Genomic DNA, 72,089 nt, shown 5'->3' on the forward strand with positions numbered 1-72,089 from the left:
TGAATATACAATATAGAATACAGAATACTGAATATAGAATTTTGAATAAAGAATGTAGAACACAGAACATAGAATATAGAATAGAGAATATAGAAGCCAGAATTTAGAACATGGAATGCAGAACACAGAATTGAGACTATAGAATACAGCGTACTGAATATAGAATTTAGAATATAGAATGTAGAACACAGTATATAGAATATAGAATACGGAATGCAGAATAAAGAATGTAGAATATCCAATGAAGAACTCTGAAATCGAATAGAGAATAGAGAATATAGAACCCAGAATTTAGAACATGGAAAGCAGAACACAGAATATAGAATATAGAATACAGAATACTGAATATAGAATTTAGAACATAGAATGTGTAACACAGAATATAGATTATAGAATACGGATTTTAGAATATAGAATTCACAATATTGAATGAAGAACACAGAATATAGAATATGGAAAAGAGAATACAGAACCAAGAATTTAGAACATTGAATGCAGAGCACAGAGTTTAGATTATAAAATACATAATACTGAATATATAATTTAGAATATAGAATGTAGAACACAGAATTAAGTATGTAGAATTCGAATGCAGAATATAGAATTCAGAATATAGAATGAAGAACACAGAATATAAAATATTGAAAACAGAATATAGAACTGAGGATTTAGAAAATGTAATGCACAACACATAATATATAATATAGAATACAGAATACTGAATATAGGATTAAGGGTAAAGGATGTAGAACACAGAATTTAAATTATAGAATACAGAATACTGAATATAGAATTTAGAATATAGAATGTAGAACACACAATATAGAGTATAGAATATAGAATATAGAATCCAGAATTTAGAACATGGAATGCAGAACACAGAATTTAGAATATAGAATACAGAATACTGAATATAGAATTTTGAATATAGAATGTAGAACACAGAATATAAAATATGGAAAACAGTATATAGAACCCAGAATTTAGAACATAAAATGCAGAACACAGTATTTATAATATGGAATACATATTCCTTAATATAGAATATAGAATATAGAATGTACAACAAAGAATATAGAATTTAGAATACGAAATGCAGAATATAGATTGTAGAATACAGAATAAATAACACAAAATATAGAAAATAGAATAGAGAATATAGAAGCCAGAATTTAGAACATGGGATTCAGAACACATAAATTAGAATATTGAATAAAGAATACTGAATATACTATTTAGAATTTAGAATGTAGAACACACAATATAGAATACAGAATACAGAATACAGAACACAGGATGAGGAACATGGAATGCAGAACACAGAATTTAGAATATAGAATACAGAATACTGAATATAGAATTTAGAATATAGAATGTAGAACACAGAATATAGAATACGGAATGCAGAAATTAGAATGTACATTATCGAATGAAGAACACAGAATTTAGATTATAGAAAAGAGAATATAGAATCCAGAATATAGATCATGGAAATCAGAACACAGAATTGAAATATAGAATACAGAATACTGAATATAGATTTTAGAATATAGCATGTAGAACACAGAATATAGAATATAGTATACGAAATGCAAAATATAGTATGTGGAATATAGAATGAAGAACACACCATATAGAATATAGAATAAAGTATATAGAACCCAGAATTTAGAAGATGGAATGCAGAACACAGAATTTAGAATATAGAATACAGAGTACTGAATATAGAATTTAGATTATAGAATGTATAACACAGTATATAGAATATAGATTACGGAATGCAGAATAAAGTGTGTAGAATATGGAATGAAGAACTCTTAAATAGAATATAGAATAGAGATTATAGAACCCAGAATTTACAACATGGAAAGCAGAATACAGAATTTAGAATATAGAATACAGAATACTGAATATGGAATTTAGAACATAGAATGCAGAACACAGAATTTAGAATATAGAACACAGAATACTGAATATAGAATTTAGAACTAGGAGTGCAGAACACAGAATTTAGAAATTCGAATACAGAATACTGAATATAGAATTTAGAATATAGAATGTTGAACACAGAATATAGAATATACAGTAGACATTATCGAACCCAGAATTTAAAACATGGAATGCCGAACACAGAATTTAGAATATAGAATAGAGAATACTGAATGTAGAATTTAGAACATATAATGCAGAACACAGAATTTAGAATATAGAATAAAGAATACTGAATACAGAATTTAGCATATAGAATGTAGAACACAGAATATAGAATATAGTATCCAGAATGCTGAATATAGAATTAAGAAATTGGAATGCAGAACACAGATTTTAGAATATAGAATACAGAATACACAATATAGAATTTAGAATATAAAATATAGAACACATAATATAGAATATACAATATGGAATGTAGAATAAATTATGAAGGATATAGAATGAAAATGACACAATATAGAATAGAGTAGAGAATATAGAACTCAGAATTTAGAACATAGACTGCAGAACACAGATTTTAGATTATACATACCGAGTAATGAATATAGAATTTAGAATATAGAATGTAAAACACAGAATATATAATATAGGATACGGAATGCAGAATATAGAATGTGGAATATAGAATGCAGAACACAAAATATAGAATATATAAAAGAGTATATAGAAGCCAGAATTTTGAACATGGAATGCAGAACACAGAATTTAGAATATAGAATACAGAATACTGAATTTAGAATTTTGAATATAGAATGTAGAACACAGAATTCAGAATATAGAATACAGAATACTGAATATAGAATTTAGAATACAGAAAATATAAACAGAATTTAGAATATAGAAAATGAAAGCAGAATATAGAATGTAGAATATAGAGTGAAGAACTCAATGTATTGAATATCTAAAAGAGAATATAGAACCTAGAATTTATTAATGGAATGCATAACACAGAATTTAGAATATAAAATACAGAATACTGAGTATAGTATTTAGAAAATAGAATGCAGAACACAGAATATAGTATATAGAATACAGAATACTGAATATAGGATTTAGAACATGGAATGCAGTACACAGAATTTAGAATATAGAATAAAGTATACTGAATATAGAATTTAGGATATAGAATGTAGAAAACAGAATATAGAACACAGAATAGAGAATATAGAATCCATAATTAAGAACATGGAATGCAGAACACAGAATATAGAATGTAGTATACAGAATACTGAATATAGAATTTAGAACATAGAATGCAGAACACAGAAAGTAATATATAGAATACAGAATACTGAATATAGGATTTAGAACATGGAATGCAGAACACAGAATTTAGAATATAGAATAAAGAAAACAGAATATAGAATTTAGCATATAGAATGTAGAAACATAATATAGAATATAGAATCCAGAATTTAGAACATGATATTCAGAACACTGAATTTGAAAATAGAATACAGAATACTGAATATAGAATTTAGAACATAGAATGCAGAACACAGAATTTAGAATATAGAATACAGAATACTGAATACAGAATTTAGAATATAGAATGTAGAACACAGAATATAGAATATGCAATCCAGAATTTTGAACATGAAATGCCGAACACAGAATTTAGAAAGTAGAATACAAAATACTGTATATAGAATTTAGAACATAGAATGCAGAACACAGAATTTAGAATACAGAATATACAATACTGAAAATAGAATATAGAAAATGGAATGCAGAACACAGAATTTACAGTATAGAAAAAAGAATACTGAATATAGATTAGAATATAGAATTTAGAATACAGAATATAGAATATAGAATACGCAATGCAAAATATATTATGTAGAGTATAGAATTAAGAACACACAATATAGAATAGACAATATAGAACCCAGAATTTAGATTATGGAATGCAGAACACATAATTTAGAATATAGAATACAGAATGCTGAATATAGAATTTAGAATATAGAATGCAGAACACAAAATATAGAATAGAGAATAGAGAATATAGAAGCCAGAATTTAGAACATGGAATGCAGAACACAGAATTGAGACTATAGAATACAGCGTACTGAATATAGAATTTAGAATATAGAATGTAGAACACAGTATATAGAATATAGAATACGGAATGCAGAATAAAGAATGTAGAATTTAGAATGAAGAACTCTGAAATCGAATATAGAATAGAGAATATAAAACCCAGAATTTAGAACATGGAAAGCAGAACATAGAATTTAGAATATAGAATACAGAATACTGAATATAGAATTTAGAATATAGAATGTATAACACAGAATATAGAATATAGAATACGGATTTTAGAATATAGAATTCACAATATAGAATGAAGAATACAGAATATAGAATATGGAAAAGAGAATACAGAACCAAGAACTAAGAACATTGAATGCAGAGCACAGAGTTTAGATTATAGGATACATAATACTGAATATAGAATTTAGAATATAGAATGTAGAACTCAGAATTAAGTATGTAGAATTCGAATGCAGAATATAGAATTCAGAATATAGAATGAAGAACACAGAATATAAAATATTGAAAACAGAATATAGAAATGAGGATTTAGAACATGGAATGCACAACACATAATTTATAATATAGAATACAGAATACTGAATATAGGATTAAGAGTAAAGGATGTAGAACACAGAATTTAAATTATAGAATACAGAATACTGAATATAGAATTTAGAATATAGAATGTAGAACACAGAATATAGAATATAGAATAGAGAATAGAGAATCCAGAATTTAGAACATGGAATGCAGAACACAGAATTTAGAATATAGAATACAGAATACTGAATATAGAATTTAGAATATAGAATGTAGAACACAGAATATAAAATATGGAAAACAGAATATAGAACCCAGAATTTAGAACATAGAATGCAGAACACAGAATGTATAATATGGAATACATATTCCTTAATATAGAATATAGAATATAGAATGTAGACCACAGAATATAGAATTTAGAAAATGGAATGCAGAACACAGAATTTAGAATATAGAATACAGAATACTGAATATTCAATTTAGAATATAGGATGTAGAACACAGAATTTAGAATATAGTATACAGAATGCTGAATTTAGAATTTAGAATATAGAATGTAGAACCCAGAATAGAGAATAGAGAATAGAGTATATGGAATCCAGAATTTAGAAAATGGAATGCAAACCCAGAATATAGAATATAGAACACAGAATACTGAATATAGAATTTAGAACAAAGAATGCAGAACAAAGAATTTAGAATATAGAATATAGAATGTTTAATAAAGAACTTAGAGTATAGAATGTAGAACACAGAATAGAGAATAGAGAATAGAGAATATATAACCCAGAATTTAGAACATGGAATGCAGAACACAGAATTTAGAATATAGAATACCGAACACTGACTATAGAATTTAGAATATAGAATGTATAACACAGAATATAGAATATAGAATACTGAATGCAGTACATTTAATATTGAATATAGAATGAATAACACAAAATGTAGAATATAGAATAGAGAATATAGAAGCCAGAATTTAGAACATGGAATGCAGAACACAGAATTTAGAATATACAATGCAGAATACTGAATATAGAATTTAGAATAAAGAATTTACAATAATGAATATAGAATTTAGAATATAGAATATAGAACACGGGATATAGAATATACAATAGGGAATGCAGATTATAGAATACAGAATATAGAATTTAGAAAACAGAATATAGAATATGGAAAACAGAATACAGAACACAGAATATAGAACATGGAAAGAAGAACACAGAGTTTAGAATATTGAATAGAAATTACTAAATATAGAATTTAGAATATAGAATGTAGAACACGTAATATAGAATATACAATTCAGAATGCAGAATATAGAATAAAGAATATTGAATGTAGAAAACAGAATATAGAATATGGAAAAGAGTATACAGAAGCCAGAATTTAGAACATGGAATGCAGAACACAGAATTCAGAATATAGAATACAGAATACTGAATATAGAATTTAGAACATAGAATGCGGAACACAGAATACAGAATATAGAATACAATATACTGAATATATAATTTAGAACATGGAATGCAGAACACAGAATTTCGAATATAGAATACAGTATAATGCATATAGAATTTCGAATATTGATTGTAGAACACAGACTATAGAATATTGAATAGAGAATATAGAGAACTGAATTAAGAACATGGAATGCAGAACAAAGAATTTTGAGTATAGAATACAGAATACTGTTTATAGAATTTAGAAATTAGAATGTAAAACACAGAATATAGAATATAGAATACGGAATACAGAATATAGATTTTAGAATATAGAATGAAGAACACAAAATATAGAAAATACAATAGAGAATATAGAAGCCAGAATTTAGAACATGGGATTCAGAACACATAAATAAGAATATTGAATAAAGAATACTGAATATACTATTTAGAATTTAGAATGTAGAACACACAATATAGAATACAGAATACAGAATACAGAACACAGGATGAAGAACATGGAATGCAGAACACAGAATTTACAATATATAATACCGAATACTGAAAATAGAATTTAGATTAAAGTATGTAGAACACAGTACATAGAATATAGAATAGAGTATAAAGAACCCAGAATTTAGAACATGGATGCACAACACAGAATTTAGAATATAGAATACAGAATTTTAACATAGTAAATAGAAACCGAATGTAGAACACAGAATTTAGAATATAGAATACAGAACACTGAACATAGAATTTAGTATATAGAATGTAGAACACATAACATAGAATATAGAATAGAGAATATAGAACCCAGTATTAAGAACATGGAATGCAGAACAAAGAATTTAGAATATAGAATACAGAATACTGAATATACAATTTAGAATATAGAATGTAGAACACAGAAAATAGAATATAGAGTACGGAATGCAGAATATAGCATGTAGAACACAGAATTTAGAATATAGTATACAGAATACTGAACGGAATGCAGAAAATAGAATTTAAAGTATAGAATGAAGATCACAGAATATAGAATATAATATAGAGTATATAGAAGCCAAAATTTACAACATCAAATGCAGAAGACAGAATTTAGAATATAGAATACAGAATACTGCATATAAAATTTAGAATATAGAACGTAGAACCCACAATATAGAATATAGAATAGAGAATATAGAACCCATAATTTAGAACAAGGAATGCAGTACATAGAATTTAGAATATAGAATGTAGAACACAGAATTTAGAATATAGAATACGGAATGCAGAAAATAGGATTTACAATATAGAAAAAGAACACAGTACATAGAATAGAGAATAGTGAATAGAGAACCCAGAATTTCGAAAATTAAATGCAGAACAAAGAATTTAGAATATAGAATACAGAATACTTTATATAGGATATAGAGCATGGAATGCAGAACACAGAATTTAGAATATAGTATTCAGAATACTGAATAAAGAATTTAGAATATAGAATTTACAACACAGTATATAGAGTATAGAAAAAAGAATATAGAATCCAGAATTTAGAAAATGGAATGCAGAACACAGAATATAGAATATATAATACAGAATACTGAATATACAATTTAGAATATAGAATGAATAACACACAATATAGAATATAGAAAACGGAATACAGAATATAGAATATAGAATATAGAATGAATAACACAGAATATAGAATATAGAAAACAAAATTAAGAATTTAGAATACAGAATATAGAATGTAGGAAACAGAATATAGAATGTAAAATCAGAATATATTAAATGGAAAAGAGAATGCAGAATTTAGAATACAGAATATAGAATGTACAAATCAGAATACAGAATATGGAAAACAGAATACAAAAGACAGAATTAAGAACATGGAATGCAGAACATAGAATTTAGAATATAGAATACAGAATACTGAATATAGAATTTAGAACATAGAATGCGTAACACAGAATTTACAATATAGAATACAATATACTGAATATATTATTTAGAACATGGAATGCAAAACACAGAATTTAGAATATAGAATACAGATAATGAATATACTATTTCGAATATAGAGTGTAGAACACAGATTATACAATATATAATTGAGAATATAGAACACTGAATTTAGATCATGGAATGTAGAACACAGAATTTAGAGTATAGAATACAGAATAGTGTATATTGAATTTAGAACATAGAATGTAGCACACAGAATATAGAATATAGAATACGGAATACTGAGTATACAATCTAGAATATACAATGTAGATCACAGAATTTAGAATATAGTATAAGGAATGCTTAATATAGAATACAGAATAAAGAATGTAGAACACAGAATATACAATATGGGAAACAGAATACAGAACCCAGAATTTAGAACATGGATTGCAGAACACAGAATTTAGAGTATAGAATACAGAATACTGAATATAGAATTTAGAATAGAGAATCTAGAAAACAGAAAATAGAATAGAGAATAGAGAATATAGAAGCCAGAGTTTAGAACAAGGAATGCAGAACACAGAATTTAGAATATAGGATACAGAATACTGAATAGAGAATTTAGAATATAGAATGTAAAACACAGAATTTAGAATAAAGATTTACGAATGCAGAAAATAGAATTTAGAATATAGAATGAAGAACACAGAATATAGAATATTGAATAGAGAATATAGAACCCAGATTTTAGAACATGGAAAGCAAAACACAGAATTTAGAATAGAGAATACTGAACACTGAATATAGAATTTAGAATATTGATTGTAGAAAACAGCATATAGAATTTAGAATATGGAATACTAAATAAAGAATTTAGAATATAGAATGTAGAACACAGAATAAAGAATATAGAATACAAAATACTGAATATTGAATTTAGAATATAGAAAGTAAAAATCAGAATATAGAATATAGAATAGAGAATATATAACACAGAATTTAAAACATGAAATGCAGAACACATAATGTAGAATATAGTATACAGAATACTGAATATAGAATTTAGAACATGGAATGCAGAACACAGAATTTCAAATACAGAATAGAGAATGCTGAATACAGAATTTAGAATATAGAATGTAGAACACAGAATATACAATATAGAATACTGAATGCAGTATATTTAATGTCGAATATTGAAAGTATAACACAAAATTTAGAATATAGAATAGAGAATATAGAAGCCAGAGTTTAGAACATGGAATGCAAAACACAGAATTTAGAATATACAGTGCAGAATACAGAATATAGCATTTAGAATATAGAATGTAGAATACTGAATAGAGAATTTAGAATATAGAATGTAGAACACAGAATATAGAATATAGAATAGAGAATAGAGAACCCAGAATTTAGGACATGGAATGTAGAACACAGAATTTAAAATATAGAATACAGAATACTGAATATAGAATTCAGAAAATAGAATGAAGAACACAGAATTTAGAATATAGAATACGGAATTCAGAATATAGAGTTCACAATATTTAATGAAGATACAGAATATAGAATATGGAAAACAGAATACAGAAACAATAAATTAGAACATTGAATGCAGAGCACAGAATTTAGAATATAGAATACAGAATACTGAATATAGAATTTAGAATATAGAATGTAGAACACAGAATATAAAACATAGTATACGGAATGCACTATATAGTATACAGAAAATAGAATTTAGAACACAGAATATAGAATATGAAAACAAAATACAAAACAAAGAATTTAGAACATGGAATGAAGAACACAGAATTTAGAATATTGAATAAAGATCACTGAATATAGAAATAGAATATAGAATGTAGAACACAGAAATTATAATATAGAATACAAAATACTGAATATACAATTTAGAATATAGAATGCAGAACACAGAATATAGAATAGAGAATAGAGAATATAGAAGCCAGAAATTAGAATGTGGAATGCAGAACACAGAATGTAGAATATAGAATACAGAATACTGAATATAGAATTTAGAACATAGAATGCAGAACACAGAATTTAGAATATAGAATACAGAATACTGAATATACTATTTAGAGCATGGAATTCAGAACACACAATTTAGAATATTGTATTCAGACTACTGAATATAGAATTTAGAATATGGAATTTAGAACACAGTATATAGAAAAAAGAATACAGAAACCAGAATTTTGAACATGGAATGCAGAACACAGAATTTAGAATATATAATACAGAATACTGTATATAGAATTTAGAACACAGAATTTGGAACACAGAATTTAGACTATAGAATACAGAATACTGAATATAGAATTTAGAATATAGATTGTGTAACACAGAATATAGAATATACAATACTTAATGCAGTATATTTAGTTTAAAACATAGAATGAATAACACAAAATATAGATTATAGAATAGAGAATATAGAAGCCAGAACTTAGAACATGGAATGCAGAACACAGAATTTAGAATATAGAATGTAAAATACTGAATATAGAATTAAGAATATAAAATGTAGAATACTGAATATACAATATAGAATACAGAATACTGAATATAGAATTTTGAATAAAGAATGTAGAACACAGAACATAGAATATAGAATAGAGAATATAGAAGCCAGAATTTAGAACATGGAATGCAGAACACAGAATTGAGACTATAGAATACAGCGTACTGAATATAGAATTTAGAATATAGAATGTAGAACACAGTATATAGAATATAGAATACGGAATGCAGAATAAAGAATGTAGAATATCCAATGAAGAACTCTGAAATCGAATAGAGAATAGAGAATATAGAACCCAGAATTTAGAACATGGAAAGCAGAACACAGAATATAGAATATAGAATACAGAATACTGAATATAGAATTTAGAACATAGAATGTGTAACACAGAATATAGATTATAGAATACGGATTTTAGAATATAGAATTCACAATATTGAATGAAGAACACAGAATATAGAATATGGAAAAGAGAATACAGAACCAAGAATTTAGAACATTGAATGCAGAGCACAGAGTTTAGATTATAAAATACATAATACTGAATATATAATTTAGAATATAGAATGTAGAACACAGAATTAAGTATGTAGAATTCGAATGCAGAATATAGAATTCAGAATATAGAATGAAGAACACAGAATATAAAATATTGAAAACAGAATATAGAACTGAGGATTTAGAAAATGTAATGCACAACACATAATATATAATATAGAATACAGAATACTGAATATAGGATTAAGGGTAAAGGATGTAGAACACAGAATTTAAATTATAGAATACAGAATACTGAATATAGAATTTAGAATATAGAATGTAGAACACACAATATAGAGTATAGAATATAGAATATAGAATCCAGAATTTAGAACATGGAATGCAGAACACAGAATTTAGAATATAGAATACAGAATACTGAATATAGAATTTTGAATATAGAATGTAGAACACAGAATATAAAATATGGAAAACAGTATATAGAACCCAGAATTTAGAACATAAAATGCAGAACACAGTATTTATAATATGGAATACATATTCCTTAATATAGAATATAGAATATAGAATGTACAACAAAGAATATAGAATTTAGAATACGAAATGCAGAATATAGATTGTAGAATACAGAATAAATAACACAAAATATAGAAAATAGAATAGAGAATATAGAAGCCAGAATTTAGAACATGGGATTCAGAACACATAAATTAGAATATTGAATAAAGAATACTGAATATACTATTTAGAATTTAGAATGTAGAACACACAATATAGAATACAGAATACAGAATACAGAACACAGGATGAGGAACATGGAATGCAGAACACAGAATTTAGAATATAGAATACAGAATACTGAATATAGAATTTAGAATATAGAATGTAGAACACAGAATATAGAATACGGAATGCAGAAATTAGAATGTACATTATCGAATGAAGAACACAGAATTTAGATTATAGAAAAGAGAATATAGAATCCAGAATATAGATCATGGAAATCAGAACACAGAATTGAAATATAGAATACAGAATACTGAATATAGATTTTAGAATATAGCATGTAGAACACAGAATATAGAATATAGTATACGAAATGCAAAATATAGTATGTGGAATATAGAATGAAGAACACACCATATAGAATATAGAATAAAGTATATAGAACCCAGAATTTAGAAGATGGAATGCAGAACACAGAATTTAGAATATAGAATACAGAGTACTGAATATAGAATTTAGATTATAGAATGTATAACACAGTATATAGAATATAGATTACGGAATGCAGAATAAAGTGTGTAGAATATGGAATGAAGAACTCTTAAATAGAATATAGAATAGAGATTATAGAACCCAGAATTTACAACATGGAAAGCAGAATACAGAATTTAGAATATAGAATACAGAATACTGAATATGGAATTTAGAACATAGAATGCAGAACACAGAATTTAGAATATAGAACACAGAATACTGAATATAGAATTTAGAACTAGGAGTGCAGAACACAGAATTTAGAAATTCGAATACAGAATACTGAATATAGAATTTAGAATATAGAATGTTGAACACAGAATATAGAATATACAGTAGACATTATCGAACCCAGAATTTAAAACATGGAATGCCGAACACAGAATTTAGAATATAGAATAGAGAATACTGAATGTAGAATTTAGAACATATAATGCAGAACACAGAATTTAGAATATAGAATAAAGAATACTGAATACAGAATTTAGCATATAGAATGTAGAACACAGAATATAGAATATAGTATCCAGAATGCTGAATATAGAATTAAGAAATTGGAATGCAGAACACAGATTTTAGAATATAGAATACAGAATACACAATATAGAATTTAGAATATAAAATATAGAACACATAATATAGAATATACAATATGGAATGTAGAATAAATTATGAAGGATATAGAATGAAAATGACACAATATAGAATAGAGTAGAGAATATAGAACTCAGAATTTAGAACATAGACTGCAGAACACAGATTTTAGATTATACATACCGAGTAATGAATATAGAATTTAGAATATAGAATGTAAAACACAGAATATATAATATAGGATACGGAATGCAGAATATAGAATGTGGAATATAGAATGCAGAACACAAAATATAGAATATATAAAAGAGTATATAGAAGCCAGAATTTTGAACATGGAATGCAGAACACAGAATTTAGAATATAGAATACAGAATACTGAATTTAGAATTTTGAATATAGAATGTAGAACACAGAATTCAGAATATAGAATACAGAATACTGAATATAGAATTTAGAATACAGAAAATATAAACAGAATTTAGAATATAGAAAATGAAAGCAGAATATAGAATGTAGAATATAGAGTGAAGAACTCAATGTATTGAATATCTAAAAGAGAATATAGAACCTAGAATTTATTAATGGAATGCATAACACAGAATTTAGAATATAAAATACAGAATACTGAGTATAGTATTTAGAAAATAGAATGCAGAACACAGAATATAGTATATAGAATACAGAATACTGAATATAGGATTTAGAACATGGAATGCAGTACACAGAATTTAGAATATAGAATAAAGTATACTGAATATAGAATTTAGGATATAGAATGTAGAAAACAGAATATAGAACACAGAATAGAGAATATAGAATCCATAATTAAGAACATGGAATGCAGAACACAGAATATAGAATGTAGTATACAGAATACTGAATATAGAATTTAGAACATAGAATGCAGAACACAGAAAGTAATATATAGAATACAGAATACTGAATATAGGATTTAGAACATGGAATGCAGAACACAGAATTTAGAATATAGAATAAAGAAAACAGAATATAGAATTTAGCATATAGAATGTAGAAACATAATATAGAATATAGAATCCAGAATTTAGAACATGATATTCAGAACACTGAATTTGAAAATAGAATACAGAATACTGAATATAGAATTTAGAACATAGAATGCAGAACACAGAATTTAGAATATAGAATACAGAATACTGAATACAGAATTTAGAATATAGAATGTAGAACACAGAATATAGAATATGCAATCCAGAATTTTGAACATGAAATGCCGAACACAGAATTTAGAAAGTAGAATACAAAATACTGTATATAGAATTTAGAACATAGAATGCAGAACACAGAATTTAGAATACAGAATATACAATACTGAAAATAGAATATAGAAAATGGAATGCAGAACACAGAATTTACAGTATAGAAAAAAGAATACTGAATATAGATTAGAATATAGAATTTAGAATACAGAATATAGAATATAGAATACGCAATGCAAAATATATTATGTAGAGTATAGAATTAAGAACACACAATATAGAATAGACAATATAGAACCCAGAATTTAGATTATGGAATGCAGAACACATAATTTAGAGTATAGAATACAGAATGCTGAATATAGAATTTAGAATATAGAATGCAGAACACAAAATATAGAATAGAGAATAGAGAATATAGAAGCCAGAATTTAGAACATGGAATGCAGAACACAGAATTGAGACTATAGAATACAGCGTACTGAATATAGAATTTAGAATATAGAATGTAGAACACAGTATATAGAATATAGAATACGGAATGCAGAATAAAGAATGTAGAATTTAGAATGAAGAACTCTGAAATCGAATATAGAATAGAGAATATAAAACCCAGAATTTAGAACATGGAAAGCAGAACATAGAATTTAGAATATAGAATACAGAATACTGAATATAGAATTTAGAATATAGAATGTATAACACAGAATATAGAATATAGAATACGGATTTTAGAATATAGAATTCACAATATAGAATGAAGAATACAGAATATAGAATATGGAAAAGAGAATACAGAACCAAGAACTAAGAACATTGAATGCAGAGCACAGAGTTTAGATTATAGGATACATAATACTGAATATAGAATTTAGAATATAGAATGTAGAACTCAGAATTAAGTATGTAGAATTCGAATGCAGAATATAGAATTCAGAATATAGAATGAAGAACACAGAATATAAAATATTGAAAACAGAATATAGAAATGAGGATTTAGAACATGGAATGCACAACACATAATTTATAATATAGAATACAGAATACTGAATATAGGATTAAGAGTAAAGGATGTAGAACACAGAATTTAAATTATAGAATACAGAATACTGAATATAGAATTTAGAATATAGAATGTAGAACACAGAATATAGAATATAGAATAGAGAATAGAGAATCCAGAATTTAGAACATGGAATGCAGAACACAGAATTTAGAATATAGAATACAGAATACTGAATATAGAATTTAGAATATAGAATGTAGAACACAGAATATAAAATATGGAAAACAGAATATAGAACCCAGAATTTAGAACATAGAATGCAGAACACAGAATGTATAATATGGAATACATATTCCTTAATATAGAATATAGAATATAGAATGTAGACCACAGAATATAGAATTTAGAGAATGGAATGCAGAACACAGAATTTAGAATATAGAATACAGAATACTGAATATTCAATTTAGAATATAGGATGTAGAACACAGAATTTAGAATATAGTATACAGAATGCTGAATTTAGAATTTAGAATATAGAATGTAGAACCCAGAATAGAGAATAGAGAATAGAGTATATGGAATCCAGAATTTAGAAAATGGAAAGCAAACCCAGAATATAGAATATAGAACACAGAATACTGAATATAGAATTTAGAACAAAGAATGCAGAACAAAGAATTTAGAATATAGAATATAGAATGTTTAATAAAGAACTTAGAGTATAGAATGTAGAACACAGAATAGAGAATAGAGAATAGAGAATATATAACCCAGAATTTAGAACATGGAATGCAGAACACAGAATTTAGAATATAGAATACCGAACACTGACTATAGAATTTAGAATATAGAATGTATAACACAGAATATAGAATATAGAATACTGAATGCAGTACATTTAATATTGAATATAGAATGAATAACACAAAATGTAGAATATAGAATAGAGAATATAGAAGCCAGAATTTAGAACATGGAATGCAGAACACAGAATTTAGAATATACAATGCAGAATACTGAATATAGAATTTAGAATAAAGAATTTACAATAATGAATATAGAATTTAGAATATAGAATATAGAACACGGGATATAGAATATACAATAGGGAATGCAGATTATAGAATACAGAATATAGAATTTAGAAAACAGAATATAGAATATGGAAAACAGAATACAGAACACAGAATATAGAACATGGAAAGAAGAACACAGAGTTTAGAATATTGAATAGAAATTACTAAATATAGAATTTAGAATATAGAATGTAGAACACGTAATATAGAATATACAATTCAGAATGCAGAATATAGAATAAAGAATATTGAATGTAGAAAACAGAATATAGAATATGGAAAAGAGTATACAGAAGCCAGAATTTAGAACATGGAATGCAGAACACAGAATTCAGAATATAGAATACAGAATACTGAATATAGAATTTAGAACATAGAATGCGGAACACAGAATACAGAATATAGAATACAATATACTGAATATATAATTTAGAACATGGAATGCAGAACACAGAATTTCGAATATAGAATACAGTATAATGCATATAGAATTTCGAATATTGATTGTAGAACACAGACTATAGAATATTGAATAGAGAATATAGAGAACTGAATTAAGAACATGGAATGCAGAACAAAGAATTTTGAGTATAGAATACAGAATACTGTTTATAGAATTTAGAAATTAGAATGTAAAACACAGAATATAGAATATAGAATACGGAATACAGAATATAGATTTTAGAATATAGAATGAAGAACACAAAATATAGAAAATACAATAGAGAATATAGAAGCCAGAATTTAGAACATGGGATTCAGAACACATAAATAAGAATATTGAATAAAGAATACTGAATATACTATTTAGAATTTAGAATGTAGAACACACAATATAGAATACAGAATACAGAATACAGAACACAGGATGAAGAACATGGAATGCAGAACACAGAATTTACAATATATAATACCGAATACTGAAAATAGAATTTAGATTAAAGTATGTAGAACACAGTACATAGAATATAGAATAGAGTATATAGAACCCAGAATTTAGAACATGGATGCACAACACAGAATTTAGAATATAGAAAATGAAAGCAGAATATAGAATGTAGAATATAGAGTGAAGAACTCAATGTATTGAATATCTAAAAGAGAATATAGAACCTAGAATTTATTAATGGAATGCATAACACAGAATTTAGAATATAAAATACAGAATACTGAGTATAGTATTTAGAAAATAGAATGCAGAACACAGAATATAGTATATAGAATACAGAATACTGAATATAGGATTTAGAACATGGAATGCAGTACACAGAATTTAGAATATAGAATAAAGTATACTGAATATAGAATTTAGGATATAGAATGTAGAAAACAGAATATAGAACACAGAATAGAGAATATAGAATCCATAATTAAGAACATGGAATGCAGAACACAGAATATAGAATGTAGTATACAGAATACTGAATATAGAATTTAGAACATAGAATGCAGAACACAGAAAGTAATATATAGAATACAGAATACTGAATATAGGATTTAGAACATGGAATGCAGAACACAGAATTTAGAATATAGAATAAAGAAAACAGAATATAGAATTTAGCATATAGAATGTAGAAACATAATATAGAATATAGAATCCAGAATTTAGAACATGATATTCAGAACACTGAATTTGAAAATAGAATACAGAATACTGAATATAGAATTTAGAACATAGAATGCAGAACACAGAATTTAGAATATAGAATACAGAATACTGAATACAGAATTTAGAATATAGAATGTAGAACACAGAATATAGAATATGCAATCCAGAATTTTGAACATGAAATGCCGAACACAGAATTTAGAAAGTAGAATACAAAATACTGTATATAGAATTTAGAACATAGAATGCAGAACACAGAATTTAGAATACAGAATATACAATACTGAAAATAGAATATAGAAAATGGAATGCAGAACACAGAATTTACAGTATAGAAAAAAGAATACTGAATATAGATTAGAATATAGAATTTAGAATACAGAATATAGAATATAGAATACGCAATGCAAAATATATTATGTAGAGTATAGAATTAAGAACACACAATATAGAATAGACAATATAGAACCCAGAATTTAGATTATGGAATGCAGAACACATAATTTAGAATATAGAATACAGAATGCTGAATATAGAATTTAGAATATAGAATGCAGAACACAAAATATAGAATAGAGAATAGAGAATATAGAAGCCAGAATTTAGAACATGGAATGCAGAACACAGAATTGAGACTATAGAATACAGCGTACTGAATATAGAATTTAGAATATAGAATGTAGAACACAGTATATAGAATATAGAATACGGAATGCAGAATAAAGAATGTAGAATTTAGAATGAAGAACTCTGAAATCGAATATAGAATAGAGAATATAAAACCCAGAATTTAGAACATGGAAAGCAGAACATAGAATTTAGAATATACAATGCAGAATACTGAATATAGAATTTAGAATAAAGAATTTACAATAATGAATATAGAATATAGAATATAGAATATAGAACACGGGATATAGAATATACAATAGGGAATGCAGATTATAGAATACAGAATATAGAATTTAGAAAACAGAATATAGAATATGGAAAACAGAATACAGAACACAGAATATAGAACATGGAAAGAAGAACACAGAGTTTAGAATATTGAATAGAAATTACTAAATATAGAATTTAGAATATAGAATGTAGAACACGTAATATAGAATATACAATTCAGAATGCAGAATATAGAATAAAGAATATTGAATGTAGAAAACAGAATATAGAATATGGAAAAGAGTATACAGAAGCCAGAATTTAGAATATGGAATGCAGAACACAGAATTCAGAATATAGAATACAGAATACTGAATATAGAATTTAGAACATAGAATGCGGAACACAGAATACAGAATATAGAATACAATATACTGAATATATAATTTAGAACATGGAATGCAGAACACAGAATTTCGAATATAGAATACAGTATAATGCATATAGAATTTCGAATATTGATTGTAGAACACAGACTATAGAATATTGAATAGAGAATATAGAGAACTGAATTAAGAACATGGAATGCAGAACAAAGAATTTTGAGTATAGAATACAGAATACTGTTTATAGAATTTAGAAATTAGAATGTAAAACACAGAATATAGAATATAGAATACGGAATACAGAATATAGATTTTAGAATATAGAATGAAGAACACAAAATATAGAAAATACAATAGAGAATATAGAAGCCAGAATTTAGAACATGGGATTCAGAACACATAAATAAGAATATTGAATAAAGAATACTGAATATACTATTTAGAATTTAGAATGTAGAACACACAATATAGAATACAGAATACAGAATACAGAACACAGGATGAAGAACATGGAATGCAGAACACAGAATTTACAATATATAATACCGAATACTGAAAATAGAATTTAGATTAAAGTATGTAGAACACAGTACATAGAATATAGAATAGAGTATATAGAACCCAGAATTTAGAACATGGATGCACAACACAGAATTTAGAATATAGAATACAGAATTTTAACATAGTAAATAGAAACCGAATGTAGAACACAGAATTTAGAATATAGAATACAGAACACTGAATATAGAATTTAGTATATAGAATGTAGAACACATAACATAGAATATAGAATAGAGAATATAGAACCCAGTATTAAGAACATGGAATGCAGAACAAAGAATTTAGAATATAGAATACAGAATACTGAATATACAATTTAGAATAAAGAATGTAGAACACAGAAAATAGAATATAGAGTACGGAATGCAGAATATAGCATGTAGAACACAGAATTTAGAATATAGTATACAGAATACTGAACGGAATGCAGAAAATAGAATTTAAACTATAGAATGAATATCACAGAATATAGAATATAATATAGAGTATATAGAAGCCAAAATTTACAACATCAAATGCAGAAGACAGAATTTAGAATATAGAATACAGAATACTGCATATAAAATTTAGAATATAGAACGTAGAACACACAATATAGAATATAGAATAGAGAATATAGAACCCATAATTTAGAACAAGGAATGCAGTACATACAATTTAGAATATAGAATGTAGAACACAGAATTTAGAATATAGAATACGGAATGCAGAAAATAGGATTTACAATATAGAAAAAGAACACAGTACATAGAATAGAGAATAGTGAATAGAGAACCCAGAATTTCGAAAATTAAATGCAGAACAAAGAATTTAGAATATAGAATACAGAATACTTTATATAGGATATAGAGCATGGAATGCAGAACACAGAATTTAGAATATAGTATTCAGAATACTGAATAAAGAATTTAGAATATAGAATTTACAACACAGTATATAGAGTATAGAAAAAAGAATATAGAATCCAGAATTTAGAAAATGGAATGCAGAACACAGAATATAGAATATATAATACAGAATACTGAATATACAATTTAGAATATAGAATGAATAACACACAATATAGAATATAGAAAACGGAATACAGAATATAGAATATAGAATATAGAATGAATAACACAGAATATAGAATATAGAAAACAAAATTAAGAATTTAGAATACAGAATATAGAATGTAGGAAACAGAATATAGAATGTAAAATCAGAATATATTAAATGGAAAAGAGAATGCAGAATTTAGAATACAGAATATAGAATGTACAAATCAGAATACAGAATATGGAAAACAGAATACAAAAGACAGAATTAAGAACATGGAATGCAGAACATAGAATTTAGAATATAGAATACAGAATACTGAATATAGAATTTAGAACATAGAATGCGTAACACAGAATTTACAATATAGAATACAATATACTGAATATATTATTTAGAACATGGAATGCAAAACACAGAATTTAGAATATAGAATACAGATAATGAATATACTATTTCGAATATAGATTGTAGAACACAGATTATACAATATATAATTGAGAATATAGAACACTGAATTTAGATCATGGAATGTAGAACACAGAATTTAGAGTATAGAATACAGAATAGTGTATATTGAATTTAGAACATAGAATGTAGCACACAGAATATAGAATATAGAATACGGAATACTGAGTATACAATCTAGAATATACAATGTAGATCACAGAATTTAGAATATAGTATAAGGAATGCTTAATATAGAATACAGAATAAAGAATGTAGAACACAGAATATACAATATGGGAAACAGAATACAGAACCCAGAATTTAGAACATGGATTGCAGAACACAGAATTTAGAGTATAGAATACAGAATACTGAATATAGAATTTAGAATAGAGAATCTAGAAAACAGAAAATACAATAGAGAATAGAGAATATAGAAGCCAGAGTTTAGAACAAGGAATGCAGAACACAGAATTTAGAATATAGGATACAGAATACTGAATAGAGAATTTAGAATATAGAATGTAAAACACAGAATTTAGAATAAAGATTTACGAATGCAGAAAATAGAATTTAGAATATAGAATGAAGAACACAGAATATAGAATATTGAATAGAGAATATAGAACCCAGATTTTAGAACATGGAAAGCAAAACACAGAATTTAGAATAGAGAATACTGAACACTGAATATAGAATTTAGAATATTGATTGTAGAAAACAGCATATAGAATTTAGAATATGGAATACTAAATAAAGAATTTAGAATATAGAATGTAGAACACAGAATAAAGAATATAGAATACAAAATACTGAATATTGAATTTAGAATATAGAAAGTAAAAATCAGAATATAGAATATAGAATAGAGAATATATAACACAGAATTTAAAACATGAAATGCAGAACACATAATGTAGAATATAGTATACAGAATACTGAATATAGAATTTAGAACATGGAATGCAGAACACAGAATTTCAAATACAGAATAGAGAATGCTGAATACAGAATTTAGAATATAGAATGTAGAACACAGAATATACAATATAGAATACTGAATGCAGTATATTTAATGTCGAATATTGAAAGTATAACACAAAATTTAGAATATAGAATAGAGAATATAGAAGCCAGAGTTTAGAACATGGAATGCAAAACACAGAATTTAGAATATACAGTGCAGAATACAGAATATAGCATTTAGAATATAGAATGTAGAATACTGAATAGAGAATTTAGAATATAGAATGTAGAACACAGAATATAGAATATAGAATAGAGAATAGAGAACCCAGAATTTAGGACATGGAATGTAGAACACAGAATTTAAAATATAGAATACAGAATACTGAATATAGAATTCAGAAAATAGAATGAAGAACACAGAATTTAGAATATAGAATACGGAATTCAGAATATAGAGTTCACAATATTTAATGAAGATACAGAATATAGAATATGGAAAACAGAATACAGAAACAATAAATTAGAACATTGAATGCAGAGCACAGAATTTAGAATATAGAATACAGAATACTGAATATAGAATTTAGAATATAGAATGTAGAACACAGAATATAAAACATAGTATACGGAATGCACTATATAGTATACAGAAAATAGAATTTAGAACACAGAATATAGAATATGAAAACAAAATACAAAACAAAGAATTTAGAACATGGAATGAAGAACACAGAATTTAGAATATTGAATAAAGATCACTGAATATAGAAATAGAATATAGAATGTAGAACACAGAAATTATAATATAGAATACAAAATACTGAATATACAATTTAGAATATAGAATGCAGAACACAGAATATAGAATAGAGAATAGAGAATATAGAAGCCAGAAATTAGAATGTGGAATGCAGAACACAGAATGTAGAATATAGAATACAGAATACTGAATATAGAATTTAGAACATAGAATGCAGAACACAGAATTTAGAATATAGAATACAGAATACTGAATATACTATTTAGAGCATGGAATTCAGAACACACAATTTAGAATATTGTATTCAGACTACTGAATATAGAATTTAGAATATGGAATTTAGAACACAGTATATAGAAAAAAGAATACAGAAACCAGAATTTTGAACATGGAATGCAGAACACAGAATTTAGAATATATAATACAGAATACTGTATATAGAATTTAGAACACAGAATTTGGAACACAGAATTTAGACTATAGAATACAGAATACTGAATATAGAATTTAGAATATAGATTGTGTAACACAGAATATAGAATATACAATACTTAATGCAGTATATTTAGTTTAAAACATAGAATGAATAACACAAAATATAGATTATAGAATAGAGAATATAGAAGCCAGAACTTAGAACATGGAATGCAGAACACAGAATTTAGAATATAGAATGTAAAATACTGAATATAGAATTAAGAATATAAAATGTAGAATACTGAATATACAATATAGAATACAGAATACTGAATATAGAATTTTGAATAAAGAATGTAGAACACAGAACATAGAATATAGAATAGAGAATATAGAAGCCAGAATTTAGAACATGGAATGCAGAACACAGAATTGAGACTATAGAATACAGCGTACTGAATATAGAATTTAGAATATAGAATGTAGAACACAGTATATAGAATATAGAATACGGAATGCAGAATAAAGAATGTAGAATATCCAATGAAGAACTCTGAAATCGAATAGAGAATAGAGAATATAGAACCCAGAATTTAGAACATGGAAAGCAGAACACAGAATATAGAATATAGAATACAGAATACTGAATATAGAATTTAGAACATAGAATGTGTAACACAGAATATAGATTATAGAATACGGATTTTAGAATATAGAATTCACAATATTGAATGAAGAACACAGAATATAGAATATGGAAAAGAGAATACAGAACCAAGAATTTAGAACATTGAATGCAGAGCACAGAGTTTAGATTATAAAATACATAATACTGAATATATAATTTAGAATATAGAATGTAGAACACAGAATTAAGTATGTAGAATTCGAATGCAGAATATAGAATTCAGAATATAGAATGAAGAACACAGAATATAAAATATTGAAAACAGAATATAGAACTGAGGATTTAGAAAATGTAATGCACAACACATAATATATAATATAGAATACAGAATACTGAATATAGGATTAAGGGTAAAGGATGTAGAACACAGAATTTAAATTATAGAATACAGAATACTGAATATAGAATTTAGAATATAGAATGTAGAACACACAATATAGAGTATAGAATATAGAATATAGAATCCAGAATTTAGAACATGGAATGCAGAACACAGAATTTAGAATATAGAATACAGAATACTGAATATAGAATTTTGAATATAGAATGTAGAACACAGAATATAAAATATGGAAAACAGTATATAGAACCCAGAATTTAGAACATAAAATGCAGAACACAGTATTTATAATATGGAATACATATTCCTTAATATAGAATATAGAATATAGAATGTACAACAAAGAATATAGAATTTAGAATACGAAATGCAGAATATAGATTGTAGAATACAGAATAAATAACACAAAATATAGAAAATAGAATAGAGAATATAGAAGCCAGAATTTAGAACATGGGATTCAGAACACATAAATTAGAATATTGAATAAAGAATACTGAATATACTATTTAGAATTTAGAATGTAGAACACACAATATAGAATACAGAATACAGAATACAGAACACAGGATGAGGAACATGGAATGCAGAACACAGAATTTAGAATATAGAATACAGAATACTGAATATAGAATTTAGAATATAGAATGTAGAACACAGAATATAGAATACGGAATGCAGAAATTAGAATGTACATTATCGAATGAAGAACACAGAATTTAGATTATAGAAAAGAGAATATAGAATCCAGAATATAGATCATGGAAATCAGAACACAGAATTGAAATATAGAATACAGAATACTGAATATAGATTTTAGAATATAGCATGTAGAACACAGAATATAGAATATAGTATACGAAATGCAAAATATAGTATGTGGAATATAGAATGAAGAACACACCATATAGAATATAGAATAAAGTATATAGAACCCAGAATTTAGAAGATGGAATGCAGAACACAGAATTTAGAATATAGAATACAGAGTACTGAATATAGAATTTAGATTATAGAATGTATAACACAGTATATAGAATATAGATTACGGAATGCAGAATAAAGTGTGTAGAATATGGAATGAAGAACTCTTAAATAGAATATAGAATAGAGATTATAGAACCCAGAATTTACAACATGGAAAGCAGAATACAGAATTTAGAATATAGAATACAGAATACTGAATATGGAATTTAGAACATAGAATGCAGAACACAGAATTTAGAATATAGAATAAAGAATACTGAATACAGAATTTAGCATATAGAATGTAGAACACAGAATATAGAATATAGTATCCAGAATGCTGAATATAGAATTAAGAAATTGGAATGCAGAACACAGATTTTAGAATATAGAATACAGAATACACAATATAGAATTTAGAATATAAAATATAGAACACATAATATAGAATATACAATATGGAATGTAGAATAAATTATGAAGGATATAGAATGAAAATGACACAATATAGAATAGAGTAGAGAATATAGAACTCAGAATTTAGAACATAGACTGCAGAACACAGATTTTAGATTATACATACCGAGTAATGAATATAGAATTTAGAATATAGAATGTAAAACACAGAATATATAATATAGGATACGGAATGCAGAATATAGAATGTGGAATATAGAATGCAGAACACAAAATATAGAATATATAAAAGAGTATATAGAAGCCAGAATTTTGAACATGGAATGCAGAACACAGAATTTAGAATATAGAATACAGAATACTGAATTTAGAATTTTGAATATAGAATGTAGAACACAGAATTCAGAATATAGAATACAGAATACTGAATATAGAATTTAGAATACAGAAAATATAAACAGAATTTAGAATATAGAAAATGAAAGCAGAATATAGAATGTAGAATATAGAGTGAAGAACTCAATGTATTGAATATCTAAAAGAGAATATAGAACCTAGAATTTATTAATGGAATGCATAACACAGAATTTAGAATATAAAATACAGAATACTGAGTATAGTATTTAGAAAATAGAATGCAGAACACAGAATATAGTATATAGAATACAGAATACTGAATATAGGATTTAGAACATGGAATGCAGTACACAGAATTTAGAATATAGAATAAAGTATACTGAATATAGAATTTAGGATATAGAATGTAGAAAACAGAATATAGAACACAGAATAGAGAATATAGAATCCATAATTAAGAACATGGAATGCAGAACACAGAATATAGAATGTAGTATACAGAATACTGAATATAGAATTTAGAACATAGAATGCAGAACACAGAAAGTAATATATAGAATACAGAATACTGAATATAGGATTTAGAACATGGAATGCAGAACACAGAATTTAGAATATAGAATAAAGAAAACAGAATATAGAATTTAGCATATAGAATGTAGAAACATAATATAGAATATAGAATCCAGAATTTAGAACATGATATTCAGAACACTGAATTTGAAAATAGAATACAGAATACTGAATATAGAATTTAGAACATAGAATGCAGAACACAGAATTTAGAATATAGAATACAGAATACTGAATACAGAATTTAGAATATAGAATGTAGAACACAGAATATAGAATATGCAATCCAGAATTTTGAACATGAAATGCCGAACACAGAATTTAGAAAGTAGAATACAAAATACTGTATATAGAATTTAGAACATAGAATGCAGAACACAGAATTTAGAATACAGAATATACAATACTGAAAATAGAATATAGAAAATGGAATGCAGAACACAGAATTTACAGTATAGAAAAAAGAATACTGAATATAGATTAGAATATAGAATTTAGAATACAGAATATAGAATATAGAATACGCAATGCAAAATATATTATGTAGAGTATAGAATTAAGAACACACAATATAGAATAGACAATATAGAACCCAGAATTTAGATTATGGAATGCAGAACACATAATTTAGAATATAGAATACAGAATGCTGAATATAGAATTTAGAATATAGAATGCAGAACACAAAATATAGAATAGAGAATAGAGAATATAGAAGCCAGAATTTAGAACATGGAATGCAGAACACAGAATTGAGACTATAGAATACAGCGTACTGAATATAGAATTTAGAATATAGAATGTAGAACACAGTATATAGAATATAGAATACGGAATGCAGAATAAAGAATGTAGAATTTAGAATGAAGAACTCCGAAATCGAATATAGAATAGAGAATATAAAACCCAGAATTTAGAACATGGAAAGCAGAACATAGAATTTAGAATATAGAATACAGAATACTGAATATAGAATTTAGAATATAGAATGTATAACACAGAATATAGAATATAGAATACGGATTTTAGAATATAGAATTCACAATATAGAATGAAGAATACAGAATATAGAATATGGAAAAGAGAATACAGAACCAAGAACTAAGAACATTGAATGCAGAGCACAGAGTTTAGATTATAGGATACATAATACTGAATATAGAATTTAGAATATAGAATGTAGAACTCAGAATTAAGTATGTAGAATTCGAATGCAGAATATAGAATTCAGAATATAGAATGAAGAACACAGAATATAAAATATTGAAAACAGAATATAGAAATGAGGATTTAGAACATGGAATGCACAACACATAATTTATAATATAGAATACAGAATACTGAATATAGGATTAAGAGTAAAGGATGTAGAACACAGAATTTAAATTATAGAATACAGAATACTGAATATAGAATTTAGAATATAGAATGTAGAACACAGAATATAGAATATAGAATAGAGAATAGAGAATCCAGAATTTAGAACATGGAATGCAGAACACAGAATTTAGAATATAGAATACAGAATACTGAATATAGAATTTAGAATATAGAATGTAGAACACAGAATATAAAATATGGAAAACAGAATATAGAACCCAGAATTTAGAACATAGAATGCAGAACACAGAATGTATAATATGGAATACATATTCCTTAATATAGAATATAGAATATAGAATGTAGACCACAGAATATAGAATTTAGAGAATGGAATGCAGAACACAGAATTTAGAATATAGAATACAGAATACTGAATATTCAATTTAGAATATAGGATGTAGAACACAGAATTTAGAATATAGTATACAGAATGCTGAATTTAGAATTTAGAATATAGAATGTAGAACCCAGAATAGAGAATAGAGAATAGAGTATATGGAATCCAGAATTTAGAAAATGGAAAGCAAACCCAGAATATAGAATATAGAACACAGAATACTGAATATAGAATTTAGAACAAAGAATGCAGAACAAAGAATTTAGAATATAGAATATAGAATGTTTAATAAAGAACTTAGAGTATAGAATGTAGAACACAGAATAGAGAATAGAGAATAGAGAATATATAACCCAGAATTTAGAACATGGAATGCAGAACACAGAATTTAGAATATAGAATACCGAACACTGACTATAGAATTTAGAATATAGAATGTATAACACAGAATATAGAATATAGAATACTGAATGCAGTACATTTAATATTGAATATAGAATGAATAACACAAAATGTAGAATATAGAATAGAGAATATAGAAGCCAGAATTTAGAACATGGAATGCAGAACACAGAATTTAGAATATACAATGCAGAATACTGAATATAGAATTTAGAATAAAGAATTTACAATAATGAATATAGAATTTAGAATATAGAATATAGAACACGGGATATAGAATATACAATAGGGAATGCAGATTATAGAATACAGAATATAGAATTTAGAAAACAGAATATAGAATATGGAAAACAGAATACAGAACACAGAATATAGAACATGGAAAGAAGAACACAGAGTTTAGAATATTGAATAGAAATTACTAAATATAGAATTTAGAATATAGAATGTAGAACACGTAATATAGAATATACAATTCAGAATGCAGAATATAGAATAAAGAATATTGAATGTAGAAAACAGAATATAGAATATGGAAAAGAGTATACAGAAGCCAGAATTTAGAACATGGAATGCAGAACACAGAATTCAGAATATAGAATACAGAATACTGAATATAGAATTTAGAACATAGAATGCGGAACACAGAATACAGAATATAGAATACAATATACTGAATATATAATTTAGAACATGGAATGCAGAACACAGAATTTCGAATATAGAATACAGTATAATGCATATAGAATTTCGAATATTGATTGTAGAACACAGACTATAGAATATTGAATAGAGAATATAGAGAACTGAATTAAGAACATGGAATGCAGAACAAAGAATTTTGAGTATAGAATACAGAATACTGTTTATAGAATTTAGAAATTAGAATGTAAAACACAGAATATAGAATATAGAATACGGAATACAGAATATAGATTTTAGAATATAGAATGAAGAACACAAAATATAGAAAATACAATAGAGAATATAGAAGCCAGAATTTAGAACATGGGATTCAGAACACATAAATAAGAATATTGAATAAAGAATACTGAATATACTATTTAGAATTTAGAATGTAGAACACACAATATAGAATACAGAATACAGAATACAGAACACAGGATGAAGAACATGGAATGCAGAACACAGAATTTACAATATATAATACCGAATACTGAAAATAGAATTTAGATTAAAGTATGTAGAACACAGTACATAGAATATAGAATAGAGTATATAGAACCCAGAATTTAGAACATGGATGCACAACACAGAATTTAGAATATAGAAAATGAAAGCAGAATATAGAATGTAGAATATAGAGTGAAGAACTCAATGTATTGAATATCTAAAAGAGAATATAGAACCTAGAATTTATTAATGGAATGCATAACACAGAATTTAGAATATAAAATACAGAATACTGAGTATAGTATTTAGAAAATAGAATGCAGAACACAGAATATAGTATATAGAATACAGAATACTGAATATAGGATTTAGAACATGGAATGCAGTACACAGAATTTAGAATATAGAATAAAGTATACTGAATATAGAATTTAGGATATAGAATGTAGAAAACAGAATATAGAACACAGAATAGAGACTATAGAATCCATAATTAAGAACATGGAATGCAGAACACAGAATATAGAATGTAGTATACAGAATACTGAATATAGAATTTAGAACATAGAATGCAGAACACAGAAAGTAATATATAGAATACAGAATACTGAATATAGGATTTAGAACATGGAATGCAGAACACAGAATTTAGAATATAGAATAAAGAAAACAGAATATAGAATTTAGCATATAGAATGTAGAAACATAATATAGAATATAGAATCCAGAATTTAGAACATGATATTCAGAACACTGAATTTGAAAATAGAATACAGAATACTGAATATAGAATTTAGAACATAGAATGCAGAACACAGAATTTAGAATATAGAATACAGAATACTGAATACAGAATTTAGAATATAGAATGTAGAACACAGAATATAGAATATGCAATCCAGAATTTTGAACATGAAATGCCGAACACAGAATTTAGAAAGTAGAATACAAAATACTGTATATAGAATTTAGAACATAGAATGCAGAACACAGAATTTAGAATACAGAATATACAATACTGAAAATAGAATATAGAAAATGGAATGCAGAACACAGAATTTACAGTATAGAAAAAAGAATACTGAATATAGATTAGAATATAGAATTTAGAATACAGAATATAGAATATAGAATACGCAATGCAAAATATATTATGTAGAGTATAGAATTAAGAACACACAATATAGAATAGACAATATAGAACCCAGAATTTAGATTATGGAATGCAGAACACATAATTTAGAATATAGAATACAGAATGCTGAATATAGAATTTAGAATATAGAATGCAGAACACAAAATATAGAATAGAGAATAGAGAATATAGAAGCCAGAATTTAGAACATGGAATGCAGAACACAGAATTGAGACTATAGAATACAGCGTACTGAATATAGAATTTAGAATATAGAATGTAGAACACAGTATATAGAATATAGAATACGGAATGCAGAATAAAGAATGTAGAATTTAGAATGAAGAACTCTGAAATCGAATATAGAATAGAGAATATAAAACCCAGAATTTAGAACATGGAAAGCAGAACATAGAATTTAGAATATACAATGCAGAATACTGAGTATAGAATTTAGAATAAAGAATTTACAATAATGAATATAGAATATAGAATATAGAATATAGAACACGGGATATAGAATATACAATAGGGAATGCAGATTATAGAATACAGAATATAGAATTTAGAAAACAGAATATAGAATATGGAAAACAGAATACAGAACACAGAATATAGAACATGGAAAGAAGAACACAGAGTTTAGAATATTGAATAGAAATTACTAAATATAGAATTTAGAATATAGAATGTAGAACACGTAATATAGAATATACAATTCAGAATGCAGAATATAGAATAAAGAATATTGAATGTAGAAAACAGAATATAGAATATGGAAAAGAGTATACAGAAGCCAGAATTTAGAATATGGAATGCAGAACACAGAATTCAGAATATAGAATACAGAATACTGAATATAGAATTTAGAACATAGAATGCGGAACACAGAATACAGAATATAGAATACAATATACTGAATATATAATTTAGAACATGGAATGCAGAACACAGAATTTCGAATATAGAATACAGTATAATGCATATAGAATTTCGAATATTGATTGTAGAACACAGACTATAGAATATTGAATAGAGAATATAGAGAACTGAATTAAGAACATGGAATGCAGAACAAAGAATTTTGAGTATAGAATACAGAATACTGTTTATAGAATTTAGAAATTAGAATGTAAAACACAGAATATAGAATATAGAATACGGAATACAGAATATAGATTTTAGAATATAGAATGAAGAACACAAAATATAGAAAATACAATAGAGAATATAGAAGCCAGAATTTAGAACATGGGATTCAGAACACATAAATAAGAATATTGAATAAAGAATACTGAATATACTATTTAGAATTTAGAATGTAGAACACACAATATAGAATACAGAATACAGAATACAGAACACAGGATGAAGAACATGGAATGCAGAACACAGAATTTACAATATATAATACCGAATACTGAAAATAGAATTTAGATTAAAGTATGTAGAACACAGTACATAGAATATAGAATAGAGTATATAGAACCCAGAATTTAGAACATGGATGCACAACACAGAATTTAGAATATAGAATACAGAATTTTAACATAGTAAATAGAAACCGAATGTAGAACACAGAATTTAGAATATAGAATACAGAACACTGAATATAGAATTTAGTATATAGAATGTAGAACACATAACATAGAATATAGAATAGAGAATATAGAACCCAGTATTAAGAACATGGAATGCAGAACAAAGAATTTAGAATATAGAATACAGAATACTGAATATACAATTTAGAATAAAGAATGTAGAACACAGAAAATAGAATATAGAGTACGGAATGCAGAATATAGCATGTAGAACACAGAATTTAGAATATAGTATACAGAATACTGAACGGAATGCAGAAAATAGAATTTAAACTATAGAATGAATATCACAGAATATAGAATATAATATAGAGTATATAGAAGCCAAAATTTACAACATCAAATGCAGAAGACAGAATTTAGAATATAGAATACAGAATACTGCATATAAAATTTAGAATATAGAACGTAGAACACACAATATAGAATATAGAATAGAGAATATAGAACCCATAATTTAGAACAAGGAATGCAGTACATACAATTTAGAATATAGAATGTAGAACACAGAATTTAGAATATAGAATACGGAATGCAGAAAATAGGATTTACAATATAGAAAAAGAACACAGTACATAGAATAGAGAATAGTGAATAGAGAACCCAGAATTTCGAAAATTAAATGCAGAACAAAGAATTTAGAATATAGAATACAGAATAATTTATATAGGATATAGAGCATGGAATGCAGAACACAGAATTTAGAATATAGTATTCAGAATACTGAATAAAGAATTTAGAATATAGAATTTACAACACAGTATATAGAGTATAGAAAAAAGAATATAGAATCCAGAATTTAGAAAATGGAATGCAGAACACAGAATATAGAATATATAATACAGAATACTGAATATACAATTTAGAATATAGAATGAATAACACACAATATAGAATATAGAAAACGGAATACAGAATATAGAATATAGAATATAGAATGAATAACACAGAATATAGAATATAGAAAACAAAATTAAGAATTTAGAATACAGAATATAGAATGTAGGAAACAGAATATAGAATGTAAAATCAGAATATATTAAATGGAAAAGAGAATGCAGAATTTAGAATACAGAATATAGAATGTACAAATCAGAATACAGAATATGGAAAACAGAATACAAAAGACAGAATTAAGAACATGGAATGCAGAACATAGAATTTAGAATATAGAATACAGAATACTGAATATAGAATTTAGAACATAGAATGCGTAACACAGAATTTACAATATAGAATACAATATACTGAATATATTATTTAGAACATGGAATGCAAAACACAGAATTTAGAATATAGAATACAGATAATGAATATACTATTTCGAATATAGATTGTAGAACACAGATTATACAATATATAATTGAGAATATAGAACACTGAATTTAGATCATGGAATGTAGAACACAGAATTTAGAGTATAGAATACAGAATAGTGTATATTGAATTTAGAACATAGAATGTAGCACACAGAATATAGAATATAGAATACGGAATACTGAGTATACAATCTAGAATATACAATGTAGATCACAGAATTTAGAATATAGTATAAGGAATGCTTAATATAGAATACAGAATAAAGAATGTAGAACACAGAATATACAATATGGGAAACAGAATACAGAACCCAGAATTTAGAACATGGATTGCAGAACACAGAATTTAGAGTATAGAATACAGAATACTGAATATAGAATTTAGAATAGAGAATCTAGAAAACAGAAAATACAATAGAGAATAGAGAATATAGAAGCCAGAGTTTAGAACAAGGAATGCAGAACACAGAATTTAGAATATAGGATACAGAATACTGAATAGAGAATTTAGAATATAGAATGTAAAACACAGAATTTAGAATAAAGATTTACGAATGCAGAAAATAGAATTTAGAATATAGAATGAAGAACACAGAATATAGAATATTGAATAGAGAATATAGAACCCAGATTTTAGAACATGGAAAGCAAAACACAGAATTTAGAATAGAGAATACTGAACACTGAATATAGAATTTAGAATATTGATTGTAGAAAACAGCATATAGAATTTAGAATATGGAATACTAAATAAAGAATTTAGAATATAGAATGTAGAACACAGAATAAAGAATATAGAATACAAAATACTGAATATTGAATTTAGAATATAGAAAGTAAAAATCAGAATATAGAATATAGAATAGAGAATATATAACACAGAATTTAAAACATGAAATGCAGAACACATAATGTAGAATATAGTATACAGAATACTGAATATAGAATTTAGAACATGGAATGCAGAACACAGAATTTCAAATACAGAATAGAGAATGCTGAATACAGAATTTAGAATATAGAATGTAGAACACAGAATATACAATATAGAATACTGAATGCAGTATATTTAATGTCGAATATTGAAAGTATAACACAAAATTTAGAATATAGAATAGAGAATATAGAAGCCAGAGTTTAGAACATGGAATGCAAAACACAGAATTTAGAATATACAGTGCAGAATACAGAATATAGCATTTAGAATATAGAATGTAGAATACTGAATAGAGAATTTAGAATATAGAATGTAGAACACAGAATATAGAATATAGAATAGAGAATAGAGAACCCAGAATTTAGGACATGGAATGTAGAACACAGAATTTAAAATATAGAATACAGAATACTGAATATAGAATTCAGAAAATAGAATGAAGAACACAGAATTTAGAATATAGAATACGGAATTCAGAATATAGAGTTCACAATATTTAATGAAGATACAGAATATAGAATATGGAAAACAGAATACAGAAACAATAAATTAGAACATTGAATGCAGAGCACAGAATTTAGAATATAGAATACAGAATACTGAATATAGAATTTAGAATATAGAATGTAGAACACAGAATATAAAACATAGTATACGGAATGCACTATATAGTATACAGAAAATAGAATTTAGAACACAGAATATAGAATATGAAAACAAAATACAAAACAAAGAATTTAGAACATGGAATGAAGAACACAGAATTTAGAATATTGAATAAAGATCACTGAATATAGAAATAGAATATAGAATGTAGAACACAGAAATTATAATATAGAATACAAAATACTGAATATACAATTTAGAATATAGAATGCAGAACACAGAATATAGAATAGAGAATAGAGAATATAGAAGCCAGAAATTAGAATGTGGAATGCAGAACACAGAATGTAGAATATAGAATACAGAATACTGAATATAGAATTTAGAACATAGAATGCAGAACACAGAATTTAGAATATAGAATACAGAATACTGAATATACTATTTAGAGCATGGAATTCAGAACACACAATTTAGAATATTGTATTCAGACTACTGAATATAGAATTTAGAATATGGAATTTAGAACACAGTATATAGAAAAAAGAATACAGAAACCAGAATTTTGAACATGGAATGCAGAACACAGAATTTAGAATATATAATACAGAATACTGTATATAGAATTTAGAACACAGAATTTGGAACACAGAATTTAGACTATAGAATACAGAATACTGAATATAGAATTTAGAATATAGATTGTGTAACACAGAATATAGAATATACAATACTTAATGCAGTATATTTAGTTTAAAACATAGAATGAATAACACAAAATATAGATTATAGAATAGAGAATATAGAAGCCAGAACTTAGAACATGGAATGCAGAACACAGAATTTAGAATATAGAATGTAAAATACTGAATATAGAATTAAGAATATAAAATGTAGAATACTGAATATACAATATAGAATACAGAATACTGAATATAGAATTTTGAATAAAGAATGTAGAACACAGAACATAGAATATAGAATAGAGAATATAGAAGCCAGAATTTAGAACATGGAATGCAGAACACAGAATTGAGACTATAGAATACAGCGTACTGAATATAGAATTTAGAATATAGAATGTAGAACACAGTATATAGAATATAGAATACGGAATGCAGAATAAAGAATGTAGAATATCCAATGAAGAACTCTGAAATCGAATAGAGAATAGAGAATATAGAACCCAGAATTTAGAACATGGAAAGCAGAACACAGAATATAGAATATAGAATACAGAATACTGAATATAGAATTTAGAACATAGAATGTGTAACACAGAATATAGATTATAGAATACGGATTTTAGAATATAGAATTCACAATATTGAATGAAGAACACAGAATATAGAATATGGAAAAGAGAATACAGAACCAAGAATTTAGAACATTGAATGCAGAGCACAGAGTTTAGATTATAAAATACATAATACTGAATATATAATTTAGAATATAGAATGTAGAACACAGAATTAAGTATGTAGAATTCGAATGCAGAATATAGAATTCAGAATATAGAATGAAGAACACAGAATATAAAATATTGAAAACAGAATATAGAACTGAGGATTTAGAAAATGTAATGCACAACACATAATATATAATATAGAATACAGAATACTGAATATAGGATTAAGGGTAAAGGATGTAGAACACAGAATTTAAATTATAGAATACAGAATACTGAATATAGAATTTAGAATATAGAATGTAGAACACACAATATAGAGTATAGAATATAGAATATAGAATCCAGAATTTAGAACATGGAATGCAGAACACAGAATTTAGAATATAGAATACAGAATACTGAATATAGAATTTTGAATATAGAATGTAGAACACAGAATATAAAATATGGAAAACAGTATATAGAACCCAGAATTTAGAACATAAAATGCAGAACACAGTATTTATAATATGGAATACATATTCCTTAATATAGAATATAGAATATAGAATGTACAACAAAGAATATAGAATTTAGAATACGAAATGCAGAATATAGATTGTAGAATACAGAATAAATAACACAAAATATAGAAAATAGAATAGAGAATATAGAAGCCAGAATTTAGAACATGGGATTCAGAACACATAAATTAGAATATTGAATAAAGAATACTGAATATACTATTTAGAATTTAGAATGTAGAACACACAATATAGAATACAGAATACAGAATACAGAACACAGGATGAGGAACATGGAATGCAGAACACAGAATTTAGAATATAGAATACAGAATACTGAATATAGAATTTAGAATATAGAATGTAGAACACAGAATATAGAATACGGAATGCAGAAATTAGAATGTACATTATCGAATGAAGAACACAGAATTTAGATTATAGAAAAGAGAATATAGAATCCAGAATATAGATCATGGAAATCAGAACACAGAATTGAAATATAGAATACAGAATACTGAATATAGATTTTAGAATATAGCATGTAGAACACAGAATATAGAATATAGTATACGAAATGCAAAATATAGTATGTGGAATATAGAATGAAGAACACACCATATAGAATATAGAATAAAGTATATAGAACCCAGAATTTAGAAGATGGAATGCAGAACACAGAATTTAGAATATAGAATACAGAGTACTGAATATAGAATTTAGATTATAGAATGTATAACACAGTATATAGAATATAGATTACGGAATGCAGAATAAAGTGTGTAGAATATGGAATGAAGAACTCTTAAATAGAATATAGAATAGAGATTATAGAACCCAGAATTTACAACATGGAAAGCAGAATACAGAATTTAGAATATAGAATACAGAATACTGAATATGGAATTTAGAACATAGAATGCAGAACACAGAATTTAGAATATAGAACACAGAATACTGAATATAGAATTTAGAACTAGGAGTGCAGAACACAGAATTTAGAAATTCGAATACAGAATACTGAATATAGAATTTAGAATATAGAATGTTGAACACAGAATATAGAATATACAGTAGACATTATCGAACCCAGAATTTAAAACATGGAATGCCGAACACAGAATTTAGAATATAGAATAGAGAATACTGAATGTAGAATTTAGAACATATAATGCAGAACACAGAATTTAGAATATAGAATAAAGAATACTGAATACAGAATTTAGCATATAGAATGTAGAACACAGAATATAGAATATAGTATCCAGAATGCTGAATATAGAATTAAGAAATTGGAATGCAGAACACAGATTTTAGAATATAGAATACAGAATACACAATATAGAATTTAGAATATAAAATATAGAACACATAATATAGAATATACAATATGGAATGTAGAATAAATTATGAAGGATATAGAATGAAAATGACACAATATAGAATAGAGTAGAGAATATAGAACTCAGAATTTAGAACATAGACTGCAGAACACAGATTTTAGATTATACATACCGAGTAATGAATATAGAATTTAGAATATAGAATGTAAAACACAGAATATATAATATAGGATACGGAATGCAGAATATAGAATGTGGAATATAGAATGCAGAACACAAAATATAGAATATATAAAAGAGTATATAGAAGCCAGAATTTTGAACATGGAATGCAGAACACAGAATTTAGAATATAGAATACAGAATACTGAATTTAGAATTTTGAATATAGAATGTAGAACACAGAATTCAGAATATAGAATACAGAATACTGAATATAGAATTTAGAATACAGAAAATATAAACAGAATTTAGAATATAGAAAATGAAAGCAGAATATAGAATGTAGAATATAGAGTGAAGAACTCAATGTATTGAATATCTAAAAGAGAATATAGAACCTAGAATTTATTAATGGAATGCATAACACAGAATTTAGAATATAAAATACAGAATACTGAGTATAGTATTTAGAAAATAGAATGCAGAACACAGAATATAGTATATAGAATACAGAATACTGAATATAGGATTTAGAACATGGAATGCAGTACACAGAATTTAGAATATAGAATAAAGTATACTGAATATAGAATTTAGGATATAGAATGTAGAAAACAGAATATAGAACACAGAATAGAGAATATAGAATCCATAATTAAGAACATGGAATGCAGAACACAGAATATAGAATGTAGTATACAGAATACTGAATATAGAATTTAGAACATAGAATGCAGAACACAGAAAGTAATATATAGAATACAGAATACTGAATATAGGATTTAGAACATGGAATGCAGAACACAGAATTTAGAATATAGAATAAAGAAAACAGAATATAGAATTTAGCATATAGAATGTAGAAACATAATATAGAATATAGAATCCAGAATTTAGAACATGATATTCAGAACACTGAATTTGAAAATAGAATACAGAATACTGAATATAGAATTTAGAACATAGAATGCAGAACACAGAATTTAGAATATAGAATACAGAATACTGAATACAGAATTTAGAATATAGAATGTAGAACACAGAATATAGAATATGCAATCCAGAATTTTGAACATGAAATGCCGAACACAGAATTTAGAAAGTAGAATACAAAATACTGTATATAGAATTTAGAACATAGAATGCAGAACACAGAATTTAGAATACAGAATATACAATACTGAAAATAGAATATAGAAAATGGAATGCAGAACACAGAATTTACAGTATAGAAAAAAGAATACTGAATATAGATTAGAATATAGAATTTAGAATACAGAATATAGAATATAGAATACGCAATGCAAAATATATTATGTAGAGTATAGAATTAAGAACACACAATATAGAATAGACAATATAGAACCCAGAATTTAGATTATGGAATGCAGAACACATAATTTAGAATATAGAATACAGAATGCTGAATATAGAATTTAGAATATAGAATGCAGAACACAAAATATAGAATAGAGAATAGAGAATATAGAAGCCAGAATTTAGAACATGGAATGCAGAACACAGAATTGAGACTATAGAATACAGCGTACTGAATATAGAATTTAGAATATAGAATGTAGAACACAGTATATAGAATATAGAATACGGAATGCAGAATAAAGAATGTAGAATTTAGAATGAAGAACTCTGAAATCGAATATAGAATAGAGAATATAAAACCCAGAATTTAGAACATGGAAAGCAGAACATAGAATTTAGAATATAGAATACAGAATACTGAATATAGAATTTAGAATATAGAATGTATAACACAGAATATAGAATATAGAATACGGATTTTAGAATATAGAATTCACAATATAGAATGAAGAATACAGAATATAGAATATGGAAAAGAGAATACAGAACCAAGAACTAAGAACATTGAATGCAGAGCACAGAGTTTAGATTATAGGATACATAATACTGAATATAGAATTTAGAATATAGAATGTAGAACTCAGAATTAAGTATGTAGAATTCGAATGCAGAATATAGAATTCAGAATATAGAATGAAGAACACAGAATATAAAATATTGAAAACAGAATATAGAAATGAGGATTTAGAACATGGAATGCACAACACATAATTTATAATATAGAATACAGAATACTGAATATAGGATTAAGAGTAAAGGATGTAGAACACAGAATTTAAATTATAGAATACAGAATACTGAATATAGAATTTAGAATATAGAATGTAGAACACAGAATATAGAATATAGAATAGAGAATAGAGAATCCAGAATTTAGAACATGGAATGCAGAACACAGAATTTAGAATATAGAATACAGAATACTGAATATAGAATTTAGAATATAGAATGTAGAACACAGAATATAAAATATGGAAAACAGAATATAGAACCCAGAATTTAGAACATAGAATGCAGAACACAGAATGTATAATATGGAATACATATTCCTTAATATAGAATATAGAATATAGAATGTAGACCACAGAATATAGAATTTAGAAAATGGAATGCAGAACACAGAATTTAGAATATAGAATACAGAATACTGAATATTCAATTTAGAATATAGGATGTAGAACACAGAATTTAGAATATAGTATACAGAATGCTGAATTTAGAATTTAGAATATAGAATGTAGAACCCAGAATAGAGAATAGAGAATAGAGTATATGGAATCCAGAATTTAGAAAATGGAATGCAAACCCAGAATATAGAATATAGAACACAGAATACTGAATATAGAATTTAGAACAAAGAATGCAGAACAAAGAATTTAGAATATAGAATATAGAATGTTTAATAAAGAACTTAGAGTATAGAATGTAGAACACAGAATAGAGAATAGAGAATAGAGAATATATAACCCAGAATTTAGAACATGGAATGCAGAACACAGAATTTAGAATATAGAATACCGAACACTGACTATAGAATTTAGAATATAGAATGTATAACACAGAATATAGAATATAGAATACTGAATGCAGTACATTTAATATTGAATATAGAATGAATAACACAAAATGTAGAATATAGAATAGAGAATATAGAAGCCAGAATTTAGAACATGGAATGCAGAACACAGAATTTAGAATATACAATGCAGAATACTGAATATAGAATTTAGAATAAAGAATTTACAATAATGAATATAGAATTTAGAATATAGAATATAGAACACGGGATATAGAATATACAATAGGGAATGCAGATTATAGAATACAGAATATAGAATTTAGAAAACAGAATATAGAATATGGAAAACAGAATACAGAACACAGAATATAGAACATGGAAAGAAGAACACAGAGTTTAGAATATTGAATAGAAATTACTAAATATAGAATTTAGAATATAGAATGTAGAACACGTAATATAGAATATACAATTCAGAATGCAGAATATAGAATAAAGAATATTGAATGTAGAAAACAGAATATAGAATATGGAAAAGAGTATACAGAAGCCAGAATTTAGAACATGGAATGCAGAACACAGAATTCAGAATATAGAATACAGAATACTGAATATAGAATTTAGAACATAGAATGCGGAACACAGAATACAGAATATAGAATACAATATACTGAATATATAATTTAGAACATGGAATGCAGAACACAGAATTTCGAATATAGAATACAGTATAATGCATATAGAATTTCGAATATTGATTGTAGAACACAGACTATAGAATATTGAATAGAGAATATAGAGAACTGAATTAAGAACATGGAATGCAGAACAAAGAATTTTGAGTATAGAATACAGAATACTGTTTATAGAATTTAGAAATTAGAATGTAAAACACAGAATATAGAATATAGAATACGGAATACAGAATATAGATTTTAGAATATAGAATGAAGAACACAAAATATAGAAAATACAATAGAGAATATAGAAGCCAGAATTTAGAACATGGGATTCAGAACACATAAATAAGAATATTGAATAAAGAATACTGAATATACTATTTAGAATTTAGAATGTAGAACACACAATATAGAATACAGAATACAGAATACAGAACACAGGATGAAGAACATGGAATGCAGAACACAGAATTTACAATATATAATACCGAATACTGAAAATAGAATTTAGATTAAAGTATGTAGAACACAGTACATAGAATATAGAATAGAGTATAAAGAACCCAGAATTTAGAACATGGATGCACAACACAGAATTTAGAATATAGAATACAGAATTTTAACATAGTAAATAGAAACCGAATGTAGAACACAGAATTTAGAATATAGAATACAGAACACTGAACATAGAATTTAGTATATAGAATGTAGAACACATAACATAGAATATAGAATAGAGAATATAGAACCCAGTATTAAGAACATGGAATGCAGAACAAAGAATTTAGAATATAGAATACAGAATACTGAATATACAATTTAGAATATAGAATGTAGAACACAGAAAATAGAATATAGAGTACGGAATGCAGAATATAGCATGTAGAACACAGAATTTAGAATATAGTATACAGAATACTGAACGGAATGCAGAAAATAGAATTTAAAGTATAGAATGAAGATCACAGAATATAGAATATAATATAGAGTATATAGAAGCCAAAATTTACAACATCAAATGCAGAAGACAGAATTTAGAATATAGAATACAGAATACTGCATATAAAATTTAGAATATAGAACGTAGAACCCACAATATAGAATATAGAATAGAGAATATAGAACCCATAATTTAGAACAAGGAATGCAGTACATAGAATTTAGAATATAGAATGTAGAACACAGAATTTAGAATATAGAATACGGAATGCAGAAAATAGGATTTACAATATAGAAAAAGAACACAGTACATAGAATAGAGAATAGTGAATAGAGAACCCAGAATTTCGAAAATTAAATGCAGAACAAAGAATTTAGAATATAGAATACAGAATACTTTATATAGGATATAGAGCATGGAATGCAGAACACAGAATTTAGAATATAGTATTCAGAATACTGAATAAAGAATTTAGAATATAGAATTTACAACACAGTATATAGAGTATAGAAAAAAGAATATAGAATCCAGAATTTAGAAAATGGAATGCAGAACACAGAATATAGAATATATAATACAGAATACTGAATATACAATTTAGAATATAGAATGAATAACACACAATATAGAATATAGAAAACGGAATACAGAATATAGAATATAGAATATAGAATGAATAACACAGAATATAGAATATAGAAAACAAAATTAAGAATTTAGAATACAGAATATAGAATGTAGGAAACAGAATATAGAATGTAAAATCAGAATATATTAAATGGAAAAGAGAATGCAGAATTTAGAATACAGAATATAGAATGTACAAATCAGAATACAGAATATGGAAAACAGAATACAAAAGACAGAATTAAGAACATGGAATGCAGAACATAGAATTTAGAATATAGAATACAGAATACTGAATATAGAATTTAGAACATAGAATGCGTAACACAGAATTTACAATATAGAATACAATATACTGAATATATTATTTAGAACATGGAATGCAAAACACAGAATTTAGAATATAGAATACAGATAATGAATATACTATTTCGAATATAGAGTGTAGAACACAGATTATACAATATATAATTGAGAATATAGAACACTGAATTTAGATCATGGAATGTAGAACACAGAATTTAGAGTATAGAATACAGAATAGTGTATATTGAATTTAGAACATAGAATGTAGCACACAGAATATAGAATATAGAATACGGAATACTGAGTATACAATCTAGAATATACAATGTAGATCACAGAATTTAGAATATAGTATAAGGAATGCTTAATATAGAATACAGAATAAAGAATGTAGAACACAGAATATACAATATGGGAAACAGAATACAGAACCCAGAATTTAGAACATGGATTGCAGAACACAGAATTTAGAGTATAGAATACAGAATACTGAATATAGAATTTAGAATAGAGAATCTAGAAAACAGAAAATAGAATAGAGAATAGAGAATATAGAAGCCAGAGTTTAGAACAAGGAATGCAGAACACAGAATTTAGAATATAGGATACAGAATACTGAATAGAGAATTTAGAATATAGAATGTAAAACACAGAATTTAGAATAAAGATTTACGAATGCAGAAAATAGAATTTAGAATATAGAATGAAGAACACAGAATATAGAATATTGAATAGAGAATATAGAACCCAGATTTTAGAACATGGAAAGCAAAACACAGAATTTAGAATAGAGAATACTGAACACTGAATATAGAATTTAGAATATTGATTGTAGAAAACAGCATATAGAATTTAGAATATGGAATACTAAATAAAGAATTTAGAATATAGAATGTAGAACACAGAATAAAGAATATAGAATACAAAATACTGAATATTGAATTTAGAATATAGAAAGTAAAAATCAGAATATAGAATATAGAATAGAGAATATATAACACAGAATTTAAAACATGAAATGCAGAACACATAATGTAGAATATAGTATACAGAATACTGAATATAGAATTTAGAACATGGAATGCAGAACACAGAATTTCAAATACAGAATAGAGAATGCTGAATACAGAATTTAGAATATAGAATGTAGAACACAGAATATACAATATAGAATACTGAATGCAGTATATTTAATGTCGAATATTGAAAGTATAACACAAAATTTAGAATATAGAATAGAGAATATAGAAGCCAGAGTTTAGAACATGGAATGCAAAACACAGAATTTAGAATATACAGTGCAGAATACAGAATATAGCATTTAGAATATAGAATGTAGAATACTGAATAGAGAATTTAGAATATAGAATGTAGAACACAGAATATAGAATATAGAATAGAGAATAGAGAACCCAGAATTTAGGACATGGAATGTAGAACACAGAATTTAAAATATAGAATACAGAATACTGAATATAGAATTCAGAAAATAGAATGAAGAACACAGAATTTAGAATATAGAATACGGAATTCAGAATATAGAGTTCACAATATTTAATGAAGATACAGAATATAGAATATGGAAAACAGAATACAGAAACAATAAATTAGAACATTGAATGCAGAGCACAGAATTTAGAATATAGAATACAGAATACTGAATATAGAATTTAGAATATAGAATGTAGAACACAGAATATAAAACATAGTATACGGAATGCACTATATAGTATACAGAAAATAGAATTTAGAACACAGAATATAGAATATGAAAACAAAATACAAAACAAAGAATTTAGAACATGGAATGAAGAACACAGAATTTAGAATATTGAATAAAGATCACTGAATATAGAAATAGAATATAGAATGTAGAACACAGAAATTATAATATAGAATACAAAATACTGAATATACAATTTAGAATATAGAATGCAGAACACAGAATATAGAATAGAGAATAGAGAATATAGAAGCCAGAAATTAGAATGTGGAATGCAGAACACAGAATGTAGAATATAGAATACAGAATACTGAATATAGAATTTAGAACATAGAATGCAGAACACAGAATTTAGAATATAGAATACAGAATACTGAATATACTATTTAGAGCATGGAATTCAGAACACACAATTTAGAATATTGTATTCAGACTACTGAATATAGAATTTAGAATATGGAATTTAGAACACAGTATATAGAAAAAAGAATACAGAAACCAGAATTTTGAACATGGAATGCAGAACACAGAATTTAGAATATATAATACAGAATACTGTATATAGAATTTAGAACACAGAATTTGGAACACAGAATTTAGACTATAGAATACAGAATACTGAATATAGAATTTAGAATATAGATTGTGTAACACAGAATATAGAATATACAATACTTAATGCAGTATATTTAGTTTAAAACATAGAATGAATAACACAAAATATAGATTATAGAATAGAGAATATAGAAGCCAGAACTTAGAACATGGAATGCAGAACACAGAATTTAGAATATAGAATGTAAAATACTGAATATAGAATTAAGAATATAAAATGTAGAATACTGAATATACAATATAGAATACAGAATACTGAATATAGAATTTTGAATAAAGAATGTAGAACACAGAACATAGAATATAGAATAGAGAATATAGAAGCCAGAATTTAGAACATGGAATGCAGAACACAGAATTGAGACTATAGAATACAGCGTACTGAATATAGAATTTAGAATATAGAATGTAGAACACAGTATATAGAATATAGAATACGGAATGCAGAATAAAGAATGTAGAATATCCAATGAAGAACTCTGAAATCGAATAGAGAATAGAGAATATAGAACCCAGAATTTAGAACATGGAAAGCAGAACACAGAATATAGAATATAGAATACAGAATACTGAATATAGAATTTAGAACATAGAATGTGTAACACAGAATATAGATTATAGAATACGGATTTTAGAATATAGAATTCACAATATTGAATGAAGAACACAGAATATAGAATATGGAAAAGAGAATACAGAACCAAGAATTTAGAACATTGAATGCAGAGCACAGAGTTTAGATTATAAAATACATAATACTGAATATATAATTTAGAATATAGAATGTAGAACACAGAATTAAGTATGTAGAATTCGAATGCAGAATATAGAATTCAGAATATAGAATGAAGAACACAGAATATAAAATATTGAAAACAGAATATAGAACTGAGGATTTAGAAAATGTAATGCACAACACATAATATATAATATAGAATACAGAATACTGAATATAGGATTAAGGGTAAAGGATGTAGAACACAGAATTTAAATTATAGAATACAGAATACTGAATATAGAATTTAGAATATAGAATGTAGAACACACAATATAGAGTATAGAATATAGAATATAGAATCCAGAATTTAGAACATGGAATGCAGAACACAGAATTTAGAATATAGAATACAGAATACTGAATATAGAATTTTGAATATAGAATGTAGAACACAGAATATAAAATATGGAAAACAGTATATAGAACCCAGAATTTAGAACATAAAATGCAGAACACAGTATTTATAATATGGAATACATATTCCTTAATATAGAATATAGAATATAGAATGTACAACAAAGAATATAGAATTTAGAATACGAAATGCAGAATATAGATTGTAGAATACAGAATAAATAACACAAAATATAGAAAATAGAATAGAGAATATAGAAGCCAGAATTTAGAACATGGGATTCAGAACACATAAATTAGAATATTGAATAAAGAATACTGAATATACTATTTAGAATTTAGAATGTAGAACACACAATATAGAATACAGAATACAGAATACAGAACACAGGATGAGGAACATGGAATGCAGAACACAGAATTTAGAATATAGAATACAGAATACTGAATATAGAATTTAGAATATAGAATGTAGAACACAGAATATAGAATACGGAATGCAGAAATTAGAATGTACATTATCGAATGAAGAACACAGAATTTAGATTATAGAAAAGAGAATATAGAATCCAGAATATAGATCATGGAAATCAGAACACAGAATTGAAATATAGAATACAGAATACTGAATATAGATTTTAGAATATAGCATGTAGAACACAGAATATAGAATATAGTATACGAAATGCAAAATATAGTATGTGGAATATAGAATGAAGAACACACCATATAGAATATAGAATAAAGTATATAGAACCCAGAATTTAGAAGATGGAATGCAGAACACAGAATTTAGAATATAGAATACAGAGTACTGAATATAGAATTTAGATTATAGAATGTATAACACAGTATATAGAATATAGATTACGGAATGCAGAATAAAGTGTGTAGAATATGGAATGAAGAACTCTTAAATAGAATATAGAATAGAGATTATAGAACCCAGAATTTACAACATGGAAAGCAGAATACAGAATTTAGAATATAGAATACAGAATACTGAATATGGAATTTAGAACATAGAATGCAGAACACAGAATTTAGAATATAGAACACAGAATACTGAATATAGAATTTAGAACTAGGAGTGCAGAACACAGAATTTAGAAATTCGAATACAGAATACTGAATATAGAATTTAGAATATAGAATGTTGAACACAGAATATAGAATATACAGTAGACATTATCGAACCCAGAATTTAAAACATGGAATGCCGAACACAGAATTTAGAATATAGAATAGAGAATACTGAATGTAGAATTTAGAACATATAATGCAGAACACAGAATTTAGAATATAGAATAAAGAATACTGAATACAGAATTTAGCATATAGAATGTAGAACACAGAATATAGAATATAGTATCCAGAATGCTGAATATAGAATTAAGAAATTGGAATGCAGAACACAGATTTTAGAATATAGAATACAGAATACACAATATAGAATTTAGAATATAAAATATAGAACACATAATATAGAATATACAATATGGAATGTAGAATAAATTATGAAGGATATAGAATGAAAATGACACAATATAGAATAGAGTAGAGAATATAGAACTCAGAATTTAGAACATAGACTGCAGAACACAGATTTTAGATTATACATACCGAGTAATGAATATAGAATTTAGAATATAGAATGTAAAACACAGAATATATAATATAGGATACGGAATGCAGAATATAGAATGTGGAATATAGAATGCAGAACACAAAATATAGAATATATAAAAGAGTATATAGAAGCCAGAATTTTGAACATGGAATGCAGAACACAGAATTTAGAATATAGAATACAGAATACTGAATTTAGAATTTTGAATATAGAATGTAGAACACAGAATTCAGAATATAGAATACAGAATACTGAATATAGAATTTAGAATACAGAAAATATAAACAGAATTTAGAATATAGAAAATGAAAGCAGAATATAGAATGTAGAATATAGAGTGAAGAACTCAATGTATTGAATATCTAAAAGAGAATATAGAACCTAGAATTTATTAATGGAATGCATAACACAGAATTTAGAATATAAAATACAGAATACTGAGTATAGTATTTAGAAAATAGAATGCAGAACACAGAATATAGTATATAGAATACAGAATACTGAATATAGGATTTAGAACATGGAATGCAGTACACAGAATTTAGAATATAGAATAAAGTATACTGAATATAGAATTTAGGATATAGAATGTAGAAAACAGAATATAGAACACAGAATAGAGAATATAGAATCCATAATTAAGAACATGGAATGCAGAACACAGAATATAGAATGTAGTATACAGAATACTGAATATAGAATTTAGAACATAGAATGCAGAACACAGAAAGTAATATATAGAATACAGAATACTGAATATAGGATTTAGAACATGGAATGCAGAACACAGAATTTAGAATATAGAATAAAGAAAACAGAATATAGAATTTAGCATATAGAATGTAGAAACATAATATAGAATATAGAATCCAGAATTTAGAACATGATATTCAGAACACTGAATTTGAAAATAGAATACAGAATACTGAATATAGAATTTAGAACATAGAATGCAGAACACAGAATTTAGAATATAGAATACAGAATACTGAATACAGAATTTAGAATATAGAATGTAGAACACAGAATATAGAATATGCAATCCAGAATTTTGAACATGAAATGCCGAACACAGAATTTAGAAAGTAGAATACAAAATACTGTATATAGAATTTAGAACATAGAATGCAGAACACAGAATTTAGAATACAGAATATACAATACTGAAAATAGAATATAGAAAATGGAATGCAGAACACAGAATTTACAGTATAGAAAAAAGAATACTGAATATAGATTAGAATATAGAATTTAGAATACAGAATATAGAATATAGAATACGCAATGCAAAATATATTATGTAGAGTATAGAATTAAGAACACACAATATAGAATAGACAATATAGAACCCAGAATTTAGATTATGGAATGCAGAACACATAATTTAGAATATAGAATACAGAATGCTGAATATAGAATTTAGAATATAGAATGCAGAACACAAAATATAGAATAGAGAATAGAGAATATAGAAGCCAGAATTTAGAACATGGAATGCAGAACACAGAATTGAGACTATAGAATACAGCGTACTGAATATAGAATTTAGAATATAGAATGTAGAACACAGTATATAGAATATAGAATACGGAATGCAGAATAAAGAATGTAGAATTTAGAATGAAGAACTCCGAAATCGAATATAGAATAGAGAATATAAAACCCAGAATTTAGAACATGGAAAGCAGAACATAGAATTTAGAATATAGAATACAGAATACTGAATATAGAATTTAGAATATAGAATGTATAACACAGAATATAGAATATAGAATACGGATTTTAGAATATAGAATTCACAATATAGAATGAAGAATACAGAATATAGAATATGGAAAAGAGAATACAGAACCAAGAACTAAGAACATTGAATGCAGAGCACAGAGTTTAGATTATAGGATACATAATACTGAATATAGAATTTAGAATATAGAATGTAGAACTCAGAATTAAGTATGTAGAATTCGAATGCAGAATATAGAATTCAGAATATAGAATGAAGAACACAGAATATAAAATATTGAAAACAGAATATAGAAATGAGGATTTAGAACATGGAATGCACAACACATAATTTATAATATAGAATACAGAATACTGAATATAGGATTAAGAGTAAAGGATGTAGAACACAGAATTTAAATTATAGAATACAGAATACTGAATATAGAATTTAGAATATAGAATGTAGAACACAGAATATAGAATATAGAATAGAGAATAGAGAATCCAGAATTTAGAACATGGAATGCAGAACACAGAATTTAGAATATAGAATACAGAATACTGAATATAGAATTTAGAATATAGAATGTAGAACACAGAATATAAAATATGGAAAACAGAATATAGAACCCAGAATTTAGAACATAGAATGCAGAACACAGAATGTATAATATGGAATACATATTCCTTAATATAGAATATAGAATATAGAATGTAGACCACAGAATATAGAATTTAGAAAATGGAATGCAGAACACAGAATTTAGAATATAGAATACAGAATACTGAATATTCAATTTAGAATATAGGATGTAGAACACAGAATTTAGAATATAGTATACAGAATGCTGAATTTAGAATTTAGAATATAGAATGTAGAACCCAGAATAGAGAATAGAGAATAGAGTATATGGAATCCAGAATTTAGAAAATGGAATGCAAACCCAGAATATAGAATATAGAACACAGAATACTGAATATAGAATTTAGAACAAAGAATGCAGAACAAAGAATTTAGAATATAGAATATAGAATGTTTAATAAAGAACTTAGAGTATAGAATGTAGAACACAGAATAGAGAATAGAGAATATATAACCCAGAATTTAGAACATGGAATGCAGAACACAGAATTTAGAATATAGAATACCGAACACTGACTATAGAATTTAGAATATAGAATGTATAACACAGAATATAGAATATAGAATACTGAATGCAGTACATTTAATATTGAATATAGAATGAATAACACAAAATGTAGAATATAGAATAGAGAATATAGAAGCCAGAATTTAGAACATGGAATGCAGAACACAGAATTTAGAATATACAATGCAGAATACTGAATATAGAATTTAGAATAAAGAATTTACAATAATGAATATAGAATTTAGAATATAGAATATAGAACACGGGATATAGAATATACAATAGGGAATGCAGATTATAGAATACAGAATATAGAATTTAGAAAACAGAATATAGAATATGGAAAACAGAATACAGAACACAGAATATAGAACATGGAAAGAAGAACACAGAGTTTAGAATATTGAATAGAAATTACTAAATATAGAATTTAGAATATAGAATGTAGAACACGTAATATAGAATATACAATTCAGAATGCAGAATATAGAATAAAGAATATTGAATGTAGAAAACAGAATATAGAATATGGAAAAGAGTATACAGAAGCCAGAATTTAGAACATGGAATGCAGAACACAGAATTCAGAATATAGAATACAGAATACTGAATATAGAATTTAGAACATAGAATGCGGAACACAGAATACAGAATATAGAATACAATATACTGAATATATAATTTAGAACATGGAATGCAGAACACAGAATTTCGAATATAGAATACAGTATAATGCATATAGAATTTCGAATATTGATTGTAGAACACAGACTATAGAATATTGAATAGAGAATATAGAGAACTGAATTAAGAACATGGAATGCAGAACAAAGAATTTTGAGTATAGAATACAGAATACTGTTTATAGAATTTAGAAATTAGAATGTAAAACACAGAATATAGAATATAGAATACGGAATACAGAATATAGATTTTAGAATATAGAATGAAGAACACAAAATATAGAAAATACAATAGAGAATATAGAAGCCAGAATTTAGAACATGGGATTCAGAACACATAAATAAGAATATTGAATAAAGAATACTGAATATACTATTTAGAATTTAGAATGTAGAACACACAATATAGAATACAGAATACAGAATACAGAACACAGGATGAAGAACATGGAATGCAGAACACAGAATTTACAATATATAATACCGAATACTGAAAATAGAATTTAGATTAAAGTATGTAGAACACAGTACATAGAATATAGAATAGAGTATAAAGAACCCAGAATTTAGAACATGGATGCACAACACAGAATTTAGAATATAGAATACAGAATTTTAACATAGTAAATAGAAACCGAATGTAGAACACAGAATTTAGAATATAGAATACAGAACACTGAACATAGAATTTAGTATATAGAATGTAGAACACATAACATAGAATATAGAATAGAGAATATAGAACCCAGTATTAAGAACATGGAATGCAGAACAAAGAATTTAGAATATAGAATACAGAATACTGAATATACAATTTAGAATATAGAATGTAGAACACAGAAAATAGAATATAGAGTACGGAATGCAGAATATAGCATGTAGAACACAGAATTTAGAATATAGTATACAGAATACTGAACGGAATGCAGAAAATAGAATTTAAAGTATAGAATGAAGATCACAGAATATAGAATATAATATAGAGTATATAGAAGCCAAAATTTACAACATCAAATGCAGAAGACAGAATTTAGAATATAGAATACAGAATACTGCATATAAAATTTAGAATATAGAACGTAGAACCCACAATATAGAATATAGAATAGAGAATATAGAACCCATAATTTAGAACAAGGAATGCAGTACATAGAATTTAGAATATAGAATGTAGAACACAGAATTTAGAATATAGAATACGGAATGCAGAAAATAGGATTTACAATATAGAAAAAGAACACAGTACATAGAATAGAGAATAGTGAATAGAGAACCCAGAATTTCGAAAATTAAATGCAGAACAAAGAATTTAGAATATAGAATACAGAATACTTTATATAGGATATAGAGCATGGAATGCAGAACACAGAATTTAGAATATAGTATTCAGAATACTGAATAAAGAATTTAGAATATAGAATTTACAACACAGTATATAGAGTATAGAAAAAAGAATATAGAATCCAGAATTTAGAAAATGGAATGCAGAACACAGAATATAGAATATATAATACAGAATACTGAATATACAATTTAGAATATAGAATGAATAACACACAATATAGAATATAGAAAACGGAATACAGAATATAGAATATAGAATATAGAATGAATAACACAGAATATAGAATATAGAAAACAAAATTAAGAATTTAGAATACAGAATATAGAATGTAGGAAACAGAATATAGAATGTAAAATCAGAATATATTAAATGGAAAAGAGAATGCAGAATTTAGAATACAGAATATAGAATGTACAAATCAGAATACAGAATATGGAAAACAGAATACAAAAGACAGAATTAAGAACATGGAATGCAGAACATAGAATTTAGAATATAGAATACAGAATACTGAATATAGAATTTAGAACATAGAATGCGTAACACAGAATTTACAATATAGAATACAATATACTGAATATATTATTTAGAACATGGAATGCAAAACACAGAATTTAGAATATAGAATACAGATAATGAATATACTATTTCGAATATAGAGTGTAGAACACAGATTATACAATATATAATTGAGAATATAGAACACTGAATTTAGATCATGGAATGTAGAACACAGAATTTAGAGTATAGAATACAGAATAGTGTATATTGAATTTAGAACATAGAATGTAGCACACAGAATATAGAATATAGAATACGGAATACTGAGTATACAATCTAGAATATACAATGTAGATCACAGAATTTAGAATATAGTATAAGGAATGCTTAATATAGAATACAGAATAAAGAATGTAGAACACAGAATATACAATATGGGAAACAGAATACAGAACCCAGAATTTAGAACATGGATTGCAGAACACAGAATTTAGAGTATAGAATACAGAATACTGAATATAGAATTTAGAATAGAGAATCTAGAAAACAGAAAATAGAATAGAGAATAGAGAATATAGAAGCCAGAGTTTAGAACAAGGAATGCAGAACACAGAATTTAGAATATAGGATACAGAATACTGAATAGAGAATTTAGAATATAGAATGTAAAACACAGAATTTAGAATAAAGATTTACGAATGCAGAAAATAGAATTTAGAATATAGAATGAAGAACACAGAATATAGAATATTGAATAGAGAATATAGAACCCAGATTTTAGAACATGGAAAGCAAAACACAGAATTTAGAATAGAGAATACTGAACACTGAATATAGAATTTAGAATATTGATTGTAGAAAACAGCATATAGAATTTAGAATATGGAATACTAAATAAAGAATTTAGAATATAGAATGTAGAACACAGAATAAAGAATATAGAATACAAAATACTGAATATTGAATTTAGAATATAGAAAGTAAAAATCAGAATATAGAATATAGAATAGAGAATATATAACACAGAATTTAAAACATGAAATGCAGAACACATAATGTAGAATATAGTATACAGAATACTGAATATAGAATTTAGAACATGGAATGCAGAACACAGAATTTCAAATACAGAATAGAGAATGCTGAATACAGAATTTAGAATATAGAATGTAGAACACAGAATATACAATATAGAATACTGAATGCAGTATATTTAATGTCGAATATTGAAAGTATAACACAAAATTTAGAATATAGAATAGAGAATATAGAAGCCAGAGTTTAGAACATGGAATGCAAAACACAGAATTTAGAATATACAGTGCAGAATACAGAATATAGCATTTAGAATATAGAATGTAGAATACTGAATAGAGAATTTAGAATATAGAATGTAGAACACAGAATATAGAATATAGAATAGAGAATAGAGAACCCAGAATTTAGGACATGGAATGTAGAACACAGAATTTAAAATATAGAATACAGAATACTGAATATAGAATTCAGAAAATAGAATGAAGAACACAGAATTTAGAATATAGAATACGGAATTCAGAATATAGAGTTCACAATATTTAATGAAGATACAGAATATAGAATATGGAAAACAGAATACAGAAACAATAAATTAGAACATTGAATGCAGAGCACAGAATTTAGAATATAGAATACAGAATACTGAATATAGAATTTAGAATATAGAATGTAGAACACAGAATATAAAACATAGTATACGGAATGCACTATATAGTATACAGAAAATAGAATTTAGAACACAGAATATAGAATATGAAAACAAAATACAAAACAAAGAATTTAGAACATGGAATGAAGAACACAGAATTTAGAATATTGAATAAAGATCACTGAATATAGAAATAGAATATAGAATGTAGAACACAGAAATTATAATATAGAATACAAAATACTGAATATACAATTTAGAATATAGAATGCAGAACACAGAATATAGAATAGAGAATAGAGAATATAGAAGCCAGAAATTAGAATGTGGAATGCAGAACACAGAATGTAGAATATAGAATACAGAATACTGAATATAGAATTTAGAACATAGAATGCAGAACACAGAATTTAGAATATAGAATACAGAATACTGAATATACTATTTAGAGCATGGAATTCAGAACACACAATTTAGAATATTGTATTCAGACTACTGAATATAGAATTTAGAATATGGAATTTAGAACACAGTATATAGAAAAAAGAATACAGAAACCAGAATTTTGAACATGGAATGCAGAACACAGAATTTAGAATATATAATACAGAATACTGAATATAGAATTTAGAATATAGATTGTGTAACACAGAATATAGAATATACAATACTTAATGCAGTATATTTAGTTTAAAACATAGAATGAATAACACAAAATATAGATTATAGAATAGAGAATATAGAAGCCAGAACTTAGAACATGGAATGCAGAACACAGAATTTAGAATATAGAATGTAAAATACTGAATATAGAATTAAGAATATAAAATGTAGAATACTGAATATACAATATAGAATACAGAATACTGAATATAGAATTTTGAATAAAGAATGTAGAACACAGAACATAGAATATAGAATAGAGAATATAGAAGCCAGAATTTAGAACATGGAATGCAGAACACAGAATTGAGACTATAGAATACAGCGTACTGAATATAGAATTTAGAATATAGAATGTAGAACACAGTATATAGAATATAGAATACGGAATGCAGAATAAAGAATGTAGAATATCCAATGAAGAACTCTGAAATCGAATAGAGAATAGAGAATATAGAACCCAGAATTTAGAACATGGAAAGCAGAACACAGAATATAGAATATAGAATACAGAATACTGAATATAGAATTTAGAACATAGAATGTGTAACACAGAATATAGATTATAGAATACGGATTTTAGAATATAGAATTCACAATATTGAATGAAGAACACAGAATATAGAATATGGAAAAGAGAATACAGAACCAAGAATTTAGAACATTGAATGCAGAGCACAGAGTTTAGATTATAAAATACATAATACTGAATATATAATTTAGAATATAGAATGTAGAACACAGAATTAAGTATGTAGAATTCGAATGCAGAATATAGAATTCAGAATATAGAATGAAGAACACAGAATATAAAATATTGAAAACAGAATATAGAACTGAGGATTTAGAAAATGTAATGCACAACACATAATATATAATATAGAATACAGAATACTGAATATAGGATTAAGGGTAAAGGATGTAGAACACAGAATTTAAATTATAGAATACAGAATACTGAATATAGAATTTAGAATATAGAATGTAGAACACACAATATAGAGTATAGAATATAGAATATAGAATCCAGAATTTAGAACATGGAATGCAGAACACAGAATTTAGAATATAGAATACAGAATACTGAATATAGAATTTTGAATATAGAATGTAGAACACAGAATATAAAATATGGAAAACAGTATATAGAACCCAGAATTTAGAACATAAAATGCAGAACACAGTATTTATAATATGGAATACATATTCCTTAATATAGAATATAGAATATAGAATGTACAACAAAGAATATAGAATTTAGAATACGAAATGCAGAATATAGATTGTAGAATACAGAATAAATAACACAAAATATAGAAAATAGAATAGAGAATATAGAAGCCAGAATTTAGAACATGGGATTCAGAACACATAAATTAGAATATTGAATAAAGAATACTGAATATACTATTTAGAATTTAGAATGTAGAACACACAATATAGAATACAGAATACAGAATACAGAACACAGGATGAGGAACATGGAATGCAGAACACAGAATTTAGAATATAGAATACAGAATACTGAATATAGAATTTAGAATATAGAATGTAGAACACAGAATATAGAATACGGAATGCAGAAATTAGAATGTACATTATCGAATGAAGAACACAGAATTTAGATTATAGAAAAGAGAATATAGAATCCAGAATATAGATCATGGAAATCAGAACACAGAATTGAAATATAGAATACAGAATACTGAATATAGATTTTAGAATATAGCATGTAGAACACAGAATATAGAATATAGTATACGAAATGCAAAATATAGTATGTGGAATATAGAATGAAGAACACACCATATAGAATATAGAATAAAGTATATAGAACCCAGAATTTAGAAGATGGAATGCAGAACACAGAATTTAGAATATAGAATACAGAGTACTGAATATAGAATTTAGATTATAGAATGTATAACACAGTATATAGAATATAGATTACGGAATGCAGAATAAAGTGTGTAGAATATGGAATGAAGAACTCTTAAATAGAATATAGAATAGAGATTATAGAACCCAGAATTTACAACATGGAAAGCAGAATACAGAATTTAGAATATAGAATACAGAATACTGAATATGGAATTTAGAACATAGAATGCAGAACACAGAATTTAGAATATAGAACACAGAATACTGAATATAGAATTTAGAACTAGGAGTGCAGAACACAGAATTTAGAAATTCGAATACAGAATACTGAATATAGAATTTAGAATATAGAATGTTGAACACAGAATATAGAATATACAGTAGACATTATCGAACCCAGAATTTAAAACATGGAATGCCGAACACAGAATTTAGAATATAGAATAGAGAATACTGAATGTAGAATTTAGAACATATAATGCAGAACACAGAATTTAGAATATAGAATAAAGAATACTGAATACAGAATTTAGCATATAGAATGTAGAACACAGAATATAGAATATAGTATCCAGAATGCTGAATATAGAATTAAGAAATTGGAATGCAGAACACAGATTTTAGAATATAGAATACAGAATACACAATATAGAATTTAGAATATAAAATATAGAACACATAATATAGAATATACAATATGGAATGTAGAATAAATTATGAAGGATATAGAATGAAAATGACACAATATAGAATAGAGTAGAGAATATAGAACTCAGAATTTAGAACATAGACTGCAGAACACAGATTTTAGATTATACATACCGAGTAATGAATATAGAATGTAAAACACAGAATATATAATATAGGATACGGAATGCAGAATATAGAATGTGGAATATAGAATGCAGAACACAAAATATAGAATATATAAAAGAGTATATAGAAGCCAGAATTTTGAACATGGAATGCAGAACACAGAATTTAGAATATAGAATACAGAATACTGAATTTAGAATTTTGAATATAGAATGTAGAACACAGAATTCAGAATATAGAATACAGAATACTGAATATAGAATTTAGAATACAGAAAATATAAACAGAATTTAGAATATAGAAAATGAAAGCAGAATATAGAATGTAGAATATAGAGTGAAGAACTCAATGTATTGAATATCTAAAAGAGAATATAGAACCTAGAATTTATTAATGGAATGCATAACACAGAATTTAGAATATAAAATACAGAATACTGAGTATAGTATTTAGAAAATAGAATGCAGAACACAGAATATAGTATATAGAATACAGAATACTGAATATAGGATTTAGAACATGGAATGCAGTACACAGAATTTAGAATATAGAATAAAGTATACTGAATATAGAATTTAGGATATAGAATGTAGAAAACAGAATATAGAACACAGAATAGAGAATATAGAATCCATAATTAAGAACATGGAATGCAGAACACAGAATATAGAATGTAGTATACAGAATACTGAATATAGAATTTAGAACATAGAATGCAGAACACAGAAAGTAATATATAGAATACAGAATACTGAATATAGGATTTAGAACATGGAATGCAGAACACAGAATTTAGAATATAGAATAAAGAAAACAGAATATAGAATTTAGCATATAGAATGTAGAAACATAATATAGAATATAGAATCCAGAATTTAGAACATGATATTCAGAACACTGAATTTGAAAATAGAATACAGAATACTGAATATAGAATTTAGAACATAGAATGCAGAACACAGAATTTAGAATATAGAATACAGAATACTGAATACAGAATTTAGAATATAGAATGTAGAACACAGAATATAGAATATGCAATCCAGAATTTTGAACATGAAATGCCGAACACAGAATTTAGAAAGTAGAATACAAAATACTGTATATAGAATTTAGAACATAGAATGCAGAACACAGAATTTAGAATACAGAATATACAATACTGAAAATAGAATATAGAAAATGGAATGCAGAACACAGAATTTACAGTATAGAAAAAAGAATACTGAATATAGATTAGAATATAGAATTTAGAATACAGAATATAGAATATAGAATACGCAATGCAAAATATATTATGTAGAGTATAGAATTAAGAACACACAATATAGAATAGACAATATAGAACCCAGAATTTAGATTATGGAATGCAGAACACATAATTTAGAATATAGAATACAGAATGCTGAATATAGAATTTAGAATATAGAATGCAGAACACAAAATATAGAATAGAGAATAGAGAATATAGAAGCCAGAATTTAGAACATGGAATGCAGAACACAGAATTGAGACTATAGAATACAGCGTACTGAATATAGAATTTAGAATATAGAATGTAGAACACAGTATATAGAATATAGAATACGGAATGCAGAATAAAGAATGTAGAATTTAGAATGAAGAACTCCGAAATCGAATATAGAATAGAGAATATAAAACCCAGAATTTAGAACATGGAAAGCAGAACATAGAATTTAGAATATAGAATACAGAATACTGAATATAGAATTTAGAATATAGAATGTATAACACAGAATATAGAATATAGAATACGGATTTTAGAATATAGAATTCACAATATAGAATGAAGAATACAGAATATAGAATATGGAAAAGAGAATACAGAACCAAGAACTAAGAACATTGAATGCAGAGCACAGAGTTTAGATTATAAGATACATAATACTGAATATAGAATTTAGAATATAGAATGTAGAACTCAGAATTAAGTATGTAGAATTCGAATGCAGAATATAGAATTCAGAATATAGAATGAAGAACACAGAATATAAAATATTGAAAACAGAATATAGAAATGAGGATTTAGAACATGGAATGCACAACACATAATTTATAATATAGAATACAGAATACTGAATATAGGATTAAGAGTAAAGGATGTAGAACACAGAATTTAAATTATAGAATACAGAATACTGAATATAGAATTTAGAATATAGAATGTAGAACACAGAATATAGAATATAGAATAGAGAATAGAGAATCCAGAATTTAGAACATGGAATGCAGAACACAGAATTTAGAATATAGAATACAGAATACTGAATATAGAATTTAGAATATAGAATGTAGAACACAGAATATAGAATACGGAATGCAGAAATTAGAATGTACATTATCGAATGAAGAACACAGAATTTAGATTATAGAAAAGAGAATATAGAATCCAGAATATAGATCATGGAAATCAGAACACAGAATTGAAATATAGAATACAGAATACTGAATATAGATTTTAGAATATAGCATGTAGAACACAGAATATAGAATATAGTATACGAAATGCAAAATATAGTATGTGGAATATAGAATGAAGAACACACCATATAGAATATAGAATAAAGTATATAGAACCCAGAATTTAGAAGATGGAATGCAGAACACAGAATTTAGAATATAGAATACAGAGTACTGAATATAGAATTTAGATTATAGAATGTATAACACAGTATATAGAATATAGATTACGGAATGCAGAATAAAGTGTGTAGAATATGGAATGAAGAACTCTTAAATAGAATATAGAATAGAGATTATAGAACCCAGAATTTACAACATGGAAAGCAGAATACAGAATTTAGAATATAGAATACAGAATACTGAATATGGAATTTAGAACATAGAATGCAGAACACAGAATTTAGAATATAGAACACAGAATACTGAATATAGAATTTAGAACTAGGAGTGCAGAACACAGAATTTAGAAATTCGAATACAGAATACTGAATATAGAATTTAGAATATAGAATGTTGAACACAGAATATAGAATATACAGTAGACATTATCGAACCCAGAATTTAAAACATGGAATGCCGAACACAGAATTTAGAATATAGAATACAGAATACTGAATAAAATATATAGAACATGGAATGCAGAACATAGAATTTAGAATATAGAATAAAGAATACTGAATATAGAATTTAGAATATACAATGTAGAACCCAGGATATAGAATATAGAATTCGGAATGCAGAATATAGAATACAGGATATAGAATGTAACACAGAATGTAGAATATGGAAAACAGAATACAGAACCCAGAATAAAGAACATGGATCTCAGAAACAGAATTTAGAATATAGAATACAGAATACTGAATATAGAATTTAGAACATATAATGCAGAACACAGGATATAGAATATAGAATCCAGAATTTAGAACATGATATGCAGAACACTGAATTTAGAAAGAAGAATATAGAATACTGAATATAGAATTTAGAACATTGAATGCAGAACACAGAATTTAGAATATAGAATACAGAATACTGAATATGGAATTTAGAACTTAGAATGCAGAACACAGAATTTAGAATATTGAACACAGAATACTGAATATAGAATTTAGAACTAGGAGTGCAGAACACAGAATTTAGAAATTCGAATACAGAATACTGAATATAGAATTTAGAATATAGAACGTTGAACACAGAATATAGAATATAAAGTAGACATTATCGAACCCAGAATTTAAAACATGGAATGCCGAACACAGAATTTAGAATATAGAATACAGAATACTGAATATGGAATTTAGAACTTAGAATGCAGAACACAGAATTTAGAATATACTATACAGAATAATGAATATAGAATATAGAACATGGAATGCAGAACATAGAATTTAGAATATAGAGTAAAGTATACTGAATAAATAATTAAGAATATAGAATGTAGAACACAGAATATAGAATATGGAAACAGAATACAGAACCCAGAATTAAGAACATGGTATGCAGAACACAGAATTTAGAATATATAATACAGAATACTGTATATAGAATTTAGAACACAGAATTTGGAACACAGAATTTAGACTATAGAATACAGAATACTGAATATAGAATTTAGAATATAGATTGTGTAACACAGAATATAGAATATACAATACTTAATGCAGTATATTTAGTTTAAAACATAGAATGAATAACACAAAATATAGATTATAGAATAGAGAATATAGAAGCCAGAACTTAGAACATGGAATGCAGAACACAGAATTTAGAATATAGAATGTAAAATACTGAATATAGAATTAAGAATATAAAATGTAGAATACTGAATATACAATATAGAATACAGAATACTGAATATAGAATTTTGAATAAAGAATGTAGAACACAGAACATAGAATATAGAATAGAGAATATAGAAGCCAGAATTTAGAACATGGAATGCAGAACACAGAATTGAGACTATAGAATACAGCGTACTGAATATAGAATTTAGAATATAGAATGTAGAACACAGTATATAGAATATAGAATACGGAATGCAGAATAAAGAATGTAGAATATCCAATGAAGAACTCTGAAATCGAATAGAGAATAGAGAATATAGAACCCAGAATTTAGAACATGGAAAGCAGAACACAGAATATAGAATATAGAATACAGAATACTGAATATAGAATTTAGAACATAGAATGTGTAACACAGAATATAGATTATAGAATACGGATTTTAGAATATAGAATTCACAATATTGAATGAAGAACACAGAATATAGAATATGGAAAAGAGAATACAGAACCAAGAATTTAGAACATTGAATGCAGAGCACAGAGTTTAGATTATAAAATACATAATACTGAATATATAATTTAGAATATAGAATGTAGAACACAGAATTAAGTATGTAGAATTCGAATGCAGAATATAGAATTCAGAATATAGAATGAAGAACACAGAATATAAAATATTGAAAACAGAATATAGAACTGAGGATTTAGAAAATGTAATGCACAACACATAATATATAATATAGAATACAGAATACTGAATATAGGATTAAGGGTAAAGGATGTAGAACACAGAATTTAAATTATAGAATACAGAATACTGAATATAGAATTTAGAATATAGAATGTAGAACACACAATATAGAGTATAGAATATAGAATATAGAATCCAGAATTTAGAACATGGAATGCAGAACACAGAATTTAGAATATAGAATACAGAATACTGAATATAGAATTTTGAATATAGAATGTAGAACACAGAATATAAAATATGGAAAACAGTATATAGAACCCAGAATTTAGAACATAAAATGCAGAACACAGTATTTATAATATGGAATACATATTCCTTAATATAGAATATAGAATATAGAATGTACAACAAAGAATATAGAATTTAGAATACGAAATGCAGAATATAGATTGTAGAATACAGAATAAATAACACAAAATATAGAAAATAGAATAGAGAATATAGAAGCCAGAATTTAGAACATGGGATTCAGAACACATAAATTAGAATATTGAATAAAGAATACTGAATATACTATTTAGAATTTAGAATGTAGAACACACAATATAGAATACAGAATACAGAATACAGAACACAGGATGAGGAACATGGAATGCAGAACACAGAATTTAGAATATAGAATACAGAATACTGAATATAGAATTTAGAATATAGAATGTAGAACACAGAATATAGAATACGGAATGCAGAAATTAGAATGTACATTATCGAATGAAGAACACAGAATTTAGATTATAGAAAAGAGAATATAGAATCCAGAATATAGATCATGGAAATCAGAACACAGAATTGAAATATAGAATACAGAATACTGAATATAGATTTTAGAATATAGCATGTAGAACACAGAATATAGAATATAGTATACGAAATGCAAAATATAGTATGTGGAATATAGAATGAAGAACACACCATATAGAATATAGAATAAAGTATATAGAACCCAGAATTTAGAAGATGGAATGCAGAACACAGAATTTAGAATATAGAATACAGAGTACTGAATATAGAATTTAGATTATAGAATGTATAACACAGTATATAGAATATAGATTACGGAATGCAGAATAAAGTGTGTAGAATATGGAATGAAGAACTCTTAAATAGAATATAGAATAGAGATTATAGAACCCAGAATTTACAACATGGAAAGCAGAATACAGAATTTAGAATATAGAATACAGAATACTGAATATGGAATTTAGAACATAGAATGCAGAACACAGAATTTAGAATATAGAACACAGAATACTGAATATAGAATTTAGAACTAGGAGTGCAGAACACAGAATTTAGAAATTCGAATACAGAATACTGAATATAGAATTTAGAATATAGAATGTTGAACACAGAATATAGAATATACAGTAGACATTATCGAACCCAGAATTTAAAACATGGAATGCCGAACACAGAATTTAGAATATAGAATAGAGAATACTGAATGTAGAATTTAGAACATATAATGCAGAACACAGAATTTAGAATATAGAATAAAGAATACTGAATACAGAATTTAGCATATAGAATGTAGAACACAGAATATAGAATATAGTATCCAGAATGCTGAATATAGAATTAAGAAATTGGAATGCAGAACACAGATTTTAGAATATAGAATACAGAATACACAATATAGAATTTAGAATATAAAATATAGAACACATAATATAGAATATACAATATGGAATGTAGAATAAATTATGAAGGATATAGAATGAAAATGACACAATATAGAATAGAGTAGAGAATATAGAACTCAGAATTTAGAACATAGACTGCAGAACACAGATTTTAGATTATACATACCGAGTAATGAATATAGAATTTAGAATATAGAATGTAAAACACAGAATATATAATATAGGATACGGAATGCAGAATATAGAATGTGGAATATAGAATGCAGAACACAAAATATAGAATATATAAAAGAGTATATAGAAGCCAGAATTTTGAACATGGAATGCAGAACACAGAATTTAGAATATAGAATACAGAATACTGAATTTAGAATTTTGAATATAGAATGTAGAACACAGAATTCAGAATATAGAATACAGAATACTGAATATAGAATTTAGAATACAGAAAATATAAACAGAATTTAGAATATAGAAAATGAAAGCAGAATATAGAATGTAGAATATAGAGTGAAGAACTCAATGTATTGAATATCTAAAAGAGAATATAGAACCTAGAATTTATTAATGGAATGCATAACACAGAATTTAGAATATAAAATACAGAATACTGAGTATAGTATTTAGAAAATAGAATGCAGAACACAGAATATAGTATATAGAATACAGAATACTGAATATAGGATTTAGAACATGGAATGCAGTACACAGAATTTAGAATATAGAATAAAGTATACTGAATATAGAATTTAGGATATAGAATGTAGAAAACAGAATATAGAACACAGAATAGAGAATATAGAATCCATAATTAAGAACATGGAATGCAGAACACAGAATATAGAATGTAGTATACAGAATACTGAATATAGAATTTAGAACATAGAATGCAGAACACAGAAAGTAATATATAGAATACAGAATACTGAATATAGGATTTAGAACATGGAATGCAGAACACAGAATTTAGAATATAGAATAAAGAAAACAGAATATAGAATTTAGCATATAGAATGTAGAAACATAATATAGAATATAGAATCCAGAATTTAGAACATGATATTCAGAACACTGAATTTGAAAATAGAATACAGAATACTGAATATAGAATTTAGAACATAGAATGCAGAACACAGAATTTAGAATATAGAATACAGAATACTGAATACAGAATTTAGAATATAGAATGTAGAACACAGAATATAGAATATGCAATCCAGAATTTTGAACATGAAATGCCGAACACAGAATTTAGAAAGTAGAATACAAAATACTGTATATAGAATTTAGAACATAGAATGCAGAACACAGAATTTAGAATACAGAATATACAATACTGAAAATAGAATATAGAAAATGGAATGCAGAACACAGAATTTACAGTATAGAAAAAAGAATACTGAATATAGATTAGAATATAGAATTTAGAATACAGAATATAGAATATAGAATACGCAATGCAAAATATATTATGTAGAGTATAGAATTAAGAACACACAATATAGAATAGACAATATAGAACCCAGAATTTAGATTATGGAATGCAGAACACATAATTTAGAATATAGAATACAGAATGCTGAATATAGAATTTAGAATATAGAATGCAGAACACAAAATATAGAATAGAGAATAGAGAATATAGAAGCCAGAATTTAGAACATGGAATGCAGAACACAGAATTGAGACTATAGAATACAGCGTACTGAATATAGAATTTAGAATATAGAATGTAGAACACAGTATATAGAATATAGAATACGGAATGCAGAATAAAGAATGTAGAATTTAGAATGAAGAACTCTGAAATCGAATATAGAATAGAGAATATAAAACCCAGAATTTAGAACATGGAAAGCAGAACATAGAATTTAGAATATAGAATACAGAATACTGAATATAGAATTTAGAATATAGAATGTATAACACAGAATATAGAATATAGAATACGGATTTTAGAATATAGAATTCACAATATAGAATGAAGAATACAGAATATAGAATATGGAAAAGAGAATACAGAACCAAGAACTAAGAACATTGAATGCAGAGCACAGAGTTTAGATTATAGGATACATAATACTGAATATAGAATTTAGAATATAGAATGTAGAACTCAGAATTAAGTATGTAGAATTCGAATGCAGAATATAGAATTCAGAATATAGAATGAAGAACACAGAATATAAAATATTGAAAACAGAATATAGAAATGAGGATTTAGAACATGGAATGCACAACACATAATTTATAATATAGAATACAGAATACTGAATATAGGATTAAGAGTAAAGGATGTAGAACACAGAATTTAAATTATAGAATACAGAATACTGAATATAGAATTTAGAATATAGAATGTAGAACACAGAATATAGAATATAGAATAGAGAATAGAGAATCCAGAATTTAGAACATGGAATGCAGAACACAGAATTTAGAATATAGAATACAGAATACTGAATATAGAATTTAGAATATAGAATGTAGAACACAGAATATAAAATATGGAAAACAGAATATAGAACCCAGAATTTAGAACATAGAATGCAGAACACAGAATGTATAATATGGAATACATATTCCTTAATATAGAATATAGAATATAGAATGTAGACCACAGAATATAGAATTTAGAAAATGGAATGCAGAACACAGAATTTAGAATATAGAATACAGAATACTGAATATTCAATTTAGAATATAGGATGTAGAACACAGAATTTAGAATATAGTATACAGAATGCTGAATTTAGAATTTAGAATATAGAATGTAGAACCCAGAATAGAGAATAGAGAATAGAGTATATGGAATCCAGAATTTAGAAAATGGAATGCAAACCCAGAATATAGAATATAGAACACAGAATACTGAATATAGAATTTAGAACAAAGAATGCAGAACAAAGAATTTAGAATATAGAATATAGAATGTTTAATAAAGAACTTAGAGTATAGAATGTAGAACACAGAATAGAGAATAGAGAATAGAGAATATATAACCCAGAATTTAGAACATGGAATGCAGAACACAGAATTTAGAATATAGAATACCGAACACTGACTATAGAATTTAGAATATAGAATGTATAACACAGAATATAGAATATAGAATACTGAATGCAGTACATTTAATATTGAATATAGAATGAATAACACAAAATGTAGAATATAGAATAGAGAATATAGAAGCCAGAATTTAGAACATGGAATGCAGAACACAGAATTTAGAATATACAATGCAGAATACTGAATATAGAATTTAGAATAAAGAATTTACAATAATGAATATAGAATTTAGAATATAGAATATAGAACACGGGATATAGAATATACAATAGGGAATGCAGATTATAGAATACAGAATATAGAATTTAGAAAACAGAATATAGAATATGGAAAACAGAATACAGAACACAGAATATAGAACATGGAAAGAAGAACACAGAGTTTAGAATATTGAATAGAAATTACTAAATATAGAATTTAGAATATAGAATGTAGAACACGTAATATAGAATATACAATTCAGAATGCAGAATATAGAATAAAGAATATTGAATGTAGAAAACAGAATATAGAATATGGAAAAGAGTATACAGAAGCCAGAATTTAGAACATGGAATGCAGAACACAGAATTCAGAATATAGAATACAGAATACTGAATATAGAATTTAGAACATAGAATGCGGAACACAGAATACAGAATATAGAATACAATATACTGAATATATAATTTAGAACATGGAATGCAGAACACAGAATTTCGAATATAGAATACAGTATAATGCATATAGAATTTCGAATATTGATTGTAGAACACAGACTATAGAATATTGAATAGAGAATATAGAGAACTGAATTAAGAACATGGAATGCAGAACAAAGAATTTTGAGTATAGAATACAGAATACTGTTTATAGAATTTAGAAATTAGAATGTAAAACACAGAATATAGAATATAGAATACGGAATACAGAATATAGATTTTAGAATATAGAATGAAGAACACAAAATATAGAAAATACAATAGAGAATATAGAAGCCAGAATTTAGAACATGGGATTCAGAACACATAAATAAGAATATTGAATAAAGAATACTGAATATACTATTTAGAATTTAGAATGTAGAACACACAATATAGAATACAGAATACAGAATACAGAACACAGGATGAAGAACATGGAATGCAGAACACAGAATTTACAATATATAATACCGAATACTGAAAATAGAATTTAGATTAAAGTATGTAGAACACAGTACATAGAATATAGAATAGAGTATAAAGAACCCAGAATTTAGAACATGGATGCACAACACAGAATTTAGAATATAGAATACAGAATTTTAACATAGTAAATAGAAACCGAATGTAGAACACAGAATTTAGAATATAGAATACAGAACACTGAACATAGAATTTAGTATATAGAATGTAGAACACATAACATAGAATATAGAATAGAGAATATAGAACCCAGTATTAAGAACATGGAATGCAGAACAAAGAATTTAGAATATAGAATACAGAATACTGAATATACAATTTAGAATATAGAATGTAGAACACAGAAAATAGAATATAGAGTACGGAATGCAGAATATAGCATGTAGAACACAGAATTTAGAATATAGTATACAGAATACTGAACGGAATGCAGAAAATAGAATTTAAAGTATAGAATGAAGATCACAGAATATAGAATATAATATAGAGTATATAGAAGCCAAAATTTACAACATCAAATGCAGAAGACAGAATTTAGAATATAGAATACAGAATACTGCATATAAAATTTAGAATATAGAACGTAGAACCCACAATATAGAATATAGAATAGAGAATATAGAACCCATAATTTAGAACAAGGAATGCAGTACATAGAATTTAGAATATAGAATGTAGAACACAGAATTTAGAATATAGAATACGGAATGCAGAAAATAGGATTTACAATATAGAAAAAGAACACAGTACATAGAATAGAGAATAGTGAATAGAGAACCCAGAATTTCGAAAATTAAATGCAGAACAAAGAATTTAGAATATAGAATACAGAATACTTTATATAGGATATAGAGCATGGAATGCAGAACACAGAATTTAGAATATAGTATTCAGAATACTGAATAAAGAATTTAGAATATAGAATTTACAACACAGTATATAGAGTATAGAAAAAAGAATATAGAATCCAGAATTTAGAAAATGGAATGCAGAACACAGAATATAGAATATATAATACAGAATACTGAATATACAATTTAGAATATAGAATGAATAACACACAATATAGAATATAGAAAACGGAATACAGAATATAGAATATAGAATATAGAATGAATAACACAGAATATAGAATATAGAAAACAAAATTAAGAATTTAGAATACAGAATATAGAATGTAGGAAACAGAATATAGAATGTAAAATCAGAATATATTAAATGGAAAAGAGAATGCAGAATTTAGAATACAGAATATAGAATGTACAAATCAGAATACAGAATATGG

This window comes from Vicugna pacos, unplaced genomic scaffold, assembly GCF_048564905.1.
Source record: "Vicugna pacos unplaced genomic scaffold, VicPac4 scaffold_16, whole genome shotgun sequence".
Classification (NCBI taxonomy): Eukaryota; Metazoa; Chordata; class Mammalia; order Artiodactyla; family Camelidae; genus Vicugna; species Vicugna pacos.